This window comes from Canis lupus, chromosome 4 (assembly GCF_003254725.2).
Source record: "Canis lupus dingo isolate Sandy chromosome 4, ASM325472v2, whole genome shotgun sequence".
NCBI lineage: Eukaryota > Metazoa > Chordata > Mammalia > Carnivora > Canidae > Canis > Canis lupus.
The window spans coordinates 82,070,240-82,142,328 of NC_064246.1; the positions used below are offsets into that span (position 1 = coordinate 82,070,240).

A 72,089-nucleotide genomic window follows, 5' to 3' on the forward strand; every position below is an offset into this window, starting at 1 on the left:
GGAATGAACAATGCCCAAAAGTAACATTTAATGGAACCTATAACTTTTGTAGGTAAGATGGAAAAATACTGTATTTTTCGAGTAAAATACTCCGTAGTGAAAATGTCGGAGATAAGAAAATGTGCCAGAAAGATGACCAAATCAATACTTTACAATACATCATGGTTAAGCTTCACTTTCTTTTCATCAAATATCTAATTGGAACCACACTATGCAGTCACAAAACTCATCAGAATTTCATGTTCATTCTGTGAGAAATCAGATACCTAAAGATAGAGAAATTATTGAAAAACATGTTTACGCCCTGCTCCCTTATTATAGGAAGTGATTATTTGACTAACAAAGAACTGTAGCTGTAAAAAATGCCAGAATATATTCACAGATGCAAAATAGCTTGATTACACTCTACTTCAATTGGGAGTCCAAAAACAGCTCATTCAGTGAGTGTTCATTAAAGCCAGCTTCTGGAAAATTGCTGTCAATGATTCAATTTTCTAAGGAAAGAAATTGTTGAAAGGAGATTGAAATGGGTTTAAAGTTGTCACCTTTAGGAAGCAAATAATCCTGAGTACTAAAGGCCTACTCTGGGTAACATTTAAGCAAATATTTTACTTTTCAATTTTAACACATTCTGGACTTTATAAATGGGGGGAAGAGGTAGTATGACCTGTTTGTCCTGAGCATCAAGTTTTCAATTTAACTTTATCAGGATTAAAGTACCAAAAAAAAATATTATGTGTGTCTAGAAGTAATACAAAGAAATCTGAAGTTTCTTCCAGAAGCTTTCTGTAGAACTTAAATTTTAAGTCATTTATTAAAGACCCACTCTATGGGCCTTTATACATAAATAGCTTTGATAAATATAATGGATATTCTTTGAAATGATGCATTTCTTCTCAGCAACTTTTTTTTTTTTCCTTAGTCATTCCAATTTCAGTCCTGGAATTGAACTAATGGTTTTGAAGACTCCTGCCTGAAGCATAGGGCTGCCGGGAAACTGTGCAGTTGAGCGCACAGTGCTCTTATGTACACAATCCAAAGCTGACCATAGAACACCAGAAATTCCAAAATTGTTACATTGTTCTTTGTCTACTTATCAGGTTCCCAGTAAGGTAAAACTACTTAAAACTACCTCTAGTAGTTGGGAGAACTTTATCTAAACCTGCTTCTCTGTTTCTTTACCATATGCTAATATGTATACATGTACATGGTTAAAATAAAAAAAGAGAAAAAGAAAAAGAAAAATAAGCCTTGAAAGTTCCCTGAGCAAATAAAACTAATTTAGTCATACAAACAAATTTTAGTTTAGCTTATTTTGCAAGACTAACTTGACCCAGGTCATTTCTTGTTTATGCCTCTGGAAATCATAAGCAAAACAAACTGTCCCCCAAGGTTGATAGGAGGTAACCACTGACCAATTCCCTATCATTTAAGAAAATGGTAATAGCTTAACCAATCCCTATGACAAGTAAATGGTCACGACCTTTTCACTGTATAAGCTGCTTTGTAACAATATACCCCAGAGCCTCATTTAATCTTTGGGTTTGAGTGCTCCCAGTTTCCAAACTGTCATTTTGGTGTATGCACAATAAAATTTTACTAATTACTATTTCAGCAATTCATTGGTTTTACTTCTATTTCTGAACTTTTGACAATATAAAATATGATTAGATATGTAATATTAAATATAAATGTGTATTATATAAATATATATTTAAGATTAATTCTGAAAGTTATTGAAATATTGAGATATGAGCATTAGAATTGCAGGTTTGAGTACAAAAAAAAAGGAGATACTTTTTTGGTTGTTTGTTTTCAACACGAAACAAAGAATGTCTACGGAATATATTTGAGTAGATAATAAATCAAACTAGGAAAATATCTCTCTGTAGATTCAAAATAATTTCTCCTGGGTGGGGAGTGTGTCAGATGTACAGAGAATAACATTACACGTAATATCCAGGATTATGGTATTAGTACTGGGAACAATTCTGAATAATATATTATTACATAAATATTTCTTATATAGCAAATTTGCTTAAAAACCAAAATGTGGTCTTTAGAAGATATTTATACAATAATACTGCACTCAAATGTATGCACCCCTATGAAACAATGCTTTTTCGTTATCTGGAAATAAAGATGCATATCTGATCTTTTATTTTAAAATATGACTTTAGAAAAAAAAAAGAAAAAAATGTATGACTTTAGAGGCACCTGAATGATTCCATCCTTTAAGGGTCTGACTCCCAGTTTTGGCTCAGGTCCTATCTCAGGGTCCTGATATTGAACCCCATGTCAGAAGTTTGCCTGACATCCTCTTCCTCTCTCTCCCTCTGCCCCCTCCTAAAGTAAATAAATATTTTAAAAATTAAAATATGACTAACCGAGTATTTGTATATATAGTTATGTTGCAACATTGTCTTTTTTTCCTCCTTAGTCTCTGCCAAATAAAAAGATGCAGTGACTGGTTTTAAATTGCTCAGATATAGAGAATTTATGACAGAAACCTTATAAACTCGGATTATGAAGTTGAGGGAAATGTTCTTATAAGGACAGTAACTGTAATTTTGAATTTTTGAAATGTTGGTTATTTCTAAAACTTCACTTTTGCCCATTCTTGCCCTTCTCAGGGAATTATTCTGTAGCAATAATGAAATTTTCAAAGCAATACACATAAGTGAAAATTCCACCTGCGCCGTCTCATGCTCTTCGATTAGGATATGCACAGGGAGGCCTAGAGCACCTGACATTTGCTTAAAGCTACTCTGAGGCACGAGTAAAAATAATAAATGATATGTAATATGCCACCAACTATTGAATTGTGAACGAGGTTCTTCGGTGGCAACAAGCAGCCCCACATGTCAGGGTGCAGGCAGGAGAAGTTTCCATTTGCTCAGGAAGAAGCCATGTGCTGAGTTGTACTTTGTAACACGTGCACCTGATAGAGACGGAGGCCTCAGACGCACAATGCATCGATGCAGAGGATGCGCCGACTGCAGATTGTGAAGGCCGCGTTGCATGTAATGTGCAAAATAAGTAGCATGCCCTCAATGTGTGCGGGGTATAGATACGCGCACATGCGTGAACTCACGCACATACGTAGCACCGAGTGTGTACACGTACCCGTCACACTAGCATGGACTCGATTTACACTACGCCCCGCGATCGGACGCATCTGCCAGTGAGTGTGCGCGGACACACACACCGCGCCGCCGGCCGCCTGGTCCCCGAGCGCTCCCGGGACGGCACCTGCCGGGAGGAGCACCTGCCAGGACGGCACCTGCCGGGAGGAGCACCTGCCAGGAGGGCACTTGCCTGGAGGAGTATCTGCTAGGAGGAGCACCTGCCGGGAGGAGCACTTGTCGGGAGGAGCACCTGCCGGGAGGAGCATCTGTCGGGAGGAACACCTGCCGGGAGGAGCACCTGCTGGGAGGAGCACCTGCCAAGATGGCATTTGCCTGGAGGAGCACCTGCTGGGAGGGCACTTGCCTGGAGGGCACCTGCTGTAAGGAGTTCCTGCCAGGGGGAGCACCGGCCGAGATGGCATTTGCCTGGAGGAGCACCTGCTGGGAGGGCACTTGCCTGGAGGCATTTGCCTCCCACCTGGGGACCTGCTGGGGAGGCACTTCCAGGAGGAGCACCCTATCGGAGGAGCACTTGCTGGGAGGAGCACCTCCTGGGATGGCACCTGCTGGGAGGAGCCCCTACCAGGAGGGCACCTGCTGGAAGGTGCATCTGCTGGAAGGGCACCTGCCGGGAGGAGCTCCTGCTGGGAGGAGCACCTGCTGGAAGGGCACCTGCCGCCCCCCAGTCCATCAGGAGGAGCAGGGCCGCCTCAGCCGGTGAGGGAGTCCCCTGGGGAGCACACACTGGGCGGCCGCCTGACCTGCTCCTGGGAACTTCCAGATGTTCCAGGAGCTGCCAGTTTGGTGCCTCCGCCGGACACAGCTTCGCGGCAGGGGCTACGACGCCCAGGCACAGACCTCCGTGGCCACAGCAGGCATCCAGGCGCTCAGGCCAAGGACAAGCAGCACCCCCCCCCCCGAGATGCCAGCCCCCCGCAGGCGGGCCCGGTGGCTGTGCCCCCTGAGTAGGGGCATGCGGGCGGCCCCCCAGCAGGTGCATGGCGGAGCCCCCAGAAGGTGCATGGCGGAGCCCCCCAGCAGGTGCAGGACCCAGATGCTGAGCTTCTCGGGTGAACAGCCGCTTATCTCATGATTCCAGAATGTTCGGGATCAAAAGCGGGCAGGACATCATGCTACATGAGGCTGAATCGTTTTAAGATTCGACACTTGCCTCTGACCCTGTATGTGACAGTTTGTCTTCAACGACATGTATTTTGCAGTCGTGAAAAAGCTAAAGCAAGAGCCCAGGGCATCCTCGATCAGTGCCATTGGGCCTGAGGGGGTAGGAGCGCAGCTGGCAACTCAGTGGCTCCCAGCCCCAGGGTGGAAGCAGCACATCGTGTCCCCTAGAATTAATTCATCAGGGGCGCCTGGGGGGCTCGGCAGTTGAGCATCTGCCTTCAGCCCTCGTGTGATCCCGGGGTCCTGGGATCGAGTCCCGCACCCCGCTCCCCCACAGGGAGCCTGCTTCTCCCTCTCTCTCTGTGTCTCTCATGAATAAATAAATAAAATCTATAAAAATAATAATTTATCAAGTCAAGTCACATGGTCATTTTTCAATTGATCCTACAAAATTTAACTCACCCTTTCCCCCCAAGGTCTTCCCCATCCACTCAGATCATGGAGCTGAGTCTATAATCAGCCTAATGTGCATAGTCTCCACCACTGCTGAAACAGAGTGGCCTCTTCATTGTGTCTTGATGTAGCTTTTCTTAACTTGGATGCTTATAAACAAAAAAGACAAGTATCTGCCCCATTTTGATTCTAAGCTGTTCCCAGAGCCAATGGCCACGCTCATATTACTGGAAGTACTTCCTAGGAATTGGATATCTTATTGCATCATGTCTTAAAAAAGAAAGAAAGAAAGAAGAAAGAAAGAAAGAAAGAAAGAAAGAAAGAAAGAAAGAAAGAAAGAAAGAAAGAAAGATTTATTTCTTTATTTGAGAGAGAGAGAGATCACGTGCAAGTAAACGGGGAGGAGCAGAGGAAGAGGGAGGGGGAAAGAGAACAGCAGAGTCCTCGTGGAGAGGAGCCCAGAGTGGGGGGCTAGATCCCACAACCCTGAGATCATGACCTGAGCTGAAATCTAGAGTCAGACACTTAACTGAGTCACCCAGGTGCCCTGCGTCATGTCTTTACATCTTTTGACTTAATTTTGGATAATTTGGGTCTATGGACTCCCCCGAAAGAGCCACACTTTTAATGACTTTTCTCTGAGTCATGTTTTTCACCCGAAAGTACTGAATAGGCACCACCATAAGCAATATGGGCATTTTAGCAGTGGGTGTAAAGGTCAAGTTATGTATTTAATTCTTGCCTTATGAATCAGTTGCTCCAATAATTATTTAATTTTATATTTTACTGATTTTTTTTTTTTTTGGTAAGGTACTTGCTGTTTCTGGCTCTAAAATTCCTAAAATGTGTGTATACTTTCTCATCCTATTGAACTCAGCCTGCAGATGACCCAGTTATTTTGAGCACCTATCACTTTCCCGTACCACCTTGCCAAGCTCAGAAACAAGCACACACAAAAAATTTCCTGTTTTCCAGTCTTACTCTGTAAGTTTACCAAGTTTATTAAGCATTTTATCTGCTTTCCTAGTTATCACTAACAACCAAATATAAAAGCTACTGAATTATATAGGTCCCCATTCTTCAAGACGTCAAAAGAATTTCTTAGCCAGCTGTTGGTATGTTGTTGTTGTTTGTTGTTGTTATTGTTGTTGTTATGGCAACACCTGACTTCTAGATGCCAATGTCTGTTTCTGTCAAGATGGGGTATGATGCGTGTGGTAGCAAACCACTTCCAAAATTCAGGGAGGTAATCGGCAAAATTTATTTCTCTAGCACAGTAGTGTCCCTAACTAAGGTTGGCACCAGGGAGTTGGGCGAGGGGAGTGAGAAGAGCAAGTATCTGATCACCAAAGTCACTCTAGTAACCTAAATAAAAGATGCTTCGTCTTTGCAGTACTTCTGCTATAACATGGTAAGCCAGGCACCACCTATCCTACTTTCAGCCAAGAAGGGACACATATAATTTCTGCTCATGTTTCACTTGGCAGAGCCATTCAAATGACAATTATGAAGAGCCAAGTGCTAGAGAAATGTCGTATGGAGGAAAGCAACAGCACAGAGCATGCTTGGTGCACGATATTAATGCCTTCTATCTCTAGTCCTTTGGGCCATCTAATTTAAATCTAGTAATTTTGTGAGTAGAAAATGCAAATTTTATGAATGGAAATGACTGTATTTATAAGAAAACGCTGAACTCATCTCCAAAGATGAAAGAGAAACTCAGTTATCATATGTGCTGCAACATCCTGGTATTTGATGGTCTAAAAGGCACGGTTAAATGGCAAGATGCTATACCTAAAACCATAGTAGTCAATGTGCTCTGGTCTTTTCTATTCAGATTTTCAAAGGATGAGACATCAGCACGATTGCTCATCATAGTATATAATCTCCTTAATTCCTTTACAATGAAAATATAGTGTATTTCACTCACATTCAGCCAAATCCAAGAATGGTTAGAGGTTTCACTTTTTTTTAACCTCCATTGTCTCTGGAGATTAATCATAAATACCTAAGCTTCTTGTGGTTTATATTTGCCCTGTTTTTATTTTTATTTTTATTTTTATTTTTATTTTTAATTTTTATTTTTATTTTTATTATTTTTATTTAACAGTACAGGGTCCTGTTAGGCTCTTCAACTTTAAAATCAGGGAACTTAGCAAAGGCTCAGGACTTAATCTATTTCCTTTTTTTTTTTTTTTCATGGACTCATGCTATAAACAAGCAATTATTGAGAGAAAGCTCTTTCCTGATGAAGAGAATTGCTGATTTTTCTTCCTCTGCATAAACAAAATTATATTCACTTGGAGTGATAAGACATGATCTTTAGGCATTGGTCTCATAAAAACTCAGTTTTCTGCTGGTGACAATCAAAGGTCCTTTTTAACTTCTCTATCTTCCCTCTTACCTCAGTCAAATAATTTTATATCTGACTTTCCACTTCCTTCTACAAGTGGCCTCTTTAACTTTTTGGTAGCTTAAATAAAAAATGCTTATAGTTTTTCCCCTCCTATGAAAAGGTGTGATTTTTTTTTTTCTCCACCTCTCAAGTTTGGATGGCCACACCGAGTTTTGGGCAATGACCAAACATGATCTGATCTTCCTTGTCCTGTGGGACATCATCTCTTGCTATGGTTAGGAAGGCCGGCCACGACCATCCTGTGAAGAGCCACGATAGAGTCTGCAAAATACTGAGAGATATGTGACAGTTCACTCCTGTCATCTCAGCCAAACACTCATAGTCAAGGACTCGGTTCCTTGCCTCTGTCTGCACAGATATAGTCAACACTTTGATCTGTGAGAAAAAAAAAAAAAAGGAATATTGAAGAAGCCAGTACCTTCTCCTTTGGCTTCTTGCTTGCATCTCTACAAGTGACTGAATAAAAAGTCTTGATTGTTCTTTTTAATTTGTCTTATTATCTTGATTGACCACCTCGAAACCTGGCAGCTCAGGGCTCTCTCTGACTCTGTCAAGCTGACACGGCCCAGGTGGTATATGCTGACAGCTTTATCCTGTATTCCTGCAAGTCATATACATTTGATAATAATGTGCAAATCCAATAATGAAAATCAGTGTGAAATCCTAGAAAACAATCCATTTTCAGAACCCTGGGATAGACTACTTATCAAATCTCTGGTCGTTAAAAGTATAGTAGACCCCACACATATGTATTTTGACAATGTCTTTTCCGCCACCACGGTGATTGATTAATACTTTGGGGATTTAGATATGATATCAAAAATATAAGTCCTTAGTGTGCCATGAATTATTTATGTTTTTGATCAATGCTCTCTTTGTAGCTCTGTTTTGGAAAAAGTAGAATATTACTGAATTCTATCCTAAATTGTTCTTCCAGATGCATACTTCACAATCTGACAAATAGCTTGGAAAATTCTCTATAATTTATTACTTCACTTCATGGTTATTATAAATTTCCAAAAGATTGTCCCGTGTGTTCTATAGCAGGAAGGAAAATGAAAGCTGAAGGCTTGTACCTCTGTTCGGAAGTTATCTTGTGACAGGGGTAGGCATATAGAATGTAAATAAAGAGGAAAAAAGAAAAGAATGTAACTAAAGAGGTCTTCATGGAACCCAATATTTACCAGAAGCAAACAGTAAAGGGCTAATTGGAATATGTTCTAATGATCATCTCCCAGTGATACGAAAGTAGCAGAATCAGCCCACTTCAAATAATTACATCAGAAATATAAAGCTACATCCTCAAATGTAAAGACTGAGCATTATTTCAGGATAGCTACTCTCGACAATGGGAAGTGGTTCAGACACTTGGCATAATACTAATTCAGTAGAGTGATCACTTGGGTCCTGCCTTCTAGGATGACTACATCAAATCCTCTTTCATTTTGAAGACTTGTCCTCTTGCCTCCTCACTTTAGGAATTTACTTATTTATTTATTTACCCATTCTCCTTTCTTTAAAAAAAAATTAAGCCTAAAACAACACTCTAGGGTCCTACTTTTTTAATCTATTTTAATTATATATATTTAATATATATAATTATATATAATTATATATATAATTATATAATATAATATAATTTAATATATAATATATATTTTAATCTATTTTAATTATATATTATATATATATATATTTTTTTTTTTTTTAACAATACCAGTAAAGTCTCCACTACCCTCATTCTCTACTCCCTCTTCTTGTGACACACAGTGGCCCAGAGAGTCTCAGAGGCCCTGGGACTCAAAGCTAGTAGAATGGAGAGGTCCTCCCTCACTCAAAAAACTGTAATAACCCCCTGGATTCTAACACAACTCAACGGCTTTGCTTGTCAAAGCTCCCTTCCCTCCCAGAATCTTCTTTAAGGAAGGCTTTTGGTGTTTTCTTTTATGAGTGAACAGCCCAGGTGAATCTCCAGAACCCGCCATGGAGTGAGAAACACTGGAATGGAGTATTATCTTAGATGACAAGATTCGAATACCACCACGGCCTCCCATGAAATTTCCTGGGTGGGGCCAGAAAGTCTTGTGCCCTAGAGTCTTTCATTTTTAATTGACTTAATTACCAAGCCCCCAACTCTCCTTTCCAAGCAACTTGGAGCTTGAGAAAGTATAGTACACCCAGTTGTCGCTTGTTTGGTGAAGCAGTGCCTCAACTATGCTCTGTGTTTTGGAGGGTAGACCTGGCCTGGAGACTATTTCACTTAGTGCTCTGATACCCTGTATACACATAGTTGCGGTGTGTGCCACCTGTTGCCTTGCGACGTGTCAGGCCCCTCACCTTGTCCCATGCCAGGTGTGCCCTCCTTGCTCTCCTATTAGAGGAAGTGGGTGAAAGTGTTCCAATTCTCCTGGTTTAGTTTGGAATAGAATATTTTTATCCTGTTGGCACCGGAATCTAAATATAATTGGCTAATGCTTTTGGCATCAGCGTATCCAACGTCTGTACTTATGTGGACATTTTCTCCGCAGTTGTGTGGTAAATGTTCTAGACAGCAAACATATTGTCCTCAAAGTCAACATTCACCCCTTCACCTCTCTGGACATTTGGGTATTCTATCACAGTCACCGAGAAAGTATTTGTTTCCAAGTTACCCATGCGATTGCATTACATGTATTAAATTTGTAAGTGGTTTGAATCAAACATATTAGGAATCTGCATCATTTAGTAAAAAATAGTTAAAACAAAGAAAACAGTATAACTGTGGGAGGGGGAGCAGTTAAACAATAGGATGTGTTAAAGGATGAAAGTTAAAATAACGCAGTTGAAGGACTGAGTTTGAAGCCCTACAGTAACCTGTGAAAGTTGTGTGAATGTAGGAAAAGGATGTAGCTTCTCTCTGTCAATTTTTTCATCTGCAAAATGGGCATAACAGTAATAACCACCTTCAAGGGCTGTTGTAAGACCTAAACACAAGGCACCTGGGTAGCTCAGTGGTTGAGTGCCTGCCTTGGGCTCAGGTGGTGTGTGATCCCAGGGTCCTGGGATCGAGTCCACATCAGGCTCCCTCCATGGAGCCTGCTTCTCCCTCTGCCTGTGTCTCTGTCTCTCTTTGTGTGTCTCTCATGAATAAATAAATAAATAAATAATTTTTTAAAAAGACCTAAACAGAGGGGATTGCGTTTGGCCCATGAAGGTCTACTGCTATTTCCACTTTCTATCTCTGACTCACTATTTTCCTGGGTTTAAAATAGGAATGATAACCTCCAATTTGTATGACTCCTAGGGATGAGCTGTTTCAACATTGAAGTACTGTATAATATGGGAAAGAGAATTATGTCCTGAGGTCTTACAAATAACGTTGTCATGACCCTTGAGCTATAACAACTGCATAAATATGATTTATGTAATGATAGCAATATCGAAAACAACTTACTTTGTAGATGACTTACGTAGTATTGAAGTAATTACTACACATAGGTAATTTATCGCTAATCACTGGACAATTACTGATGTTAATGATGACACCCCTAAAATGTGCTATAACCAGTCACTCTTACATAATAGTAATTATTTCAGAAGCTATTTATTTTATCTAAGTATAAATTTTGATTGTTCACTCACATGAACAAATGTATGCACTATATTTGATCCGTCTGACCTATATCTGAAATGAAAAAAGATAAACAATAAAATAATGCAAATATAAGGGGTTGCCTGGGTGGCCCAGCTGGTTAAGGGCTTGTGTTCTGTTTAGGTCATGATCTCAGGGTCCTGGGGTTGAGCCCTGTATCGGTCTCCCTGCTAGGCAGGGAGTATGCTTCTCCTTGTCTCTCAAATAAATAAATATAATATTTAAAAAATGCAAATATAAGACAAAAAGATTTCTAAAAATAGTACAGGAAATCTTTATCTAAGAAAATGTAGGCGATCCCTGGGTGGCTCAGCGGTTGAGCACCTGCCTTTGGCCCAGGTTGTGATCCTGGAGACCCGGGATCGAGTCCCATGTCGGGCTCCCTGCATGGAGCCTGCTTCTCTCTCTGCTGTGTCTCTGCCTCTCTCTCTCTCTCCCTGTGTCTCTTATGAATAAATAAAAGAAAATCTAAATAAATAAATAAATAAAATCTAATTCAAGTCCCATTTGGAGAAGTTAGTTATCTCAAAATAAAATATGCATTTATTATGTGTCTAATATTGGTTGGTCATTATATTAGTCAAAAATCAAACATTATTACGTTTAATCTAAACACTGACTCTATGAAGTAGGAGCTAGTAACTTTTCTTTTTTCCTCCCTTCTCTTAGATAAGAAGAGATTTACATTCAAGACTCAGGATTGTTGTGAGTATATCTGGTCAGAACCAAATCTGTCTTGGGCTTCTATAACATAATAGAAATACTTAATTTATAGTATAGGCATTATATTAAAATGTTTCAATAGAATCATTATTCTTGATTTTCATAGATTCTTATTCTTATAGTACATAGTAACTGTGCATAGTAATATAAAAAAAATCGAAAATAAGAATTTCACCCATAATGTGAAAAAACTAGGAGCACCTGGGTGGCTCAGTTGGTTACTTGTCCAACTCTTTATTTTGGCTCAAGTCATGGTCTCAGGGTCCGGGGATGGAGTCCTCTTCTGGCTCTGGACTCAGCAGAGGGTCTGCTTGGGATTCTCTCTCTCTCTACCCCTACCCCCATCCCCTGTGTTCAGTCACATGGACTCTCTCTCTCTCAAAAACAAAACAAAACAAAACAAAAAACAAAAAGCAACTTTCTCTTAGTAGGACTCTTATGTGTTAACCTTTATATATTTGTTAAAGCAACTGTCAGCGATCGCACTTCTTTTTATTTCAAGGTTAAACATGCTTAGCTCTAAAGAACTAGGAATATTGATATATCCACGTATTTATATAACAAAAACTCCAAATAAAAATTTGGGGTTTTATTGGTTTGATTTCTCTAAGTAGATCAGTTTGGTGCCTGAGAATAGACAATACAAATAACCTTTGTGCCATGTAATTCCCTCAGTAGCGTTATTCTAGAATAGGACCTAATGGCTTTTACAATGTAAATGCTTTACTTATTTTATTTGTTGGTCGGTAGTGCTTTTCGAAATATTTTGCATTGCCCTGTATTCATATATAATTTCGGTTCCACTTTTATCCATTATATATGGTGATTTTGTGTGTGTGTGTGTGTGTGTGTGTGTGTGTGTGCGTAAAAACTCTGTGCCTATTTTAGTCACTTGGCTTTTCCTCAGGTAGTGGCATATGTATGTGGGAGGATACTTGCTATGTAAAATGAATACAATCAATCATACCACGTTCCCTAAAAGCAATCTCACGATCACATGGGAGGGACCAGGGCAAAGAGACCAGAACATCAAATAAGGATGCAAACTTTAATTTAAAACTGTTCTGCAGGTGAAGAATCGAGTTGAATTCTTTTGAGAATATGCAAGATTGCTAAACTCTCTAAAGAAAATAGCAAAAATGTCATAAGTAGAAATAGAAGTGGGATATAGAGGTAAGAGGCCCTTAGATTCTAAGATATCTTTTCCAGATTCCCTCATCCATTTGTTCATTCATTCTTTAACACACCCATAATTCACTCTTTATTGAGCTGCAACTCTACTCAATTAACTCTAGTAGGTCCTGAATATTCAGAGATTAAAATGATTTTTTTTCACTTCATCAGGGGTTCAGATACAAAATAGATTTGTATTGCAAAATAGATTTGCCCTATGAAACTATTCTCTAGCATGTCAAGGGGGCCATAATAAAATGGAGGTTAGTATGAGACTGCGTGTAAGAATGCAACAAAAATCTATCATATTTCTACCTCGAGAGGTCTTGGGTGATGTGGAAAAGAAGAAGGTGGAGGGAGAAGTTAAGGAGCCTTCGAATGGAAATGGTATTTATGCTATATTTCAAGGAATAAAGCAGGAGTTTGCAGAGATGGGTAGGAAGAGTTTGATCTCAAGTGCAGAAACCAGCGATATCTGATGAGACCTATGTACTGGGCATTATCGTTGGAGCTGGGAATATAATGGTCTGCGATGGTTTCATGGTTCCATGGTTATGAAGCCTACAGTCAAGAGTAATTGTGCCCGATAATCTCCTTTGTGCCAGAACCACCATCCCTCTCTTCTGCTCCGTTATGTGGCCTGAAAAGCTTATTTCTGTGGGTTTCATCATTCTGGCACCCCTGCCCTCTGGCTTGTAGTTTTACTTGATTAAAGGGAAACCCTGAGAGAAGATGAGAATGTGGATTAAAAGGAAGATCAAGGCATTCCTAGCCCACATCCCAACCTGTGATCCTTCTGTACCAGGTGGAATTTTTTTGTCCGAGACCCCATGGCTCAAGTGGCAGCCATGGCAACCATAGCTTCTGTCTCAACTTTGCCTGGATTGCAGTCCTAGAGCCAGGAACAGGCCCCAGAATTTGTAGGATTTCAGATACTTTTGCTGCCAGAAAACAAAATGAATCTTTTCACATAAATCAGATCATAGTAATTTTGATCAAAGTGTTCAATTACTATCTATTTCACTCAGAGTAAAGCTCAAAAGCTTTATCATGATCAATAGGCCCCGCAGTGTCCCTCCTTCTCCTCTCCCAGCTTCTACAACACATATCACTGCAGCCCCCCACTACACCCTGTTCACCTCTCCTCTTCTGTCTCCAGTCTTTCTGTTTTCCATTTGCTACACAGTTCATGCTTTAGGATCTTCCCATTTAGTGTTCCCTTTTCTTGAAAAGCTCATCTTATTTCTCCAAAGCTTAATCCTACTCTTCCTTCAGGTGTCCCCCCACTCATCCAATCTCTCCAGAGAAGCTTCCCTTGACCATTATATGCTTGTGTTTTCCTTAATCATTACTCATCTCAATTCTTCTCTGCAGCACTTACCAACAAATTATTTCTTTTCTTTTCCCCCAACACATTATTTTTTATCTCCATACTAGTTTTTTTAGAATTCATTCTATCTTCTCTGGCTAAATTTCTCTGGAGGAGAAATATTTGCTTTTGTTTTCCCATTACATAATCATATGAATATTTATTGAAAGAAAAAATGAGTGAATAAAATTTCCATTATTTCTTGAGAAGAGTAGTGGATTAGAATTGATGCATTACTTGTTTTCTAAATAGTATTATTTGTTCTAATATTATAATAAGGGAATATTTCTGTAGACCCAAAACATACTTTTTTGTTAAGCCATACATCTTAAATACAACTTTTACCTTTCAAGATCAATTTTCTTTTTATTATAGCATATTTTTAGTACTTCTACAAATGAGATACCATGTTGATAGATTGTCTTCTTTTATATTTCCTAAAGACTTCTCTATTTTATATTAGCACTGAAATAATGACATAGCTAGTAGAATTCTAAGGAACAGTTGTCTTTCCTCCTTGACTATTTATCTTTTAAAAAGATGGAAACAGGGTAGCCCAGGTGGCTCAGCAGTTTAGTGCTGCCTTCAGCCAAGGGCCTGATCCTGAAGACCCAGGATCAAGTCCCGCATCGGGCTCTCTGCATGGAGCCTCCCTCTCCCTCTGCCTGTGTTTCTGCCTCTCTCTCTCTCTCTCTCTCTCTCTGTGTGTGTCTCATGAATAAATAAATAAAATATTTAAAAAAATAAAAAGATGGAAACAATAGGATAAAATATATTTTTTAAGATACAATATCTCTTATAGTTGCCTACATATCTACAATTTCCAGCATTCCTAATATTGTATGTAGATTAACATTTCTATCATTTTCCCTCTGCCTTCAGTAATTCCTTTGATGTTTCGTTTAGTGCAGGTCTGCTGATGATGATCTATTTTACCTTTGTTTTTTGAATGATATTTGCATAAGCATTCTAGGCTGGGAACTTTTTGTCTTTCGGTATTTTAAGAAGCAATTCTACTCTCTTCTGTCTTATATCACTTCCAAATTCTACTTCATCCCTATGTCTTCCCTCGATCTGTATCTAATGTGTCCCTTTTTCCCTCTGTCTGCTTGTAAGATTTTCTTGCCATCACTGGTTTTTAACAATTTGATAATGACATTCCTTGTTGACATTTTCTTCATGTTTCTTTGCTTCGGGTTGGTTGAAATCTTTAATAGGTGAGCATATAGTTTCATTAAAGTTTAAAATTACTCCTATTTCAAATATTTTTCTCTCACCCCTTTCTTTCAGATTTCCATTACACAGATCATTGACCACTTAAATGTGTCTCACAGTTAACTGATCATTCATTAATTTACTTTTCTTTTTTTTTTTTTTTTTCTCTGTGGTTGATTTCAGACAGCTTCTACAGGCAGGTCTTCAGTTCAGTATCTGGTGATAATCCCATCCAACATATTTTTCAGCTCACTAAGTATATTATTTATTTTCAGGTGTCCAATTTGGGTATCTTTTATATCTTCCATAGCTCTTCTTAGCTTACTTTTTCTCTTACTTTTTTGCATATATGAAATGTGTTGAATAATATTATCTAATAATTCCTTCTGTCATTTCTAGGTCTGCTTCTATGGATTGATTTTTCTCATTAGTATGTGTCGCATCTTCCAAATTCTTTGCATGCCTCAAAATTTTGATGGGATACTAAACATTGGAAATTTCAACTTTCAGAGGCAGAATATTTTCATATTCCTACAAATCCTATGGTTTGGTTCTGTGAGGCAAAAAATCACATGGAAACACTCTGATTTTCAAGATTTGCTTTTAAGCTTTTTAAGTGTGAGAGTAAAACGAACTTTTTATCTAAGTCTTTGTCTCACCTCTGCAAGTGATAGATACCACTTCTCCCTTTCCACCCTGATTCATAATTCCATCTTCTTAATATAGGGAGACAATGAAGGTTGGCTTCAAAAGTCCTTATATTGACCTCGCCTGAAAACTCCTTTTTGAAAAATAGGTTGAAACAATCATACACCTCACTGTGTTGTTTCCACCATCTCAGGGATCACTGTTCTGTACTGCTTAGTATGCAATGTCCAGTGACTGCTATTTCATGTGTCATTCACTTTCTTTATTTCAATGATGGTGTATATTTATTACCTATTACTCTATCTTGGATGGAATTGGAAAAGTTGAAGAATAAAAAATATAATTACATGAGCAAAAATGATTTAATCATAAAAGGGAAAATTTCACAACTATTGAAGTCTTAACATGGAATCTCATAAATGTGTACTCTTAAAAAGTATGACATACATATATAGAGAAAGAGAAAGAGGATTTAGAATCTCAGAAATCAATAAATTTAGTTCACAAAATTTAGTAGTGGTTATGTAAGCTTTGAGCAAATAAAAATAAGTATGCTCATTAGGGACCACATACTTTTCCAGTCACCAGATTGGGAATAGACATTTTCTAGCTTTCAAACAATATTTACCAATTAAATCCAGTTAAATTAGTAGGCTACAAAGGAAACCTCAAAAAATCAAATATGTATAAATATATAGACTATCTATTTATATATGTATATAGACTACACATCTACAAAACTATAACAAAAAAGAATGAATAACAAATGGAATCTTAGGGGCATCTGAGTGGCTCAGTTAGTTAAGTGGTCAGGTCTTGACTTTGGCTCAGGTCATGATCTCAGGATTCTGGGATCCAGCCCTGCATGAGGCTCCATGCTTGGCAGGGAGTCTGTTTCAGGATTGTCTCTCTCTCTCTCTGCATCCCTCCAAATCTCTAAAATAAATAAATATATGTTTAATAAAAATTGGGACAATTTTAGAAAAAAAAAATATTACATTACCAATCACTGATAGAAAAAAAGGAAGAAAAAATATTTTGAGGTAGGAAATTTGGCCGTAATAGAATGACAGAAAAAAAAAAAAAATTCCTAAAAACCAAAGCATGTGTGATTTTTCTTGTTTCTTTTTAATTTTATTTGATATTTTGTTCTTTAATCAATATGAGTTGATTTTAAAATTATATTTACTTTCAGAATATACATTTCTTTATTTTTAAAAATATAGCTACCTGTCATAGAACCACTTCAATTATAAGTTTTATTACTACTGGCATAAAATTGCTCATTTTTTTAAAAAAATCCAAAATAAGTAAACAAGTACCCAGATACAATAACATGGTTAAAAGTGACCTGAGTAAAATAGAGATTTATTTAAATTTTTAAGTCTTACTTAATGAGCCTATTCATCATACCGATTGCTGCTTCCAATGTATTTCCATTTCAAAAAAAGTGAGATGTGAAATTAAGCTTTTTCATATATATTTGAAATATGAATCTCACTGAATGTGGAGTCTTCATAAAATAATTATAATTTTGCAGGCCATTTAGATTATTTCCATTTGTTTGGTTTTGATTTTCTGAAAGCATATTAGCAATTAAACTGATTTTACACTTGGACAAAACCATAAGTACAAGATAAGTAGGATATCACTGCATTTCTTTAAAAACACTGAATAATAATTATGTTGTAAGCTTTACTAACTTCTTAGTTTAATTATGCTGTATTTTCTATAATAGGATAATGCTAAACAACCATCAGTAGGAAATGTGCTTTGAGCTGTTTTCTTCCAGCAATTAGTAAGGTGATTGAATATCCACTAAATAAAGTGGGAGAATTTGTAAAGACCACTTGGGAGAATGTGTGCATTAAACAAGCATAGTCTTTCTATAATCACTATGCTTTAAACCTAATTAAACTCCAGAGAATCCAATTAAATGAAGGGGAAACAATAAAGCAATAAAATGATTTGAGGATAAGTTTGATACTTGTAATCCAAAATTCTTTAAGAGTTAAACCCTATGATTAAAGTTTTAGGAAAAGGTAAATGGACTACTTGTAAAATGGCAAACTCTGAATTTCAAATTGAACTGCAAATTCGACTACTATATTAAACCATTAAACACAACTTGAAAAAGAATAGTTATTTAAACACTGGTTTCAGTAATTGAAAGATAATTTGATTTTTTGTCTTCTTGCATGAATGTATAAAATATATATTTTATAAAAAATTTTGATCTCTGATATAGTAGTTTAAAAAAATCAAACAAAATAATACTTGGTGAGACCATTGGGGCATATATAATAACATTTAATTACTTAAGTTAGACAAGATATGGGGAAGATGGCAGTGAAGCAGGACCCTAGACTTACCTCATCTTACGAATACAGCTAGGTAACTATCAAATCATCCTAAACATTCAGAAATTGATCTGAACGCTGGCAGATCTCCATAATTAAAGGTAAAGAAGAGGCCACATCAAAAAAGGTAGGAAGTGTAGAGACTCAGTTTGTAGAGAAGGATTTTGGCAACTGCAGGGGGGATGGAGTGGGGGTCACAGAGAAAGGTGAGAGACAGACTAGCACACAGGGGAGTCTGTGGGGAAAATGAATCCCCATAGCAATGGCTTGGAGAGCAGGAAGAGCCACATATAGTGAGTTCTTGCAACCAGCAGGGCTTAAAGCCTGATGTTTTAAAGGTCAATGAGTTTGGCTGGGATAGAGCCCAGAGGACATTGTACTGTTCTTGGAGAGAAGATGGGCAAACAATCTGTGATCTTGCAGCAAGGACTCAGCTATCTGAAGAGTGTCTGTGGCATACACTGGGAGGCTATTCACTCATCTGGAGGAGCATCCAGAAAGCGAGCATAACAGAGAGACCCCTCTGGAAGCAAAGGAATGTCTGGCACCATTTCCCACCCTCCCTCCTCCTCCACATAAGCACAGGGCTATCTGTAGGACCCAGCTCAACACTAACACTTGCTACCTAACTTGCTTATGCCATGCCCCACTCCCATGCTCCTGTGAAACCACCTCTCCCAGTAATGCTTGCCTCAGTCCCAGTGATGTGTGCCCTGTCTCCCACTAGACTGGCCCAAACCCCTGCTCACCCCACATCTCCTGAAAGGAGAATTTTGGTGGCAGTTATGGCAGGTCTCATTAACAAATAGACCAGAACACATCTTCTTAAAATGTCCCACAATCAAGCAAGGGACCAAACACTGCCCACAAAAGGCAAAAAGAGTCTCTTCAGACTACTGACCTGAAAGATAAAACAGCCAGTACAAAAGAGCAGTGCACAAAACACACATTGGAGACACTCGTAGAAGTGCCAGGCTCTGGGGCACAGAGGATACTACATGGCAGGACAGTATAGGACCTCTTCTTTATAAAGTCATTACCCTCAAGAATAGGAGATACAGCTGATTTTACTAACAAAGAGAAATAAGCACAGAGGCTTAGGCAAAATGAGAAGACAGAGAACTGTTTCCCCAATGAAAGGACAGAACAAGGCTATGGCCAGAGAGCTATGTGAAAGTTATAAGTAACATACCTGATGGAGAATTTAAAGTAATGATCATAAGGGTACTCATTGGACTTGAGAAAAGAGTGGAAAACATGATTGAGATCCTTAACACAGAGATAAGAAATAACATAGCAGAGAGAAAGGGCTCAGTAAGTGAAACAAAAAACATGCCTGACAGAATGAACAGCAGGCAGGAAGAAGCAGAGGAAGGAATTCGTGATCTAGAAGACAGAGTAATGGAAAGTAATCAAGCTTAAAGACAATGAAAGAAAGAAGAAAGAAAGAAAGAAAGAAAAAGAAAGAAAGAAAGAAAGAAAGAAAGAAAGAAAGAAAGAAAGAAAGAGAAAGAAGAAAGAAAGAAAGAAAGAAAGAAAGAAAGAAAGAAAGAAAGAAAGAAAGAAAAATTTATGCAAAATGAGAATAGACTTAGAGAACTCGGTGACTCCATCAAACATAATAACATTCATATTATAGGAATCCCAGAAGAAGAGGGAGAAAAGGAGGCAGAAATATTATAGCTGAAGTAATAGCTGAAAACTTTCCCAATCTGAGGAAGGAAACAGATCTCCAGATTTATGAGGCACATGAATTCCCATCAAAATCAACAAAAGCAGATCCACACCAAGATATATTGTAATTAAATTGGTAAAATATAATGAAAAAGAAAAGCAGTAAGATGAAAGACAGTAACTTACAAGGGAAAACCCCCAAGGCTAGTAGGGGATTTTTCAGCAGAAACTTTCCAAACCAGTAGAGAGATGCATTCAATGTGCTCATGTATTCAAAGTGCTGAGTAGGAAAAGTCTGCAGCCAACAATACTCTATCCAGCAAGGCCATCATTCAGAACAAAAGGAGAGATAAAGGGATCCCTGGGTGGCTCGGTGGTTTGGTGCCTGCCTTTGGCCCAGGGTGTGACCCTGGAGTCCCGGGATCGAGCCCCGCATCGGGCTCCCTGCATGGAGCCTGTTTCTCCCTCTGCCTGTGTCTCTCTGCCTCTCTTTCTCTCTCTATGTCTATCATGAATACATAAATAAAATCTTAAAAAAAAAAAAAGAAATAAAGAGTTCCCCAGACAAACAAACTTTAAAGGAGTTCATGCCCACTATACAAGCCCTGCAAGAAATATTAAGGGAGACTCCGAGTGGAAAGGAGAGACCAAAAGTGACACTATAAAGATAGAAAACACAAAAGCAGTAAAAATAAATATTTCTGTAAAAATCAGTTAAGGAAATCACAAAATAAAAGGATGTAAAATATGACAACATATACTAAAATGTGGGGAGGGACAGAGGAAAGAATGGCATCAAATTAAAATCACCATCAACCTAATAAAGATTGCTATATTCATAAGAGGTTATATACAATCCTAATGATAATCATAGATCAAAAAACACTAATAAATATGCAAAACTAAAGGGAACGAAATTCAAACATATCACTAAACAAAATCAGCCAACCATCAAAGAGAGAAAGACAAGAATGGATTAGAGAAAATTTTCAGGAAAACCACCAAACAAGTAGTAAAATGGCAATAAGTACGTATCTATTAATAATTACTCTGAATGTTAATGGACTAAATGTTCCAATCAAAAGGCTAGGGTGACATAAGGATAAAAAAAGAGACTCCTCCCTATTCTGCCTACATGTTTCTAAATTAGTCTCCTGAGCCAAGGGGAACAAAAGCAAAAACAAACTATTGGGATCCCATCAAAATAAAAAGCTCTGTACAGCAAAGGAAACAATTAGCAAAACTAAAAGACAACCTAATTAATGGGAGGAGATATTTGCAAATGACATTCAATAAAGGGTGGTATACAAAACATATGAAGAGTTTATAAAACTCAACACCCAAAAACTAAGTAATCCAATTAAAAATGGGCAGAAGACTTATAAACCAGACATTTTTACAAAAAAAGATATGCAAATGGCTAACAGACACATGAAAAGATGTTCCTCATTACTTCCTACCAGGGAAATGCAAATCAAAACTACGATGAGATATCACCTCATGCCTGTCAGAATGGCTAACGTCAACTCAAGAAACAGCAGGAAGGATGTGGAAAAAGGGGAACAGTCTTGCATTATTTGTAGCAATGCAAACTGGCATAGTCCTGTGGAAAACAGTGTGGAGGTTCCTGATAAAGTTAAAAATAGGTCTATCCTATGATCGAGCAATCTCACTATTGGATATTTACCCAAAGAATACAAAGACACTAATTCAAAGGGATATAGGCACACCTATGTTTACAGTAGCATTAGTTATAGTAGCTAAGATATGGAAGCAGCCCAAGTGTCCGCCGATTTATAAGTGGATTAAGATGCGGTCTATATTTATAATGAAATATTACTCAGCCATAAAAATGAATGAAATCTTGTCATTTGCAATGACATGGATGGAGCTAGAGAGCATAGCGCTAAGTGAAATAAGTCAAAGACAAAAAAGAATATGCTATCACTCATGTGGAATTTAAGAAACAAAATAAAGGGGCAAAAGGGAAAGAGAGAGAGAGACGTATTAAGAAACAGACTCTTAAAAATAGAAAACAAACTGATGGTTACCAGAGAAGAAGTCAGTGGGGGGATGGACAAAATAGGTGATGAGGGTTAAGGAGTGCATGTCCCCTGATGAACACCAGGTGATGTACGAAATTGTTGAATCACTATATTGTAAACCTGAAACTAATAAAACACTGTATGTCAATTAACTGAAATTAAAAACTTAAAAAGCCAAAAAATTAAAAATAATCATCTTAATTATTAATTATTTAAATTAATTTGCTAAGACTTAAAAATCTATCAAATATTTCAGAAAAATTGGGGCATCTGGGTGGCTCAGTGGTTGAGCATCTGCCTTTGGCTCAGGTCGTGATCCTGGGGTCCAGGAACTGAGTCCCGCATCGGCCTCCCCACAGGGAGCCTGCTTCTCCCTCCGCCTGTATCTGTGCCTCTCTCTGTGTCTCTGATGAATAAATAAATAAAATATTTTAAAAATAAGTAAAATAAAAATAAATAAAATTAAAATATTTCAGAAAAATCAAGAGAAAACTAACCTTTTCCTGAGATTATCATTTAGAAATTTAAAAGTATAATGTGTTCTTTTTATAATTCTCATATTTATTTATTTATTTGTTTCCATAATTACTGGTATTTAGTGTCTCTGCCTCTCTCTCTCTGTGACTATCATAAATTAATTAATTAATTTTAAAAAATACTGGTATTTAAATGTGCATGTCGAATATAGAAACACATCATGATATTTCAGGCACATATCAATAACAAAAGTAAATAATATCTTATTAAAAATTGCACTATTAAACTTGTTCAAATTAATGTTCCTTTCCTTTATTAAAGATATGATTAACTTACTGTGAGTGAAAGTCACAACCTAACTGATTTTACACGTGTATGTGGATTACTTCTACCTGATATTCTTCATCTGGACTACTAATTCACTTGGCAATTTCATATAATGACAATTTTATCAAGACAAAAATTTTTGAAGCTTTTTGAGTTCAATGTGACAACATAGAAGTTGTATACAGCTTTTTCCTCATCATCCTAAAACAAAGCATAAAAAAAGGAACATTTGTTCCATATTTGATGACAATTAGAGATGTCTCTTTCCCCAGATCATAAAAAAATGGAGGAAGGGAGAAAGAACAAGTAACAATGAGATAATGAATGTAAAACTGGTGTGTGTGTGCGTGTGTGTGTGTGTGTGTGTGTGTGTGTGTGTAAACTGGTTTATATCATGGAACTAAGTAATATTTCAGGAATTGGAGGCATCATGCACAAAACAGAAGGAAGATATGGAGAGTGTAGTGGTGGAAAAGTTTGTAAGAGCATAAAATCTGACCTTTATATTCACACTTACATCTTGCACGACTCAGCAAGGAAAAGCTCCTATATTAAGCCGGCAAGAAGGCTCCAAGGATGATAGTGGTAATGCCCCACGATGAAAACAGGAAAGTAGTTCCTTTGACAGGTGAGGAAACAAGTTCTTTCATCCACACAGGGCCCAACCTTCACAGGCAGCCTACTGGAGGCTATTTTTATGGATGATCTAAATTGCTCGAGAGAAAAAAACTAATACGTAATGATACTTGACTTTAATGATTTCTGTATAAAATGCAATACACTGGCTCTCTTTTCCTAGAATTATGAGCCACATTCCTCAGATTCCCTTATAAATAAGTTTCTGGAATAGGATTTAACCTCACAATTTACTAAATTTTGAAAAAGCAGAAATGGGGTAGAAATTATCTTTCGGATGTTGATGCTATATAGACAACGCTAGTTGTGAAATATGATTGTTGAGAAAGTTCAGGGCATCTTGATCCAGGGGCGCCGTGTCTACTAATCATCACCAGGGATGTGCAAATTTCCTTGTAATAGCAGCAGTGACTTCCTGCCCTGTGTTGGAGGTTTCATCGTGTGTCCTGGAACTAACAGTCCAAATCATCAGGCTGCCTTTTCCTCCTCCAGACCTTCAACCAAAATTTCAACTACCTAATTCCTTCTGAAATCCCTTCCTACTTATAAAGGGGTTTATATAACCTGCAGTGAATCCAAGGGATATAATCATTAAATTCATTAAATAGCTTACATTGAAGAACATTCGGTAATCTCTCTCTCTCTCTCTCTCTCTCACACACACACACACACACACATACACACACGATACACACAGGCAGAGATTGTAATCAGTTCTTTTGTGCTTCACAATTTGATATGAATGAAAAAGCAGAGGACTCATTTTATATGAGCCACAGTTCTCACCATCGTAATAGTCAGAAAATGTTCTCTATAAAACTAGAGTCCAGAGAAACAAAAGTATTTAGAAATATGGAGGCAAATACCCCTGAAAATACCTGTATTTACCAGTGAAAGTATTTGACTCTGGAAGCAGGTGAAATAACAGGGGCATTGGGAGTTTTATATGGAACTTTCGCCAGTAGTTGAATTTTAAGATTATTTACCTTAAGGATTAGATTAAAAAAAAATAAAAAGGAAAGAGAGTAGTGTTAAAATGAGTATGTCTCAATATATTTTAAACACAGAGATGTTATATGTAATTTCACTTACAGTATGTATATCGTCATAGGGTGGCTACTTTCTAATCTATTACTATTTGGATAAAATTATAGTAATTAGTTTGGTAACAATAATTACAGTGTTACATTTTTAGACTTAATATGATAATGGATTTCATATAAAATAGAAGTCAAATATACAACGTGTTGCCAGCAAACAACTTTTTAAAGAACACGCCCTTTTATATTTCCCACAATGTGGATTTGACACTCCATACTGATTTAGAAACTAAAGGAATCAAAATGAAAGGGCTTAAAATTGAAAGGAGAGGAGGAGTCGTTTATTGATTTCATTTTAAATAAAAACCTTGATCCCTAAAGACATCAGCAAATTCCCTTATTCCATCTCCTTTTGAATTTTAGATACAGTAATTGGAAAACGTTTGTGTCTATTTGGGATAGTAACAAAAAGATATCTATTTCCCAATTTTTAAAATAGACCTTCCTCTACTCCTCATGACGTGGGTCTACAGGTAAGAAAAATGCCATTAATCTAACTATATGACTCCAATCACAATTGATTAAAGTTATTACTTATCTATTGTCAGTTACATAAAATATCACTTATCTGAGATTTCTTTGTTCTAGGCTATAAAAGGCATTGATTTGTTTTATGTTTACTTATTTTTCTAAATTGACAGTTTATTGCTTAAATATAGGACATTTATTATTTTTGAAGTATGTAATATTCTGTGCTGATAAGTAGAATAAGTGACTTACATGAACCACATTAATTTCCACAGACACTAGAAGCTCATGAAATACAGCTTTAGGACTATTAACATCTCCTCATTCTTCAAGGCATTCAGGATGCCACAGCATGAAGATTTTTGAATTAACAGTAGGAAAGTTAAAAAAGTATGCTGTGTGTTTAGATGTGAAGAAGATAAATATAATCATAGCATCTGGATGCTAGTGGGAAGTCATCCCACTGTGACTCTTGCCTGAGAATAATTGACTGAATGAGTAGATCTGGGGACATGCAATAGATTAAATTCCTGGGGTTGAATGAACTTTGTAACCTTATTATTGGTGACTATTTTTTTGTAAAGAAAGTCTAAATGTTGGAAAAAGTAGTTGTAAAATTTACAATGGTGTAAAATAATAAAATTTTAATATTGTTTTTGTTGGCCAAACTATTAGTTTTTTAACTCATTTATGTTTATATATATCTAATATATTATACATAATAAATATTATATATATAGAACGAAATTAGACATAGAAAGAGAATGGGGGGAGGGGCAGAGTGAGGGAGAGACAATCTAAAACAGCCTCCATGCCTAGTGTAGAGCTCAACCTTGATCTCACAACCCTGAGATCATGACCTGAGACAAAACTCAAGAGTCAGGTGTTTGACTGAGCCACCCAGGCACCCCTTTTATTAATGTTTCTATTTAAAACATATTTAAAATAAGTTTCTTTTTACAAAATAAAATATTAAAGAGTATGTTTATAAATTTTATACTGGTAATTAATTTGCATCAATTGTTAAATACGTTAATAATCTTATATACATAAAATGTCTAAATTCTTTTTTTTAAAGATATTTATTTATTCATGAGATACACACAGAGAGAGGCAGAGACACAGGCAAAGGGGGAAGCAGGCTCCATGCAAGGAGCCTGTGGGAGACTCAGTCCCAGGTCCCCAGGACCAGCCCTGAGCCACCCACGTGTCCCTGGATGCTTTTTCTCAGTCACTTTTTCAAATTCCTCATTCACATGACCTCTAAATATTGTTTTTCCAGGCTTTAAACATACTATTACTTTTATCTATTTATATATATTTTTTCTCCTGTGTTGATCCCATCACTTTTCATAGTTTACATATTCACTTGCATGTTGATGGCTTCTAATTAATAGATATATTTTTTAAAGATTTTATTTATTCATGAAAGACAGAGAGGGAGAGAGAAAGAGAGAGACAGAGGGGGGCAGAGACACAGGCAGAGGGAGAAGCAGGTTCCAGGCAGGGAGCCCGATGTGGGACTCAATCCTGGGACCGCAGATCATGCTCTGAGCCAGGACAGGTGCTCAACAGGAGTCCCTTAATAGAAATTTTTAGACCTAAACTTGTGGCTCTTTTTACACCAAATCATTTACTCTTTCTCTTGACTGGTTGTTCATAAACACTTTAAATTTAATATTTCCAGAAGGGTGGTACCTCTTGTTTTTAACAACTAAACATGTCCCTATCCTATTTTCCCCATTTCAACACATGCCATTGTCCTTCACAGTTGTTCAAATAGAGATATTTTGTTTGCTCACTATGCGTCAGGTATTTTGAGTATTTCACTATTCTTCAAAACATACAACTTTTGAGTTACAGATAATCATTCTGATTTTAAAAACTAGGAGCTTGTTGTTCAGAAGGCTTTAGATGGATGCCTGGTGACTCAGTGGTTGAGCGTCTGCCTTTGGCTCAGGTCATGGTCCCAGAGTCCTGCGATTGAGTCCTTGAGTCCCACATCAGCTCCCTGCAGGGAGCCTGCTCCTCCCTCTGCCTGTGTCTCTGCCACTTTCTCTGTGTCTTTCATGAATAAATAAATAAAATCTTTTTAAAAAGGCTTTAGAAAACTTTCCAAAAAAAAAAAAAAGAAAGAAAACTTTCCAAAGTCACATACATTTTATACCAAAACAACCCCTCCCGTGTTACTTTCCACTGATAATTATATAAAAAATTTTGGTGTAACACATTTTAAAAGAAACATAATATGATTCATGATTTCAAATTCATTTTTCCCTTCAAGTGAGGCATCTGGGTTTCTGGGCATTTATTCTAGCAATTATTTCATTGCTCAAAATATTCTAAGCTCCTCATTGCATAAGGGTACATTTTGCATTTTTTTTTAAAGGATCAAAATTTTAGTGAGTATATTTTTTTCAGAATTATTCTGTTATGAGAAAGATCTAAAAGCATTTAAAAACTATTACAATTATGGAGTCTAATTAAAAATGCAAAAATAAGATCTAAAGATACAATTTAAAGTATTGAAGAATTTGGATGTGTTTGTGTATGTTTGTATTCAACTATGTTTTCTTTCAATGTAGTCATTTGAGAGATTGCGCATTACAATAATGCTCCTTTGCTTAAGTATTTTTGCTAATTATTTTTGAGAATTGTCTAATCTGACAATTTATTAGCTGTAAAAATTATTAATAAATTTGCATTCACTTCTCATATTTGGATATAAAGTCATATATTCTAAGTTATAAAAAAGCACCTCTCTGTTTAATCATTCATTTTTATCTACTTGTTCATTCATAAAACTGTACAGGGCAAAATACAATGCAATTGGGTGTAAGAAACTATTTGGTTTTCATTACTAATATAGAGCCAGTAAGGTGCTAGCTATCTACCCTCCTGCATACCGTTAGGTAAATGAGTTCCTATCTGGCTGACGTTTTAGAAAGAATAGTTGCAGGCTTTTTTTTGGTGATTGTACAACTTCTGTTGAGATGCTACCTATAGACTTGGAGCTTGAAGGAAAGAAAATCTCACATGTTCTCAGGAATCTGTTCTTGCTTTTTATTTTTATTTTTTAACAATTTTATTCATTTATTTATTTGAGGGAGGAGCAGTGGGAGAGGAACCAGCATGTTCCATGCTTAGCTTGGAGCCCAACACAGGGTTTGATGTGAGGCTCAATCCGAAGACACTCAACCTCATGACCTTCAACCTCAAGACACTGAGGCCATGATCTGAGCTAAAATCAAGAGTTGGACATTCAGCTGACAGAGCCACCCAGGTGCCCCTGTTCTTGATTTTTAAAAAGCTGCCTAATCCATAAGAACCTGGGTGACCCAGTCAGTTGAATATTTATTTGACTCTTGATTTTGGCTCAGGTCGCCCCCTACTAATTCTCTCTCTCCTCATTCTCTCTCTCTCTCTCTCAACAACAACAACAAAAAAAAAGCTGTATAATTCATTCTGGAAAGGAAGAGGGAAAATAAATCTTAATATTATATACCTTTGAAAAGTCTAGTTTAATTAAAATAGTAATAATAACAACTGCCCTTTTATTATGATCTAGCCATTCTGTGCACTTTAGAGATTTTACCTAATACTTTCCTTTCTATACAACATTTTTTAGTTATTCTTTCTTTTCTATTACAAAGATAATCAAAGTGAAATTACATTAAGAAAGTTAGACAAGTTTATATGGTTAATAAGGGGGAATCATTTTTTAAGATGTTATTTAGTTATTCATGAGAGACACAGAGAGAGGCAGAGAGAGAAGCAGAGATAGAAGAAGCAGGCTCCATGCAAGAAGCCTGATGTGGGACTCGATCCCAGGACTCTGTGATCACGCCCTGCGCCGAAGGCAGATGCTCAACCGCTGAGCCACCCCCAGGTGTCCCAAGAGGGAATCACTAATACAATTAGGTCTATCCACATCCAAATCCAAGGGAAATATAAAAGAGAAAGAAAGAAAGAAGAAAGAGAGACAGAAGAAAGAAAAAAGAAAGAAGAAAGAAAGAAAGAAAAGAAAGAAGAAAGAAGAAAGAAAGAAGAAAGAAAAGAAAGAAAGAAAGAAAGAAAAGAAGAAAGAAAAAGAAAGAGAAAGAAAGAAGAAAGAAAGAAAGAAAAGAAAGAAAAAGAAAGAAAGAAGAAGAAGAAGAAGAAGAAGAAGAAGAAGAAGAAGAAGAAGAAGAAAAAGAAAGAAAGAAAGAAGAAAGAAAGAAAGAAAGAAAGAAAGAAAGAAAGAAAGAAGAAAAATAAAACAATGCTTAACTTGGATTAATGTATCATTCCTCAAATTACTTAACTATAGAAAACTTTTTCACCCCAATAATCTTTATTAACATCCTGTAGAGGTGTCCATGGGATGTTCTTTGGGAGATGAGAGATTCTTAACTTACTCATTTTGAAGACAAATAAACTTAACTGGCTATATTAAGTTTTTGTCCAAGGTCATAGAGAAAGGTAGAACCAGAAAAGCATTGCACAATGCTTAGAACATAGTAGACATTTGGAATATTTGCTTTTATCCCTATATTTAAAATATTACTGATCCTCAATGTAATACCTTCCCACTATAGCATAACTTCTTTAATGAACCACTAGTAATGAAGAAAGACTAATGAGTTAATTCCATAAAAAAATAAAGGGATTTAAACTATCACATGGGATTATTTTATGTCCTGGATTACTTCCTGGCATCCCTTTATAGGTATTACCTCATATAGTTTTTTAAATGATTCTATGAAATAGGCATTATTTCCTTTCCTTTCACAGATAAGAAGACTGAGGCAAAACTATGTCATTTTTCAAAATAAATTATTTATAAATGACATGTTGCCTTATTTGCAGCCAGATTTGACTAAGTTTATAATCAAAGAGGGATAGGAAGACAGTTTGAGAGCAAGAGCAAAGTAAGAGAGAGGAACAGCAGGGTTTTCCCTCTAAATAGGTGATTTCATGTCTCAGCTAAAGCAAGAAAGTAAACAATTAACCTCTCAGCAGATACAGACAATTGCAAGAGTTGTTAACCCAGAGTGCACACTGCGCCATTATAGGGAAAACTCATGAGGTTTTAGATCCTCAGGGAGAGTCAGGTAAACTTAAAATTAAGAAAGTGAATAATAACATCAAAAAAGAATATGAAAAAGGATTATTATTTACTCTTCAGCAGAGTGTGAAGTACTAATGGGAAGTACGCAGTGTATCTTACTCATTTACATTTCCTCACTTTTTAATACAATCCCTAAGACTTATTAGTCTTTCAATGTGTTTGTTTGTCTGGACTTTTGTTTTTCCTAATGCATGAAAAATTTTCTTGTTTTCACTCATACACATAATTTTCAGTACACTTGAGTAATATGAGAGGAACAGTAATATCCTAAAACACTCCCAGTAATCATGTGATTTATAGCTTTATTCTGTGTTGGTTGCTGATTAAGACCCCTATATGAAATCTGATATCTTAGAATTCTGTGATTCAAAGAAAAATATATATGTGCATAGTAAATGACTGTCCTCTGATTTAGATTTTCATACCAAAGGAAGAAATAATCTTTCCAGAAAACTCGACAAATGGACACTGCATTACAGCTAGGATTCTGAATGGACAGGTAAGGTTCACTCAACCAGATTTCCATTAAAAAGCTGATTAGCAAAATTAAATTACCCAAACAAGAATGTAATTCACATTCACATGTTATTTTTATGTCAAAAGTAATTTAAAAATTCATTTGGGGGCAGGGGCACTTGGCTAATTTACTCTGTAGAGTATGCAACTATTTTTTGTAAGATTTATTTATTTATTTGACAGAGAGAGAGAGAGAGAAGGATTGAGAACACAGGGAGAGAGTCAGAGAGAGTCTGAAGCATACATTGCACTGGGCATAGAGTCAGAGGATAAGCTTGAACCCATGACCCTGAGATCATGACCCCCTCCAAAACCGAAAGTCAGATGCTTTACCTACCCAGACACCCCAAAGAACAGGCACTCTTGATCTCAGGATCATGAGTTCAAGTACCACCCTGGGCATGGAGCCTAGTTTTAAAAAATTAATTTTTGGAGAGCTCAAAAACATAATTCATAATGATATTCTATATGATGTGCCAGATGTGCTCCTGGGCCAAACTTGAGTCAGGCTCCTCTAAGCCCTCTTCTCACCTAGGCCAGGACCTTAGCCCCACGCCTTACCAAGTCTGCGTAGCTCGCTTTTAGCAAAAATTATGTTAAGTCAGTTTAGAAAGAATCTTCATATCTGATCACTCTAGTGTGTCCTTAGCAAGAAGCCTGTTAGGCCCCTTTAGTAAGAACTCTAATTTTCCATCCACTGACCCCTTCAACATGGTCCTTACACAAAAATCCCCTCTTTTTCTTATTGGGTCTAGAGTCGAGCACAGTCTCCTCCCATTTTGCAACAGTCATGCATGGTTCTCACTGCAATGCTTTTAACATACCCTCTTTCTGACTTAACTCCAATTTTTTCTAATACAACATAAAATTTTTACTCTTTTTTTCCCTTAGAGTAATAACTAAAATCATATCTTCTTCATTTCTCCTTTAGAGCAATTTGAACATTTCCCTTCTCAGCAATTTTGAAAATTTATTATAATTATTTATATAATTATTTGTGTGAATAAAATGTGACTATTCTGTTCAATACTTATCCCATTGGAACTACCAGTATCTTGCAGATTGTATGGGCACTCAATAAATATTTTTAAAACATTAATAGAAGTACATTTAATGGCTGTCTTGGACCAAGAAGATGTCATATCAGAAAATGTAATTATCCTTTAACAGTGGAGTAGTCATAAATGTTTATATCGATTTATTTTTTATATAGTTAGGAATTATTTATCAATATATGACATATTTATATCAGTCTAATACAGGGTCTTAGGGCTTACCTTTCTTTCTTTCCTACCTTTAAGGTAAAGTTATGAAAACTGACAAAATTTGACAAAGAATTACCTGTAACTGCTTTAGCCCCATTGTCTTCCTGGCTCTTTTTAAAGCCACTCTGAAAAAAAAATTAAAAAAAAAAAAAATAAAGCCACTCTGGACTTTCAGACAAGTTGTCACAAGTGTCAGAAACTTTTTTTCTTTATAGATGTGAAAATCTATAAACTACAAGCTTGAAGGCTGAATGTTTCTGGAAAAACTATTAGACACATTTTTACAATGATAATACAATACAGATGAGAGTAAAAATATTAACCTTACTGGCTACTCAAGTGCACACAAAACTTATGTATAAATGTTTATAATATTTTTATTTATGATTGTCAATGCCTTCAACTGGTAACCAGACAGTGATTCATACAATTGAATACTACTCAGTGATACTAAAGAATTAACTATCGTGTGAGGTACACAAAGATGGATGACTCTCCAATGGATTTTACTAAGAAAAGGACCCCAGCATGAAATACTGCATATTACATGATTCCATTCTTATGAATTCCTGGCAAAGCAAAACTGCAAAAACACATAACTGATCAGTGGTTGAGAGGGGTTGAGGATGGGACAAGTGATTGCCTGCAAAGGAGCACAAGTGAGTTTTTTGAGATGATTCAGAGTACATTGTGATTGTAAAAATCATAAAAATGCACAGTGAAAATGATGAATTTTACTGTATGTAAATTATTTTTAACCCCCTCCCCAAAAAGACCACAAAGTAAAGTATCTAAAAGTGATAAAGTCCTCACGAAGAATTGGCTGAGAATATAGTGCAAGCAATGTATGATTATTTCTAATTACAATCTAAGACGAAATAAGGTAATACGGTAAAGATTAACAATTTATCAAAATTAGTTTTCTTTTCGACTTGGACACAAGTTAAACTATATTTTCTGGGTTCCCTCCGGATTTGATCAGGATTTGATCTGGCCATGTTGCACTGTAGCCAACAGAATGAGAGTTGGGGAAGTGTGTGGAGTTCGCAGGTTTGACACTCTTCCATGCTCATTCTCTTTCTGCCACTTTGACAGAGAGCACTGGTTGACTCTGGAAGTTATGTGTTGTTGAAGATATTGCAGCCAAACAATGGAATGAATTCTGTATTTATTTTGAAAAATTTAAAAAAAAGTGCCTCAGAATTGGAATTTTCTGCAAAGAGGAAAATTTGCAAGGATGTGTGAAGACAAGCTAAACAAATACAAATGGAAAAAAAAAATACAAATGGAGGGGCAGCCCGGGTGGCTCAGCGGTTTAGCGCCGCCTTCAGACCAGGACCTGATCCTGGAGACCTGGGATCAAGTCCTACATCAGGCTCCTGCAGGAGCCTGCTTCTCCCTCTGCCTGTGTCTCTGCCTCTTTCTCTCTCTCCTCTCTGTGTATTCTCATGAATAAATAAATAAAATCTTCAAAAAAATACAAATGGAAAATATATTTTCCAGTGAAACTTTAGTCCCATTAAATAATTTATTTTCTGAAATCATGAATGATGACCATTCATTTTTGAGAGGGAGAAAAATTAAGAAAAACTTTTAAACTGATTGCATACTCTTGTTATAATGAGATCACTTAAGGTAATTTTGATCTTTCATCTATTTTTGTTTATTTGAAAAAAAAACTGCAACTTCCTGTACATATTAAATTTGTGAATAAATTGTGAGGCAGAAACATAGAAATTCTAGTCACTAGACTATTTTTAGCCTATTATTTTATCAGTAGTAAAGAAATAATTAGCCAAGTCACATTCAGAATCTAAATCTTGTTTTTTATTGGAACATATATGTATATAATATATATGACATAATATATTGTATGGTAACAAGCAACTACTAGAGATGTAAGACTATGTTTTGGGATCAAAGAGCTCATTTATGGCAAGAATGAAGCTCAAAATTAAGTGATATTAATAAGAAAGCCATGAATTAGCATAATCAATTAATATTTAGTTAAGGAATAGTGTAAATAAGCAGCAATTAGATTATTCAGAAGTTGTCTCCATGTGTTAATTATCTTTGTTTAGTCAAGGCTTAGAAGACTCTTTCAGATGTTATGGATGCTCAAAAAGCATCTCCAGATGAGACGATTTTCTAAGGATCAAGGTAAAAGTACACAGGATACCAACTCAATGAAAGTAGAAAGGATAGGCCAGAAGCAATCATGTCAGGAACAGAGAGGAGCCACATCTAGTCGTGCACAAGAAACGATCTTCCTGTTCCAGCTTCCAAACTTCTTAGATTATTTTGAGGTTGGTGCTCTCCTTGAAGCACCTGGTGTCCTATAGATGTGATTCAGCATTTGGTGACACGTGGCTAAAATGAGTAACACAAGAAAGAGAATCAGCAACAGGTGCTGGTAAGCAACTGCAGATTTGATGTACAAAAATGAAAAATTCTTTTCTTCCTACTTATCATGCTGTCACTTATATTCAGATTTTTCCACTCTGTAATAATTTTATGAGATACCTAATAGAAGTTTACATGATTTTTCTCTATTTTTCTCCATTTATTTTTCTTCTGAAGATTCAAACCACTGTAATTTTAAACATTAGTAGCATTAGATGAGGTAAAAACTCAGTGAAATTAGGTGATTTTCTCAAAGTCATAGATTTAGTAATAGTAAAGTCTGTATTTAAACAAGATGGGAATGTGGAGTGGAGGGGAGATGGCCGATTGTGGCAAGAGCCTTTTGTGCTGAGTTTTTTCTGTAGCTTTACTTGCTGTCTTGGTCCACTTCCCCCGAGAAGCAGAAGCTGAAGCTAAGACATAGTTTATTTGGAGAGGTCAATATCCACTGGCAGGTGACAAGGAAAGTGACCCAGGAAAGGGAATGCATCCAAGAGGAATACATTCTGTAGCCTGCGACATGGAGCTTTCCTACAGGGCCAGTCTGGGAAATGATGAAGGATACATACTGTAGATGTAGCGTGGCCAAGAAGAATGAGAAGAAGAATACTGGAAACCCCATACCTGCCTGGTATTGCTGAAGGTCTGCTCTCTGCACTACAGTATTTTCCAGTCATTTCCATCCTTCTTGTAGATTCACAGTGTGGGTTTCAACAACCCAGGATATTTGTCATATGTGATGTGGTACTGACTATTGGAAGTATGATAGAAAATAGTAAGAAAATTCCAACAGGTATAGATTTAATACTGACAGGTCTACCCCCCAAATCCATATATTATATAATACTTTGTAAACACTTGGTGAAGGGACGCCTAGGTGGCTCTGCAGTTGAGCATCTGCCTTTGGCTCAGGATCTGACCCCGGAGTCCCAAGATAGAGTCTCGCATCTGGCTCCCCGCGGGGAGCCTGGTTCTCCCTCTGCCTGTGTTTCTGCCTCTCTCTCTCTGTGTTTCTCATGAATAAATAAATAAAATCTTAAAAAAAGAAAACACTTGGTGACATTGGTACTATTATTATTCACCCGGCACACAGGAAAATAAAAAAAAAATCTGGGAATGCTTAATAATGTTCCCAAGGTCACACAATCCAGAAGTGGAGTAGACCTAGAATTCCAAATGAATATCTGAGTTTCAAATCTGTGGTCTAATCACTTTTTAAACATTTTTTTCAAAGATGCTAATTTATTTTAGTTTTATATTATTATTTAATTAATTTTGAAGGCTAGTCTATTAATTTTAACTGTAATGTGAAATAAAAACATGATATGTTTCTTTTTTTCTAGGATTTTTTTTTTGTCCCACAGGTGGAAACTGTGCCTATGAAATTGGAATCAATACATTTTTGACTTAATTGGCTAAATTCACCAATTAAATCAAATTGTACAACAACTTGACATTCAGAAATGTCAACCGTATGCGTCCAGACTATTCAGGTCCCCTCCGAATATTCCATGGAAAATCACTACATCCAAACCATATGCTCTGATGTTTTAGACAGTTCACCTATAATGAGTACAGAAGACAGGAGTAAAGTAGAATGTAAATCTAAGACTAAATTAGAACTTTAATAATTTGAGAGAAGTAGGTAAATCTAAAGCAACCATGCTATACAGGAAACAATATCTGTTTTGAAATTAAAAAAAAAATACTTATTATAATTTCAGCATGACAATCACAAGTTGTATATTCTTGTGCATCTGTATTCTTCTGGCCTTGTTTTTATTTCATTTAGAAAAATTAATTCAATAATCACTTGTTGAAAACAAATGAACAATCTTTTTGCTTTTTCTTAGAGTTACGATCAAAGATACAGGGTTTCTAGCTCAGGAAGTATAAAGACAAGTGACAAGCAAATAAATAGAGAACAGGTGATGATAGGGGCTGTAATGAAAATAAAAACGTGAGCTACCAGGAAGAGCGAGAACTCCTTGATCTTGAGAGTTCAAAGAAGGGATCTCTGAGAAGGTGAAATTTAAGGAAAATGAAAGAATAAGTCAGCCATGTGAAGCCCATCAGACAGGAAAAATAGTGTGAAGATCCATGGCAGAGGTGTGCTCCGTGTGCTTAAGGGACAAGAAAAACCCACGTGGCTGAATAATTCTAAACAAAGGGTCGGGAGAAGTAGATGAAGTTGTAAAGTTAAGCAGGGACCTGATGTGGTATTGTGTAGAGCTGGGTAAGCCATATCAAAGACGTTGACTTCATTCTGAACAACAACAAAGAAAGCTAATGAAGATTTTTAAAAAGAGCGATACATAATACAGGGTCTATCTATCTACCTATCTACCCATCTATCTACCTTCTAACTCAGAATTCAGTTCTGTCCAGAATAGGAGTGGAGATAACTACAAGCAAATTTGGAAAATTGTTTTGAGGAAGGATGAATAGGAATGAATTTTACTTTGCTAACATTTTAAGAAAGATGAAACATACTAGGAAGAAGGAGAGAGCAAGAGTGAAAGCTGGAGTGGGATTGGGAGAGGGAAAGGAAAGGAAGGAGGAGGAGATAGAAGAAGAAGGCAAGGAAAGAAGGAAGACAATGACAAAGGAAGAAAACATTTTTAGGTTATTGATGGCATAAGGTTATTGGCATGTACTTTGTTGGTTGCAAGCTATAAAAACTTTATTTGAATAAATTTAATTTTTCCGGGACACTGTACAGAAATAAACGCAGAATTGAAAGGAACAGAAGAATTGGGGAATTGGATACTGTTTCTCTTGATTGATCTTGACTTTACTAACTTTTTCCATTTTCTTGTGAGGCTTTCCAAGAGGCCTGTTTTGGGTCAACTGTCTGTTTTGGATTAATGAATCAGTATGTCCGGGGGAAGGGAACTATGGTTTGATCAATCCAATCATATGTATATGTCTGTGTATAGGTGAGAAATCTTCATCTTTAAAAGGCCAGTTCACAGTCAAAAGTCAATCCTTAGTATAGCATGGGGAGTAATCAGTTCTGGATGGAGGACTCAGGAAAGTCTTACCTAAGAAGTGATTTTTGAAGGAGCAAATAACCAGTTCAACTCAATATGTATTGAAAATTTATTAAATTCAAGTTACTCTGCTATGGTGCCGTGAAGCATGCAGAAGTGAATAAAATACAGTTTCTTCAATACAGGGATTTGCAATCTAATGAAGGAGACTAACACATACACATAAGCCGCTGTGGACGTTCTCTTGACATCATTAAGTTTAATCCTGAGATATACTGGGATGTCAGACATTCTTAAAAGGCTTAGCCATTATAACGTATGCAGCAAAGGCTCAGGACAAGTCAGCTGGATAAAAATTAGCCTATTGAGGATGGACTTAGCTTTGATAATGTGTCTATTCACAGTTATTGACTACATATGTGGCCAGGAAAAGACAAGGCCCAAAGGATACAGAGATAAAAATTTGATGCAACTTCATCAGGGAATTTGTAATCTATTGAAGGCTGTAGACTAATTTTAATTCAGTTATATCCATATTTTGCAAGCCTGCTAACTCAAGAGTGCAATACATCACGGACAGTTTGTAAAAAGAGTCTTCAGTTGCATAGTGCTCCTGTGGTTGGCTTATCTTCCTTACGATAACCCTCTTAGGTAGGTCCTATAGTCATCACCATTTGCAAATGAGAGAACGCCTGTGCAATGAAGTTAATGAATTTGCTCCACAGGATAAGTAGGAAATCAGTATTTAAACTCAAGCAGTGTGGCTCCCGAGTCTATGCTATCAAGAGAAAACAGGAAGACCCTAATAAACGTGCAAAGCATAGAAAAGACCTGGTCTGGAATTTTCAGAAATATATTTAGTGAAACATTTCAGGTAGAAACCAGTCTGATGGGAGTAACTGAGTAGAAAATTTGGCAAAAGAGAGAGTTGAGATCAGATCAAACAATTGTGGATTTCTAAATTGTAATATTTTTCAGTGAACAAGTGACTCTGAACTATCTATTTTAGTGAATTATCTGGCTCCGAAAGTTGGTTGTTGGAGAGATGTTATTTATTTATTTATTTATTTATTTTTGAGAGAGAGGGGCTTGAGTGGGTGGGGTGGGTGGGGTGGGAGGAGTACAGGCAGATAGAGAGAGAATCCCAAGCAGGCTCCATACACAGTGCCGGAGCCAGACTCCCGGGGCTCGATCTCACAACCTTGAGATCAAGACCTGAGCCAAAATCAAGAATTAGACAGTCAACTGAGCCGCCCAGGAGCCCCAAGAGATGACATTTAAATAAGAGTTAATGTTATTTTTTTATTTTTCTGTTTTGATTAGAATTATCCAAGATATTGTCTGGGTGCTTGGGGTAAAGAATTTTGCTTGCTACCATCCAAAAATCACTTCTGATGTGTGCGGTCTTTATCTTTACGCCATTCCAGCTAACTGAGTGCAACGAACCCTAGCACAATTGCCATATCTTTGACTCATCCTTCTCATGAACCCTATGCCAGATGTCCACTGGCTCAACTTCAAAATATCTTTTTTAGTCCATCTCCTTATCTCCATTCCAAGTGTTGGTGTGACAGTAAACTAGATCAAACCAGCAATATATTCTATCCCAGAATCTAAGTGATCTTGTTGATCCAGAATGATCTACTTTTAATGATCTCAAGAAACTCATGTATTACAGTTTCCAAATAAAACCTATGTTAAAAGTCCTATGTTAATCCCAGCAAATAAAGTCTGACTTCTCAAATTGGATTAAATGGACCTATAGGACTGTGCTGCTGACCATCTTTCCTTCCTAAACCCCCTCCACTCAACTTCAGCTCATTTTACCCATTTTGCTTTCCTCAAATTATCCTTATCTCTCACTTTCAGGATTTTGCTTATGCTTCTCTAATTAATGTATTTCCTTTACAACCAGCCTTCATCTAATTTAAGCCTGAGCTTACATATCAATTCCTTAGGTAAGCCTCTCCTTCTACCTCTCAGGCTGATCTCTAATCGCTTCCAGGATTATTCCTACTTTAGCCATTTTTTAAATTTTTTTTTTATTATTATTATTTATTTTTTACACCTACAGAGAAGTTTCATATATACTGTATTCTTTATCCAGATTTGGGTATTATTGACATTTTACCTCAAATGTTTTATCATTTGTTCTTTCTCTCTCAATCTACATATACCTACAATATGTGTGTGTGTGTGCGTATGTGTGTGTGTGTGTGTGTGTGTGTGTATCATTGAAGTCATTGAAGGGCTGGTGCCATGAAAGGTTATGTTCAGGACTTTATATATAATAAACACATATATTAGATATATAAATCTAATATATCATAGTATATCTAATAATATATTATATATTATATCTAGATATAAAATATACTATTATGCATATGCATACTATTAATTGCAGTATATGCAGTATATATACATACATAATATATACAATTTAATAGTGTATATTATAATAGATATACCATTATATATTATATATATGATTACATATTATACATATATACACAGTGCCACGCTACATGTAGAGTGTCTATATATATGGCATAAATATTGATATATATGTTTATACACATATAATTGGTCTCATTTCTCTAGAGAATGCTAACACATCAGAGAACCATCCAACACACATAGACACACATGATGTCACTATGCTTCCTTAATCATTAATCCTGGTGTTAATCATCAGAGTGTACTTTCATGCAAATCATGTACATCTTTCTTTTCATTTGTTTTTGCAAAATCCTTTCAGAATTGTATCCATTTGTCCCAGAAGTCCGATTTGAACCTATCACTCTTCCATGAAGAGATATTTTTGATTTTCCTTCACCAGCTATGATGCACATGAATTCGATTAATCTGAAACTGCAAAATCATACCTCCTGAAAACTTTTCTACATGCGTATGCTTAAAAATATTTTTTTTCCTTGCTGTCGACAGGAAGGTAAATTTTTCTTGCTTTGAGGATAAAGGTAAATAATAATTTTCGGCAATTGCTTTAGCTTTTGCTATCATATTTATTTACTCCTTTCGCCTCAACGTAAATTCCTTAGGTTAGCATAGGTGGCTCACTTCCATACACACCCTGACACACTTGTCATCTGAGTAGCCTGGAGAATACTACAATTAATTTGTGTATCTCAAACTTCTTGGAAATGGGAGACATATACTATGAAAGTACTGGTGCCACGAAAGGTTATGTTCAGGACTTCTTCCTTTATCCTTTATTTCAATGGAACTTTAAAATCTGTCCCTTAGGCTAATTTCTATTGCACTAACAGACATTCAGTGTGCTTTTGTGCATCCTACAGGTCACATAGAAAATGAATGTGCAAATACTGCTAAAAAAAAAATATGGTAAGTAGGATAATGAGCCTTGAGCTAAACTGTGAAGTGTAAGTAAGAATTTGATTCACGGAACATGGGTCATGGGAGGTCATTGAAGGCAAAAGGAAAAGGTTGTTTTCATTCAAATTCACTAAAGTGAGGGAAGAAGCTACACATGTAGAACAGCACATTAAGCCTTATTACCACCCACAATGTTGACCTTGCACTTTGCAAACTATTTTAATTTGACGATTCAAATAAGTGTTGGTTTTTGTGTTTCTCTATAACTTACTTCATTATGCCTGACTGTGGGCACTTTTAACCTCCTGTTTCTTTGCATTCATGATCTTTACCTTTGTAGAAAAATCCTCCCACCACATCTTTGGAAAAGGAAAGAAGTGCAATACTATGAAAGAAAGATGTACTTTCTATTCTGTACTTTGACACTGCATGCTTATTAAAAAGATAAAAGGATACAAGATTCCCAGGGAGTTTTTATCTTCTTAACTTATTTTATTTAAAGTCAATTAGTTAACATATAGTGTATCATTAGTTTCAGATATAGAGTTCAGTGATTCATCCATTGCATATAACACGCAGCGCGCATTACATCATGTGCCCTCTAATCTTTTAAAAACAATTTTATTTATTTATTTGACAAAGAGAGATTGAGAGAGAGAGAGAGAGGGAGAGAGAGGGAGAGAGAACACAAGCAGAGGAAGCAGCAGGGAGAGACAGAGGAAGAAGCAGATTCCCCACTGAGAAGGGAACCCGATGTGGGGCTCAATCCCAGGATCCTGGGATCCTGACCCAAGCCAAAGGCAGATGCTTAACTGACTGAGCCACCCAGGAGCCCCTCATGCCCTCCTTAATGCCCGTCACCCAGTTACCCCCATCCTCCCACCCACCACACCTCCAGCAAATTTTCATTCCCCAGTAATTACTCTCTCCATGCTTAATCCAGGACAATGTTTTTCTTATACATAGTCTCCTATGGTTTTTGTCTACCTTAGATATTTTATGAAGTTATCCACCCCAGAAGAGCCCAGCTACTTCCTTCCCACAAACTTTGGTATCCATCTTTCCCTATTCCCTAATTTTAACCTTTTGTTGTTTCGTTTTTTTCAAAGCCACATTTCCAATAGTCATGATTTATATTGAAAAAGGGCATTTGGAAATCCTCCTCAACATAGCAAGGTGGTCTCCAACAGTTTTGCCACTCCTGAAGATAATTTATTGCATGGATGATGCTTTAATTATAAATAACTGTCTAAATGTAGCTCAGATATATTCCCTGAAATTCCATAGCATATTTTTATCACGGGGCCAAAAAAAGCAGGAAAAAAACACAAATTATCACACTTACTAGGAATGAATTTATATATAAATATATTTTTAAAGGATTCATATATTCACATGAGAAAAAGTGTCAAATGACAGTGAGCTAGTATATTGAGCTTGAATCATCTTAACTCTTTCCAGTTCCAATGTGGTTTCCTTCATTTCCCCTTGCAAGTTTATAAAACCTTACATTATATTTTTCACTTGGTAATGTGTTTTTGTAAGGATAGCACAAGTTTCCTGATCTCCATCTCTAGAGAGGAAGTTGGTTAACCAATTAAATTGTAAAAAGGCTGTGTTGGGTCAAAATAAGAGTAGATTTTATCATTGAAAATCTGGTTATTATAACAAAGATGAAGGATTTTTGTCTCTAGGCAGACAATTGAAAAAATTATTTAATTTTTGAAAAGAAATAGATACTCTATTGCTTTCCTTTAAGAATTTGGATTTTTCAACTATGTAAACCTATTTATCTGAATCCATAAGAGAGACAGGGGGCCGTAGTAGAGAATATATAATTTAGAACAAGAATTCCTGGGTTCAATTCTTGGTTCTACCACTTAATAATTTTGTTATCTTGGTAAGGCTCCTACCATGGCTTCTTCAAATATGATCCTCATATAAACTGTGGACAATTACTGTACCTGCCATCTACTATTTTAAAATCATTTAGTTATATTTGTAAAGAATGTAAAATAGTACTGACGAATACTAACCATTTCATAAGTTATTAAACATTATAATTCTGGTATAGTCTTCAAATGGGAGCCTCAGAAACAATGAACATGGCCATGGTTCTAAGAACAAAAACTTAAAAGTGCTTTGGGTGTAAAAATTGATAGATGTTTTATTTTTGAAGTCTTTCATATTTGAGAATGCTCTAATTTTAAGAAGATGTGCTATAGTCACATATATTTAAGCTACAATTTTTTCTCTAAGAAAATTGTAGGTGTTGCTCCATTACTATTTGGTTTTGAAAGTTGCTGCAGAAAAACCTACAGATACCTGTGGTTTTCTGCTGGTACACATGACTTAACTGAGTCCACCAAGATGTCCTAAATGTAAATATCTCCAATCAAATTCAATGACATGGAGTAAAAGAAATCTACTCTCCTGTAGATATTAAGTAAGTAGTCACAAATATTAGTGTTGAAGAAGAGGATTCCAAGGAGTTTTACGTGCATATAGCCAGAAAAAAATAACCTATGTAGTGCTAATTCCAATGTCTCATTTTTTAATTTCACAATACACTTAATGACAACAATTGACTTTAAGTTTTGTGAAAGCATTGTGTTTAACTTGGTTTCATTTCTTCTTTGGTAATTAATGTGGTGCATGGTACATAGACATCATTCCATGAATATTTGTTGAATTAATGAAAAAAATATGGTTACTCTATCTTTCTCAAAACTCCTTTATCCTTTGGCCTATTTTTAAAATTAATAAATTCTATTTTTAGAGTCACTTTGGGTTTACTGAAATATTGAGTGGAAAGTGTAGAGTTCTCATATAACCCCCCTGTCTCTGTGCATGTGTGCGTGTGTTCTCCTATTATTAACTCCTTGCATTATTGTAGTATATTTGTTGCAGTTGATGAGTCAATATAGGCATACTATTATTATCTAGAATTTGTAGATTATTTTAGAATTTCCTCTTGGCACTGTACATTTTATGGGTTTAATAAATGCTTGATGACCTGTACGCAGAATAGTTTCACTGCCCTAAGAATCCTCTGTGGTTCACCTACTAATTCATACCTATCTCTTACTCCATTCCTTCCAACTCATGGCAATAATTGATCTTTTAACAGTCTCCATAGTTTTGACTTTTCCAGAATGTCATATAATTTGAATTATAGTAATGCAGCTTCTTCAGATTGGCTTCTCTTACTCAGCAATATGTATTCAAGATTCCTACATGTTTTTTCATGGCTTGATATCTCATTTCATTTTATCATTGCTTAATATTCCATTCTGTGGACATATCACAGTTTATTTATCCATTCCCCTATTGAGGCATAACTTGATGGCTTCTGAATTCCTAGGTTATTTCTCAGCTCACTTTTCCAGTTATTTGGTTCTTAGTGATATCACTGTTTCTACCAGCAACTTAGAGGTGTAGGGACAACTCACTTGGTTGGGGAGACTCCTAACATTCTATTTATCATCAGTAGCAATTTAAAGCATTTCAATAGGATTCACATCTCACTTGAATTATTGTAATTCACTTATAACTTATTCTTCACAATTATTAACAATATGAAGCTTCAAATATATATTTTCAACTTCTTTTCTAGATATATGAGCAATTATATAAAGCTGAATATACACATTAATATTTTTCTGAGAATTGTCTAGAAGTTTTCAAATTTCATTAATGGTTAATCATTATTCTGCTCTTCAGATTGAAAAACTCATTGCATCATTAATATCTCCTAATATCTCCCTATTTCCAATATTTATAACTCTATTACTGATAAATTTCATGGATCCAACTCTGCATGCACATTATGTTATTGTTTATTTTATATGTTTACAAGTTAATTTTTCCCACAATACTCAAATTTTTCAAAAGTAGAAAATACAACTACATTAGAATTTCTAGCATGGAGTAGGCATTTAATAAAAGCATAGTTATAAATTTAGACATTTATGTTCAAACTGTATTTTTACCCTAAAATTAGCACTTCATAATGAATTTACTAATCGATTTGTTTTGATGAGGGACAGTTAGTTACTCTCCTCAATGTTCATAGTTGTGTCATCTGTGGATTCTTACTGGAATTTGTTCTCAAATACCCTACTAACAATTTATCTAATTTTTGAATTACATAATAAGAATTAATCATGTATGTTGTAAATTTTATAAAATAATGATATTAAAAATAACTTAGCACTGAAAAAAAGGCTTAAGAGAAAAGAAAAATAGTTTGATAATCATACTGAAAGACAACCAACTTCCAGAAAGAATGAAAGGGAGGAAGGGAGCTCTAACATTAGAGCTGTTAATTTTGTCAGATTTTCTTTATCCAACTTTTAAGAGCAGATGAGGGTTGAGAAAGTATAAAAAAGCTTCCCAGCATAATAAAATTTGGCAGATAATTCTATTTTCTGACAACTGTATTTCAGGACCATGTGCCAAGAATAAGTATCTGTTAGGCCTGCCGCCTGTCAGACTAAGCAGGAACTTTCTGTCATTTTCTGTGTCCCTAAGTTTACTTCGTGTCCGAAAGCAGATCTGTAGCCTGGCTTTAGTATTTTCAAGGCAAATTTTTTTAGGTTTAATATTCTAAGAGGAGTGAGCACTGCCATTTAGACACTCTGCCTTGTAGTCATACTAGGAAAATTGGTCTATGTCACTTAGACAGTCATAAATGTTTCCCTCAAAATGTCACCATCTTATTTTTGGTTGCTCATAAATTTTTTGTGAGATCATTTTACGGTAGCACTCATTAAAACCATTTCATGTTTTAAGATTATGTTAATTTAGTCAGTGTTATTTTTCAAAGGCAAGAACTTACATGATTATTAACAGAGAAAGTTAGCTTATGCTGTCAAAGACTTTAGCAAGAGCTAGTGTGTTTTCCACAATCGAAATTTCTATGCTTCTGGTTTTAAGGTTATCAAAAAGGAATGAAATGTAAATGAAAAAAAAGATGATTCTTAGAAAAGAAGGATTGCCAGGCCTTTCCTTATTTCAAAAGTACTATGCTGGGCTGCCCTGGTGGCTCAGCTGTTTGGCGCTGCCTTCAGTCCAGGGCATGATCCTGGAGACCCGGGATCGAGTCCCACATCGGGCTCCCTTCATGGAGCCTGCTTCTCCCTCTGCCTATGTCTCTGCCTCTCTCTCTCTCTGTGCCTCCCATGAGTAAATAAATAAAATCTTTTAAAAAAGTACTATGCTTTAGAATGATCTCTATATTTTGAAATATAAGAAAAATCAAGAAAACACAGAAGGTAGGTTAAAAAATAATAACATGAACCTCAGTATGCTCAATCCATTATGATATGATGGAGTATAACATAACAAACATAACATATTGCCATCTATACTCTATTTGGTCTTTGTGACCTCCCCAAATAGAGTACCAGAAAGCTGTAGCCAGTGTACTGGGTTAAGTATTAACTTTTCCCTTACATTTTGAAATAGCTGCCATGTATGTCTGCGTCCATAACTTACTAAACTGTATAGATTCACCTGTTATTTTTTTTTTAAATCTGTGAGAATGTAGATTGAAGCTTAAATACTAATAGTTCAAATTATTTCATATAATCTTGTGTTTTTAACGTGGGTGTGTGATTGCTGAACAGAGATTCCCCTAAACAAAATGTTCATGTAGATTAAATAATAGACTGCTGTTTACATTTTTCTTCGTGCTTCCATGTGACTTTATTTATACTCTGTAATAAAACTTAAACCATCTGACTGCTAGCTACTTGAGTTGTCAGTTCATTCTTTAAAAAATTTTCAGTTCCTTGACCTCTGAAATCATAGTTCATTTAAAGTTTTATGTATGTAGCTAATACTTATTAAGCTAATATTAATATATTATTTATGCTGTTTCATATGCTTCATGTATATTAAGACATTCAATTGTAGAGGAAGAAAAAACAAGCTATGAGATACTGAATATTTTGTTCACATTTTTCAAGGAAAGAAATCAGACTCAGTGAAGTCACATATGAGGTCAATTAAACGGGGATTCCAACCCAAGGATGCTGAAACAAACCCTATGCCAGAGTTCCAAAATGTTCATGGTTTACTATGTTCTTAGCACATTGCTCCTTTGCTAATAGATATTTAAGCTTTCCAAACTAAAATTTAGAGAATGCCCTGAAGACAAGATTTAATAAATACTTTGATGAATGTACACTCCCATCAGGACAAATATCTTTTTATTGTATTCAGTCAGTCTTGCTGTTGAATTATAGTCTCTTTATATCTAAGACTAGGACAGTAGAATGTACATGCCAGGTTTTTCTGTGGAGTTAAATAATAACTTATATAGAGGTCTTCATATATAATAGTCCTTGGAAATATTTGTTTCCTTCTATCTGAAAGCAAGAATATTTGACAGACATTTTAAAAATATAACAAAAATTATGCATTAAAATTTGTTAAATGTATGTAAATCAATTATGGACTATATGTATAAATTACCCTCAAAGTAGGAATAACGTGGGATCCCTGGGTGGCACAGCGGTTTCGTGCCACCTTCAGCCCAGGGCATGATCCTGGAGACCCGGGATCGAGTCCCTCATCGGGCTCCCTGCATGGGGCCTGCTTCTCCCTCTGCCTGTGTCTCTGCCTCTCTCTCTCTCTCTCTCTCTCTGTGACTATCATAAAAAAAAAGTAGGAATAAAGCTGTAATATATCTTGATTTCAAAATATTAAAGTAAAAGGAACAAAGGATTTCTAAGGGCTGAAGACCATGGCAGCACCCAGGACTCAATCTCCCGTATTTTCCCTAAAAGTAATGCTGAGGAAAAAAGAAAAGCACATAAAACCATGCCTTCAACATAACTTGAAGGAAGAGAATGCCTAAACTTTAAAATAATATAAGTAGGGGCACTTGGTGACATAGTCATTTGAGCACTAACTCTTGGTTTCAACTCAGGTCATGATTTCCGGGCCCTGAGATGGAGTCCCACATCGGGGCTCGGCATTGAACATAGAGCCTGCTTGGGATTCTCTCTCTCTCTCTATGCTTCTCCTGCTGGCCTCCCTCTCTCTCTTAAATAAATAAATCTTTAAAATGAGTTAAGCAAAAACAGAAAAAAAGAACAAGTCACAGCATGGAATAACTCACAGACCTATACCAATCCCACCCTAAAGCAGGGCAATTGGCAAACAAAGACAGACATAGAAACAAATGAATGAAAAAGAGAATCAACAGGGGATCCTAAGAGTGATCTCAAATTATCACCAGGAAGGCTTTGCCAGTAGGTTTTCAGTCTAAAATTCTAACTGCATCTGGTGGTTCAGTGCATGTTCAAAACGCATCTCCAATGAAAGGACTAAACCAACCATGTGATTTGAAATGACACCTACTAAAGCTCATATGGAAAAAAAAATGTCAAATAGAAAAGTAAAGTGTGGGATCCCTGGGTGTGCAGTGGTTTAGCGCCTGCCTTTGGCCCAGGGCGCGATCCTGGAGACCCGGGATCGAATCCCATGTCAGGCTCCCGGTGCATGGAGCCTGCTTCTCCCTCTGCCTATCTTTCTCTCTCTCTCTCTCTCTCTCTCTGACTATCATAAATAAATAAAAATTAAAAAAAATAAAGATAGACATGTTATTTAAAAAAAAAAAGAAAAAGAAAAGTGCTCTTTGACCATTACATATTTTAGGGGAAAGAAGCAAAAGTGAAAAGTTTAGATCCTGCACATTATAGGAGACCTAAAGTTTTAGAGGGCACATAACCCCATTCCACCACCAAAGCAAACAAAATAAACAAAAACAAAATAAACACTAAATAACTACCTTTTTCATACTCAGATATAAGGATGCCCAAATTAAGAAGCCTCCAAACAGCCCAATAACATAAACACAAACAATAATAACAAAAAAAATTATCATATCTCTTGCAAAAGCAAGAAAACAAAGTGAATCACTTATCAATTGAGTAAAATGTTCCCTAGAAATGCAAACAGAAAACATAAGGAAACTTGACAACACTACTCCCAATGGACTTAAATTTGCTCAAGCAAAAAATCAAGTGTAAAACATCATCAAAATAAGAAATTAAAAAAACAGACACCTCAGTGGCTCAATGGTTGAGGGTATGCCTTAGACTCAGGGCATGGTTCCAGGGTTCTGGGATCAGTCCCACATGAGGCTCCCTGTGGAGAGCCTGCTTCTCCCTCTGCCTGTGTTTCTGCCCCTCTCTCTCTCTGTCTCTGTCTCTCACAAATAAATACATATCTTAAAAAGAAATTCAAAAACCAAGAATTATAAGTAGACAAAAAAATAAAGAAAAAAAAATAATTGATGAAACTCAAGTAAGAAGTGGAAGAGAATACGCCATTTTATTATAAATAAAGACTATAATTCAGGTGCCTAAAAGAATATAGAATAAAAATATTTATATAGGACATTGAAGAAAGGGAAATAACAAAAGGAGTGACAATGATATAGAGAAAGAAAACATTTCAAGAGAAAGTAGGGGAAGTGGAAGATGGGCAAGAAGGAGGAACATTTGTGTTTTTGGTTCTTCTGAAGAACAAAAATAAAATAATAGAACAGGATTAATATTTAAAATTATTATCTATGAAGACTCTCTGGAAAGCAAGGGACCTGAGTTTATATATTAAAATGTTCCACTGGATACTTGGGAAAATTAAACAGGACAATCAACTACAAGGTATATATTAACAAAGCTATTTCATTTTAAAGATAAAAAATCCTAAAGGCCCAGGCAAAGTGAACTTATAAAGACAAAATATTGTTTTCTCATCATACTTTTCAAAACTCACATATGAACAAAGGACATGTAAATATGCATTTTTTTTTAAATTCAATGAAACAAAGACCTTCATTTAACCAAATAAGTTTATACTAGTCCACCTATACTTTAAGGATAAAGGCCCTTAAAAAAATCATTTTCTATACACAAAATTATAGGGAATTCTGTTGCCAAGAGGACATTTTGAGGAATCTAATACTTGATTTTGCAATTTTTTTGTGTCTCAAATTATTTCACAGTAAAAAATTAAAAATAAGAAAGCTTCATTAAAATACTAGAACAATCATTCTATGAACCAACAAACATGTTTTGAATGTAAAAATCTGCTCAGTGTTAATCATCATATGTAAGGATGTTTTTCTTTACCATATAATGGGATTCAAGTTAGGTGGAGTGAGAAAAGAGAAGAAAAAGCTATAAATACCATGTAAATACATTGTCACTGCTTTGTTTGAAATTTAGAAAATATATCCAAGTCCAAATAAAATATATATTTCAGGGGCACCTGGGTGGCTCATTGGTTGAGCATCTGCCTTTGGCTCAGGTCATGATCCTGGGGTCCTGGGATTGAGTTCCCCTTCAGGTTCACCACAGGGAGCCTGCTTCTCCCTCTGCCTTTATCTCTGCCTCCTTCTGTATCTCTCATGATTAAATAAATAAAACATTTAAAATAAATAAATAAATAAATAAATAAATAAATAAATAAATAAATAAATAAAAAGTTTCAAAGGCCATTGTGAACAAAAATTTTGAGGTACTTTGACTTAATGAGGAAAGATAATTAAAATTTGATCACAAATACAGGAGAAAATAGGAATAAAATGTATTGAAATAAATAAGCTGCAATTTATCACTGTTACCACTCTAGAAATATGCATATACTTGAAACCTAAATTTTAATCCATAGCTATGTTTTCAATAACATTCAACAAAATATTTTACAGCAATTATTTGTCTATGTAAACAGTTTTTTTTCTTTTATTTAGTGATAATGTGTTCATATAAACTCAATGTTTGATATTAAAGAAAATGCATAAAACACACTTTCCATTGTATTCTTAAATAAGAATATAACCAACAGAATTATCTAAAATTTTCCAGTTTTCAAACTAAGCATTTTATGATTATCTTCCAATGTTACAGTTTTCAGCCAACCCTAGCAGCTGAATTTCTAAAATTGGCTCTTCTCCATGTAGCATGCTTCATGCAAATGAACTCAGATGAAAAGAATTGAAAATAGCTAGTATATGTGGTTAACATTTGGATAACTGCATAAGCAAACAACACATGATCCTCATTTCCCAAAACACAATTGGTAACTACGGTATCTTTACAGAACAATATTAAAATGAGTGTTTTTATTACTCTTTACCAATAGGATTTTATTCTTAATATCCAAATTACAAACCCAATATTAATGTTATTAATGTATGAATATATCAGAAATTCAGTTTTCTTTTTTTTTTTTTTTTTTTTTTGAAATTCAGTTTTCTAACACTTTAAAATCTGTGTTAACACATAGATAACTGGAGTAAAGGAAATAAAATCAAGTGCTTGATTTAAATCCCATCCTCTTGCAAATTGATTCAGAAATAGTGCTTAGCTAATTACACATCATGTGTGAAATAACCAAAGAGTAGAATGTGTAACAAAAAAAAATGCAAGTTACTGAAGAATCGATTTATACCAAATGACCAAGAGGCTATTCTTGAATATTAAATGACTATTAGAGCTCTTCCTTTATACTCTAACAATCAATGCCAAATATGAACACATTCAATACGAAAATATTTTATGACTTAATCATTCTTATAAGCAAAGCTTGCATAAACATGTGGGGAAAATATTACTTTACGTTTTCTTAGGAATGACAGACACACAATTTCACCCTTAATGGAAACCTGTGAATACAGGATTGCATTCACCTCCAAGCAATATGTTCTTGTAAATAGAATAGAAATAAAGCGAAAACCAAATTTCAACCATTCTTATATAGGAGTTAAGATGAGAAAAAAGGTGGACTTCAGTGATTTGTTCTCTCCTCCAGCTTGAATACAGACAATCTCAGTACACTGTGTGCAACCTTTTCATGACAGATCTCTTTCTTTAGCTGCAACCAGTGTGCAAAACGCCCTATTGTAATTTATGCTGAATTCACCAGAATCAGAAGCCAAGGCATATGTTTATAACTCTGCAACGAAACAGAGATCATCCAAACATTTTACATACCATAAGCCCTTAAGATATTTACAAAAAATAATATTTACCTTTGATGTAATAGGCTTGCTTTCAGGAAGCAAGAGTATAGTTGAGTTTAACTGTAGCAAAACTATAAATTTAAATAACAAAGTGAAGAACACTCACTGTAAGATAAGACACACATTCCCTCATGAAAAAATAAATATATTTTTAAAAAGGATAAGACACACATTGCTTCTAAGTCACCTATCTCTATCTTTTAAAAATCATTATCTCTAAAGAGTTTGAACATACAAAGCTTATTCCTCAAAGATGAGCTCTTGCTCTTAGTAAACAAACAACTGTCAGCACTGATATTATTTAGCATTGGATATTTTGCACCATTGTGTTAAGCTACAATTATAGAATGTAGATTATAGGATACATGTGATTTTTTTTTTTTTTTGCCATGTAAAGAGATGCATGATCTCTTTCTACCTATTTTTTCATTGGGTTGAATGGATATTCTGAGGGCACAAAAAAAGTTCATATACTTCGACTTCAATGTACAACATGAATAATTGTGTGGATATTTTAAAAGTTTAGGAAAAATTATTAAAAAGAATAACAGTTTATGACAAATCACTTCATATTTATGAAACATCTAAGGCAATGTTTTAATTTTTCTCACTGCGTATCAGGGCTGAATATTATTTTTATAAGTAAGATGATTTATTAAACAGACTTTCTAAACCACTCATCTAGAACAAACTAAAGTGTGTGTCTTTCCAACTGATATTGATTACATATACCACATGAAGATTTCATCAATGAAACAGAGTTTAGAACTACAAGACTTTTAGCATAAAAATATTCTTAATAATGAGCATGTTGGAATTATGATACAGCACTTTAAACTTGTCTAGAGAAGTTACTTTATCCAGCATTCAGATTCAGATTAATTTCTTCAGCATCATGGAGAAGCACACATTGTCTAGAAAATTACTTTTTTTTTTTTTTTTAATACCTGTCTTCCTTTTCTAGAAGCAAGCACCAGTTTAACAGTGACTTTATTTTTTGTTTGTTTGTTCTTTCATACTCAGGACTGAGGAAAACATTGGCATGTAAAAAGTATCCAGTAAACATAAAAATAATTTTGAATTGAATGAGACTTAATAATTAATCATATCTCATGTCATATATCATTTTTAATTCCTTTTTTATTCATTATACATTGTTGAAAATGACAGAGAAACAATCATGAACCTAAAAGTGCTATAAAAACAAAAAGCCTCAATAAAAAATAATTTTAATAAGGAGAAATAACATTCTGGTACAATGTCCACATATTGTAAGTGATACACTTTTCAGATCTCTTCATGTGCCAGGTATATTAGAGTACCTGCATGCGTGGAACTGGTAGTCTAACAGATTTAGCATAATCCGAAATTCAGTGAGTGCAGCATATTTGAACATTAGAAACAGCCCCAAGTAGCTGTAGCTAGAGATGGTGTGCATTTATCTTATATAGGAACTGTCATAGATTTTGTTTCTATCCAACAAGGATATCACTTTATATCACTTCATATAAAGCTGAGTGGTGAATAAAATAAAACCAACATACATTTCATATCAGAGGGGTGAAGCAAGATCCCAGAACACACAGACCAAAGGCAAAGAAAAACAAAACTTTGATATCTGTATTGCAGTGAGCACTTTTCAGAGTATGATTGAAGGAAACAGTTTGTTGTACATGCAGTCAGTAATGATTCTGTACTTCCGGTGAATTATCAGCAATTAAAAATGAAAGAAGAGTGATATTGTGGAGATAGTATTCAGGTATCTGATAAGGAGATAGCATCTTGCCATTGACCAATGTGATTCAAGCACAAAGTGAGACTCCTGTGCTGAAAATATGAGAAAATCAGTAATGAAAGAAGAAAATTATAAAATGGAATTCTTGGTTTATTACCTTGAGTCCTCCCCTTGGTAAAATACCAAACTCCCTGTAAGCAGAGGGAAAGCAGAAACCAAAAAAGAGGCAGGCTGCTCCGGGTTGGTGGGTGGTAGGCTTACTAAGGGAAAAGACATTCCGAGGAGGCCGGTACTCAGCTCCTGCAAGGCGAGTAGCTATCCACACTTGCCCACCAGGATGCTAAAAATTTATTTAGAGGCCTTAGTAGGGTTCACTTATATACATGTCTAGATGGTCTCAACAACAGCTCGCTGCAGCTTTGGAATGACTTTACATCTGGGAACGGTGAGCGAAACCTGCATCCCAAGGACAGGAGAGGTGGTGAGGAGACTCCACTGGGAGGGTCCAGCTTGTGGGTCAATCGCAAGTCACATCTCTTTGGAGACTTCCTTCACAGGAACACAAGAATGACTTTGTGTCCTTAAAGATGTAAAACTTGTCCTTGTCTTCAGTAAGATATGAGAAGAAAAGAAAATGAGTATCAGAATTCTACTGCTGAATAGTAGTAAATAAGTTGGCAACTTACAAAATTACTTTAGATCAATAAAATAGTATTAGTTCTACATGATGCCCTCAGTTATTTTTCAAATAAATAATGTGTCAAGGTCTTAGCATCATGTTTCAAGAAATGGAGCATGTTAGGAACCCGTGTAGACAGGCGTTATCTGACTGGTTGTGCATTTCCCAGAGCTTCCTCTACAGCGTCCTCAGGACCCTTCTACCACAGTGTGCGTTATGTGTGGGTCTACTGATTAAAACTCCATCTTAATGTTAGCAGCATAATTGGTAAACACTTTTTACAGCCTATCATCTATCATTTCTTCCCCAAATCCACTAAATCAGCTTCGAAAGTGACCACTAAAGATGACAGAAGATGACAAAAGTGAAGTTGACTGTATTTATTTCACCAAAATAATTGTTTCTATCATGGATAGTTAAGCATATAAGGGAACAAAATCAAATCTGTTTTTGCCCAGAGAAGTTTCAGAATCAGATTAGTCCAAAAGAAGTGACTTTGTTTATTTCAATTATCTTAACAATTCAATCCCGGGTATATTGTAATTTAACTCTATTATGGTTTGATTCAACCCTATAAACCTAAATAATTAGATTCAGTTTTCTGAATTGGCTCATGTTGTCTCAGAAACACAGTATCATGAAATTGGCAGGGATAAATAACACAATTTATTTATTTTTGTTAAAGATTTTATTTATTTATTCATGAGAAACACACGGAGAGGCAGAGACACAGGCAGAGGGAGAAGCAGACCCCATGCAGGGAACCTGACGTGGGACTCGATTCCGGGTCTCCAGGATCACACCCTGGACTGAAGGCGGCTCTAAACCACCGAGCCACCCGGGCTGCCCAAGAATACAATTTAAAATATGCCATAAACAATTCTAGGATAGCTTAACATGAACACATATATGATATATTCTTTACAAATATATGAAATAAATAAGAGGCACTCAATTTAAACTCTAAAAGAAGGACATGGAAGAGGACAATTACATATATTTAAGTATTTAAATTCCAAAATACAGGAATGGACACATCACTGAGGGTCTTTTCATTTGGATTAGAAAGTAGAAAGTTGCAAAGATCAATATTTTGATTCTAAAGAAGAATAAGAGCGATGCAAATGATAAATCTTATTTTTTTAAGTATGCATGTGTATTGTTTCTGTTTATTTTTACCATCAGAGTGCTGCGGACTCAGAGAACCTCACATACATAAATTCTAAAATGGAATGTACAGATTCTTAGAGAGAGGAGATCTGTGGGAGTTTCCATTCCTGTGGCTACTGGATGCACTGAAGGGCAAGCACACCATGGACAGGGGTGAGTCATAACAGCCAAGCTTTAATGTCCTTTTATTTTATTTATTTTATTTTTTTCCTTTTATTTAAAAAAATTACAAAAAAATAAACAAAATAAAATAAAATAATAAAATTAAAAAAAAAGACTTTACTTATTTATTCGAGTGAGAGAGTGAGTGAGAGAGTGCAGAGCAACAGGCCAGGGGAGGGGCAGAGGGAGAAGGAGAGGCAGACTCCCTGCTGGGCAGGGAGCCCACTTGGGACTTGATCTCAGAACACTGGGGTCATGACCTGAGGTCAAGGCCAACGCTTAACCAACTGAGCCACCCAGGCACCCATTATATCCTTTTAATAGCCACCCAAAGTCTACTATGACCAGTGGGATTCTGAGAACCTCCAGTTACAAAGCGCATCCACATCTCTGTGCCAATTCTTTCCCAGGACCTTCAGCAGGTATATGGCATTAGGGCATCAAAGCCCTAAAGCAGGCTAGGAGGGCTTGCAGAAACCTCACCCATGGGTGACCGGGCCTTCACCTCTATGGGCAAGAGATAGGGCAGGGTAGGGAAGCTGAGAAAGATCTCGTCCAGGGATTCAGGACCCTTGCCACAGCTCAAGAGCCCATAGAGGACTGGGGCCCAGCAGGAGAACAAGAAGGGACCCACACAGGCCCACGGGCTTCCATCCAGACAGGCAATGCAGCTGGTTCACCCATTCTCTTCCCTAGCCCACCCGTGTGGATTCTACAACTAAGAAACCCACAGCACTTGGCAGGCACGACAGTCTCCACGCAGGCAAAAAGAAATCCCACCTCCACTCTCCTGCCCCCTCTCATCATAGAACAGGGTGGTGGTGTACCCCAAGCACTCTCCCTTCCACGAATTATGGTTGGCAGCACAGGCTGTGACTGGACACCCTTGGAACACGTTGTGATCATCGCTAGGCAGTTTTTGTTTTTACTAATGAAGTCAAGGCATCACTTAGTAAACGTAAGAGGCCTTCCAGCGTGCCATGCAACCCTAGCCCAGGAGCAAGGCTGGGGATTTTAGCAGGCTTTTCACAGCTGCTTTATATGAACCATCCCAAATTTTCTTTAACACAACCAGTAGAACATAGCTAATTATATACATGCGGTCCTCAGATGAATTAATTGGAAATGGATCCTGATTATTAAGGTTTCACCTATGTTATTTGGTTTAATGAGGCCAAAACTGACAACACTAAAATGGGTAATTCAGCATCTATTTCACTTGCTCACTACACAGAATTCCAAATAAGCTTGCTAGGATTTTGACTGGTATTGCATTAAATTTACAGATTTAGACTATTAATATCTTGTTTATATTTATTCCGTTATTTCATGGCATATATATGCATGTGTGTGTGTGTGTGTGTGTGTGTGTGTGTATATATATATATATATATATATATATATATATATAGAGAGAGAGAGAGAGAGAGAGAGAGGGAATGTGTATATTTACTATATTGAGCAAAAAGTGCAAATTCTTCACATATTTTGCACCTATACCCTTAAGTACTTCATTTTTCAGATGTTTCTCTAAATGGCATTGTTTTAATTTTATTTTCTAAGCTTGTTATAGAGAAATACAGTTAATTTTCTATAGTAACATGGTAACCTGCAACTTTACTACAATTATTAATCCTGCCCCCTTCTTCCCCATTCTTTAGGATTTTCTGCATACACCATCATATCATCTTGCTTTGCGATATGTACATCATGTATTCATTTTATTTGTCTTATTGCTATGGTCAAGATCTTTAGTAAAATATAGACACTTTTGTTCTTCTGTGTTTGCTTGATTAATCAAGCTAGAAGGTCAATTTAATTTATTATTATTATTTTTTTAATGAGTTTTGGGGGCTCAGTTGGTAAGCGTCCAACTCTTGGTTTTGGCTCAGGTCACGATCTCATGCGTCATGAGACAGAGTCCTGTGATAGGCTCTGTGCTCAGCAAGGAGTCTGCTTGAAGATTCTCTCCCTCTGCACCTCTCCCCACTTTCTCTCTCTCTGTCTCTCTCTTCCACAAATAAATAAATAATCTTTAAAAGTGAGCTTTGCATCGATTGATTTTTTTAAAGTTCTATTTTTTAATATGTTCTCTTGATTTGCTTTTTTTCCTTATGAATGTGTCTTCATTTCTTTTTCTAAGAGCACTAGCCATGTTGGGGTAGGACACACCATGATGATCCCATTTAAGTGCATCTTTAAAGACCCTACATCCAAATATGCTGTGCTCTGAGGTACTAGGGATTAGAACTTCAACATGAGTTTTGGAGGGCGCAAAATACAGCTCATAAGAGGTATATATATTTTAGAATTCCAATTTATTTTGACTCTTGTTATATTACTAAGACATTTATTGCCTTTGTTACCCTACAATTTAAAATATTTCTTTATCTTATCATTTTATACCTTCAAATAATATTATACTAATTCAGTTTAATATGGGAAACTTATAACAGTGTCCTTTTATTTTTCTTCCCTGATCACTTGTCTTAGTAACGCCAAACACACTGCTGTTATTCGTGCTTTAAAATTTGAATTGGCTTTAAAAAAAAATTTAAAGTAATAGAATTTCTCCTCACTTTCTATTTGGTACTCTAACAAAAATATGTTAGAACTCTCCATATTATCTCACGGGTTACTGAGGTTCTATTCATTTTTTCAGTCTTGTTTTTCTTCTCTCTCTCTCTCTCTCTCTCTGTTCTTTATTTGTATAATTTTGATTGCTACAAGTTCACTGATTATTACTTTTGTAATGTTTACACTGCTGTTAATTCTAGCTAGCATATTTTAAAATTTCATATAGTATATATTTTCTCTCCTAAAATTCTATTTTTGTTTTTTAACACTTTTCATTAATTTCTTATTTACATCCATGCAAATATTGTGTATTTCTCTTGCATATTCAGCCTAATAGCCATGTTTATAATAGCATTTTATGAACTTTTTTCTGCTAATTCCACCATTTCTGTCATTGATTGTTTTCTCCTAACCACATCAGATATTATTGCTTTGCATGTCTAGATCCTAGATACTGTGACTTTTACATTATTGAGTCTAGATTTTTTTTTTTACCTCCTAATTGAGTATTACACATAATGCTTAACAGTAGTTCTATCACATCTGGCAGTCTGTTCAATTTGTGCACGTTATAAAAAAATTAGAAAGCTTTTTAAGTGGCCTTTATTCTAGAACTTATTTAATATTCTTATTAATGCATGGCCATTCTTGGGTCTTCTGCTTTCTACTGCTATCTTACCCTGGATGATAAATGAGGACTGTCCACTATGGATGAAAAAACTGAAATGTCTTCAAGCTCTGTGTGAGATTTATAAATTGTTCAGTCTACAGCTATCTGTTGTTCTTTGCTAGCCTTGTGGAGTCTCACCATACTTCAAAAATTAGTAAGAGATTCAAGGGGGATATTATACTGATTTCTGGAGCTCTTTCATTGCATGGCACTCTACTCAGTGATGTGCATGCAAAAAAAATATAGTCATTCTCCATTGAAATTTGGTCTTTATTATATCAAATGTATAAGACTATTGTGCTTTGCTTTGGATATCACTTCCTTGCTATGGCGCAAAAAAGTGTTTCTAGGCAAAAAGGTCACCATGAAGCTCACTTTGATTGTTTCTCTCTTGTTGGTGATCACAATTTTGTACTATACTTTTTTCCAGAGTCTGAATATTATTCTTTTATATCTTATGTGGCAAATTTTCTAGCTGGTAATTGTGGTAGGTTAATTCCAGGTCATTATGTCTGATTCATAATGATTAATAATAGTCATTGAAAATAAGCTTTCAAGAATCTTAATAATTAAATTGAGTCACTACACTGTTTTCCCCAAAATAATGAATTCAAAGGTCTTCTATTTCATATATTCCATAATTAATGGAATTAGAAATTGCTAACTAGGGATGCCTGGCTGGCATCTGCCTTCAGCTCAGGGCATGATCCTGTGGTCCTGGGATTGAGTCCCACATCATGCTCCCTCTGCCTATGTCTCTGCCCCTCTCTCCGTGTCTCTCATAAATAAATAAATAAATAAATAAATAAATAAATAAATAAATCTTTTTTAAAAAGCTTAGAACATACCAACTATATGAGAAATGAACTTCTGTAGATTCAAGAAATAAGAAAATATCTGATATTTGAAGCAAAATTGAGCTGATTTTATGGTAGTTAATATAAGGATAAGGTCACTAAATATTAATAAACGAAATCCCTTGATAATTTGACAGCCCTCGAAATAAAATTATAACAGATTTAGTCAATAATTGCAAGCTGGGGTTAATATAAAATATAAATTTAAAGTATAAAATTTAATTTAAAATATAATTATTGGTTTTGTTTGTTTTTATAAAGATTTTTATTTATGTATTCATGAAAGACACACAAATAGAAGCAGAGACAGAGGAAGAGGGAGGAGAAACAAGCTCCACACAGAGAGCCTGATACAGGACTCGATCCTGGGACTGGGAGCCAAAGGCAGACGCTCAACCGCTGAGCCACTCAGGCGTCCCTAAATTGTTGTTTTTAAGTGTTTGCCCATCTTTCATGATAAATATAAACAGTAAGAAAATTTTGTACATCTTATTCTAAAAGTATGAAGGGTAAATCATACAACTTCCTGATGAGAGATCAATAAGTAAATGATGAATAAAAATAAAATATTCAGAGAGCTGGCAATTATTTTTAAGAAGTACAAATAAAATAAGGAATCATATGGAAAACTGGATAATAAACAGATGATAACTTTCTCAATATATGGTTGTAAGTTTCAATTATGAAGTATAGTTGTCAATCCAAATTCAAAATAAGAAAAACGGGCTTAAAATCAATGATAGAAGCATCTATCTGAAAAAAGTGTGGATTGTATTAAACACAAAGAGAATCAATATAATAGCAACAAGGAGCAGAAGTTAATGTAATAGCTATATATTAGAAATAAGATACATATTACAAAATACATCAGAAAAAATATATTAGAAAAAAAATCAACAAAACCAATATTTGAATCTCTGTAAAAGCTTATAGAATTGATAAACATCCAGCAATACTTATTATTAAGAGTAAAATCCAATTTAGAAATAATTAGAAAGAAAAAAGAAAAACATCACCTTTATCCTAGATATAAATATACATTTAAACTTGATTATGAAATATCAGTATCTATATTTTAAAATTTAGATGGAATGATAGAATTGCTAGACAAAGATAACTCATCAAGGATTGCACAAAAATAGTGGAAGATTTTGAAATTTGCATATTATTAAATAATTTGAATCTATATGTATACAACTTCCAAGGATCTTATGTTTTGGGGTTTTAAAATATTTATTTATTTATTTATTCATGAGAGACACAGGGAGAGGCAGAGACACAGGCAGAGGGAGAAGCAGGCTCCCTGTGAGACCCTGGGATCATGACCTGAGCAGAAGGCAGATGCTCAACCACTGAGCCACCCAGGTGTCCCAGTATCTTATGGTTTTTCAAATTCTTTTAAACATCAGAGAAAGACAAGACAATCACAAACAAATTATTAATGGAAAGAGTATTAGAGAAAATACCTTAATTCGTTTTATGAGGCCGACACCAAAGCCTGACTAGGATTTTCAAAGAAAAGAAAATTATACCTTTCCTAATCAAGAATTTTATAATTATAAGAGAATGTTAGCAATCAAGCTACTGATTGTGGAGCAGAACAGAGAGAGTGAAAACAATCGCATACAATAGAGAAATTTGATTAATAATAAAATGTATAATACATGGTAAATGTCTTTTCAATTAATGATGCTGGAAAAATTGATTATCCATAAGAAAAAATAATAATCCAGAACCCCACAATCTACCACAGAAACAAAATTTTATACAGAGGGTGGTTGGAAATAGAAATAGAGAAACACAAAGCATTTGAAGAAACCATAGGAGACTTTCTTGATTACCTGGAGTAGGAGTACAATTCTTAAACAGGACACAAACCTCATAAAATATCTACACAGCAGGAAGAGACTGCTAATTTGAACTACTTCTCAATTAAGGACTTTGCTCATCAAAATTTATCATTAAAAGAGCAAAATATCAAACCACTTAATGAGAATACAACTGATGTTTATACATATAGACAGAAGTGTGTGTGTGTGTGTGTGTGTGTGTGTGTGTGTGTGTGTCTATTACAGGATTCATCTTTATCTATCTATCATCTATCTATCTATCTATCATCTATCTATCTATCTATCTATCTATCTTTTGAAGAATGACTTCTATAGAAATAAGAAAGTGATTATAAAGAATTCTTACAAACTCTGAGAAAATGGTATCTATTGATCTTACGAGAAAAGGACATTTCTAAATTATTTACAATAAAGTTTATTTTCATTGATATCTCATTTGACAATACTTCAAACTAGGTCTGTGCTTTAAGATGGGTCAAACAGCAGAAATCCTAAATCTCATAAAATATTTTTTCACACTTTTCTGGGTAGAGGATGGGGTTCAGGGTTCAATGTTGATACCTAACATTTTACTCCTTGAAATTTTATTTATGGATACAGAAAGCAGCGATAACAGCAACCTATAAGAATCAAACTGTATGAGATTATAATAATATACTCTTGGGTTATATACCACCCACCTCTTTAGGATTGTAATGATAATGACTGTTCCCCCTATATCAGGAAGTTCAATGTCATTTTTTTGGTTTGGTTTTGTTTTAAGTAAGATGTTAGAATTTGTGAAAATGCTGCACTTAGTTCTCTTAATACACTAAAAATAGTAGAAGTTTTTTAAATTCTTCATGAGTCCAAGCTGGGATAAGACGACTACTGATGGGATCTGTTCAACACACTAATACCAAATTTGGCAACCACCATCAGCAAACTGGCAGCCACAATTAAGCCTGCAGGCATTCTTCCAGAGTGATAGAATCTCATTCCCATAAGGCCAGCTAAGGTTCCAAGTATAGCTAGGAAACCCAAAGGTTCCTGAGACAGCTGATAAGCACCCAGCCCAGCAGCCAGAGACTGGCTGGTTTGGCATAGCCAGTGATCCCACCAGAAGCAACCAGAACTGCATAGCTGAAGCCAATCCAAGGTAGTGGGCCAGAGAGGCCTTCTGCTGACCAGACAGAGGAGTCCACCAAGCCTGTACCAAACTTTCCAGAAGGTCTGTGCTGGTAGACAAGGGCTCATAGGCATGAGGCGGTGAGTCTCCTTCCTGGCAGAAACGTTGCAGTGCACTTGGGGTCCAGGGGTCATTGCCAGGGCATGGTTTTTGAACAAGCCTTTCACACGAAAAAATATATATCAAAATTGCATACAAGATAGGTTACCGCTATACAGTAATTAGAATGATAAAATGAGGACAATAGAACATTTTAAAAAGTATATTGGCTGGGATATGGAACAACTAGGACTTTTATCATTGCTAGTTGGAGTACAAATTAGTTACAACCACTTTGAAAGCGTTAGTCAATTAATGATAAGCATAAGCAGCTTACCTGATCTCAGAGATTTGTTACTATATAGATAAGACGATATTTCTGTGCAGCAAAAAAAGCAAGCATATGTGTGGAAGAGGTATTCGTAGCAGCCAAAAATGGCAATAATCCAGATGTCAGGCAATGACAGGGTGGATAATCAAAGTATGGTCATTTTATAAAAGGAAATACTACATATTATTGGAAATTAACAAACCCCTGCCACACATAATGCCATGGAAAAATCTCCTGAACATTCCACTGAATGGAAGACCTGAGACACAAAAGAATGCTTACACTTTGATTCTATTTACACTAAGATCAAAACAAGCAATACTGATCCACAGTGAGAGAAGTTGGAATAGTACTAGGTGTCTGTGGCCAGGAAGGTCATTGCTTTCAACGTGAATGTTCTCTTGTATGTTCTCTTTCTTGATCTAGAGAATGGCTGTAAGGTTGTGAGGACTTAAAGAAAAATGATCAAACTACGCATTTTAAGTGCATAATGGTTGTCTCAAATATGCTATATTTCAACCCTTTTGGAAATATTGTACGCAGATTTTTTTCTTACATTGTTTATAGTCGAAATTTAAAAAGAAAGGAATTATAAAACTAGAAAATGGAGGGATTGGTTATTGGCATGAAAGCTGGGAAAATTATTTTGCATTCACTGAAACTGTCATATAGACAATAATGAAGAAGTAGCTTGTTTAATCTTATAATAAGTAAGGAATAACTGAATTTTTCAATGAATTTATTTTATTTTAGTTCTTCTAGGATATAAAATAGAAAAGTAGAAGTTAAGGTTGAGGATAATTTTTTTCTTTGATATAAATTTAAGAAAAAATAGATGATGAAGAGGATAAAATTTAGTTATTTTGTTTGGATACTATAGAAAAAAGCAGTCTGCTGGAAATGTTTCCCATACTGTTGTAAAATTTAAAAGAATTATAGAAATAAAATAAAGAAATAAAATATTATAGGAAAGAATGGTAAATAATTTAAGTTTACACCAAAATCTATAGAATTTCATGCATTCACTAAAAACTGCAAACCATTTTTTCAATATTTTTCTTCTCATATGTTATATGATGAAGCTGTGCTTATTTATAATTTGTGTTAACGCAAATACAAACACTATATAGTTGTGTAATTTCCCAGATCAAACATTATGTAACACATTTTACTAAGTCCTTTCACTACTTAAAAACTTATAAAGTAAAAACTTATTTTAATACGCTTACAGAAAAAAAAATGCACTTACAGAATCTCTGTGTTGTTATCTATAAAAATTTTTACCATCATTTCAGTGATAGGTCAGTTAATATTTATATCTCCAGCTAGCTTTTCATTAAAGAAGATTCTAGTGGAACATGACAGATGTTAGAAACCAGACAAACAGATAAAATCTCAGGTAAATCTGCACAATTACTAAACCCCATTCATTGTATAAGAAAGCGTTTAATCAAGACTTTGACACTAACTGAAGTCTTATTTGGATTCAGAGCCCTGTGAAAGCTCTTTATGATGAGTTCCATGAATGTTGTGACACTTTTTAGACACTTGCATTACTGGTGGCTTCCTTTGCCTTCTCATCTGTGTCCTGTTCCTCGGAGATTCCCCCTCACCGCTTCCTCACCTGGGCAGCCAGTCCTCTTCTGTAGCAACAGTTGTTTAGCTCCAGTTCATTGGCATGCCCTGATTTTCCACGGAGGCTCCCTGGAGTTTAAATTTCACCTCCACCGAATTACTTTTTTTGAACTTCTAAGTTTTAACGATTCCAAATCTTTACTTTCATTTTTCTTGCCCTATGTTCAAGTTGCTAGAAGTTTGGGGATACCTCAGGGCTTTTCTTTTCTTTTTAAAATCAAGTTAACTAAGTAATAGCCTTAAACCCAGTTAAGAATTCTTTTTATTAAATTCTCTCTTAAAATGTCTTGGAAGTTTCATTCTTCTGACTGGACCCTGACCAATAAAAATGGTATATGTTTCCATTTTCCTTTGTTATTGTTTTCTGAATGCTCATATTTAAATGTATCCCTTTTAAGAACCATAGAGTTTGGGTTTTTAATTATTCATTCCATTTGGAAATCATTTTTTATTGGCATATTCATCAATTTATAGTTAATTTTATTGTGCTTTATGCAGTGACTGATGTATTTTGGTTTAACATCAATTTTCTGAATAAATATTTGGTAAAAAGATAATGGAAAGAAAGATATAGGATAATAGATGATAAATAGAGATATGAAAACATTACATGTATGTACATAATAACTTATCTTATAAAAATACATTATATTATTTTACCAGCTTGGAAAAAAATTCAATTTGCTCAAACTCCAATTTCTTCATCAACTTAAGTAGATAATATTAACTTCAAGGGGTGTTGTTTGATTTAAAAGAGATAATGGTCATAAAGTACATAACAGTGCTCAGAACATACTCAGAAATTTGATAAATATTAGTCTTGTATTTAATTATCTTATTTTTCCTTTCCCTCCATTTTATATATCATACATAAACTTACATACAGCAAGATGTTAAAAATTAAAAATACTTCTCTATGACCCCTAGGAGGTAAATATTATTCTCTTCAATTTCCACTGCACAATCACACCCCCAGACAGAATAGAAAACACAGGTAATTTTTTTTAATCCATGACCTATTTCCCAAATAAATCCATGTAAGGATATATTTATATCTCTGTATCTATATAAATAATACTATTTCTACAAAAAAATTCTTAAGGATTTGCATTTACTGTATCATGAAATTTTTCTAGTAACCGAATTTATGTGTATTTTTAAATGGTTGCATGTGTGGCAGTTAATATACATATTTTGAACTATCTTGAGGTTTTGATATTATATAAAGACAAAATTATGAGTTTGTATGTCTAAAAAAACTTGAATCATATCCTTTGTGTAAAAGTCCAGAATAATAAATGCTGAATAAGGACTGTAAATGCTTAGGGTTTCTTTTTTTTTTTTTTTTTTTTTCATTTTTCTTTCAGTAATTGTATTGCGGATGATGAAACAGATGATGTTTCTGTGCTCTTGGAGTTACCATGTATAGGTAAATATAAAATATATCAGGTGGTAGTAAGTACTGTAAAACCATGGCAGGGTATGGAAAAGAGAGTGAAGCAATGGTTGGGGATCATAGAAATCATTTTAGATATTAAATTATTATCTTCTACAAAAGTCTCACTAACATTGTAGAAGTTGAGCGGGTATGTGATTGACCTAAAGCATCAAAATATTCATAACCTGGGGAAAGAGGATTCTGAAACAGAATCAGTAATTGTAAAGCACTCAGGAGGAAGCATTCTTGACAAGTTTGAAGCGCTGACAGGTTTTTAGTGGAGCTGAGTTGTGCGGTAGGCATCCTTCTAAAAGGACTTCCAAATATCTCAGACTCTCAGTATTTGTATCCCTATACACTCCCCTCCACCTAGGTGAGATTTGGGCCTAGTGACTTGCTTCTGATAATAGCAAGTGGTAAAATTGATGGGATGTAATTTTCAAGATTAGTTTAAAAAAGACTGTGACATTGTTTTGCTGTTTGTCTCCTCCCCTCCTCCCACTGCTTCTCTTTCTCCCCCCATCTTTTCTCCCTCCTTATTTTTCTTCCTCCTCCTTCTTTATTCCTCTCTCTCTCTCTCCCCCTCTCCCTCACCTCGGCTTTGCTTTGATGTTACAATCTGTCATGCTGGAATTAAATATATTTTTCGGCTAACAGCCAAAACCCCTACAATTTAACAGCCTCAAAGAAGTGAATTCTATGAAAAACACATGAGTAAGCTTGGAAATGGATCCTTCCTCAGTGGAAGAACCGGAAACAGAGAACCCAGCTAAACTGTACCTGGCTTTTAGACCAGAGACTATGTGCATTGTTTAAAGCCATTGAATTGGGGGGCAATTAGTTATGCAGCAGCAGTACTAGTGGTAACTAATACAAAGTGAATAAATGAGGAACAGGGATAGTAGATAACATCACAGAAATGTCATTAGACACAGACACATTTCACTCAGATCACAGCCATTTCAGAGTTTGAGCAAATGACTTTCCTGAGATGACAATACATTTAATAAAAAAGTTCTCTCTGACCTGTGTACTAGATATAGGATATACATTTGAAGCTGAGATATCAACAGGAGAGTTAATTACCCTGCAACACTTGGTAAGATCATTGACCAAGATGATAATGATGGACAAGACAACTGGTCAGACTCTTGATTTATTTTGAAGAGTTCTCAAAATTTGTTTCTGGATCCAGAGAAAGAGAAGAGTCTGGAACAATTCTGATCAATCAGAAGAAAATTGCCATTTAGTGAAATATGGAGGGTGGTGGGAGGCACAGATTAGATAGGATTAAAAAATAAAATTTGTAAGTTGAAATAAGTTAAAAATAAGTTAAAAATCATTCTGTGAAATCCAAGCTGGGAACTGTATATACAATTCTTTTATTCAGAGAGGGGGCTAGATTGGCTGCAGATACACTATTTATAAGGTCAACTCATATTGATGTTGTTTTAAAACATGGAATTCCGGAATTCAGTAAAGACGTAGAAAAAAAGAATGAACCAACTCAGTCTTCAAATATCTTAAGTACACTGAGAGGAAGGAGTACAGAATAGACTTTAGAAAACAGAAACGTCAACTCTGACAAAAGCCAAAAGATAGTATTATTCTATGGATAATGAGATCACCAAGAATTAAATTGCAAGTAGTGTTCGAAAGTGAGTAATCCAGACACCTTTGATGTGGATTGAAAACCTGTGTTTAAGAAAAAAAATTGCTATTTTAGTATTGTATTTTTATTTAAACATTTGTTAAATCCAGCAAGAGACAGATTTTCAGCTAAAATAGACATTTTGTACATGCACACTGGTAAGTCACTTTGATGAGAGACTAATTAACTATTTTTTGGTGGATGATAGATATTATTTGTCATATAGCTGTTTTAAACACTGGTGAATGTTCATAGCATTCTGAAATGAAGCTTTCTGTGTTCATACAAGTTTGAAAAGCCAGGAATATGATATCACCTAGAGTGGAAACGTAAGACATTCTCAATTAAAAAAAAAAAAATCACTTAAGGTAACTTTACTCCTTAATTCTTAAACTTCTTGTCACAAAAATACTACTTTTTCAGCAGACATTTAAAATATAATGTAGAATAATGTCTGGGGAGCATTTGTTTATAAAATATATCTCCAAAGATGTAATCCTGATCCAATAATGATCTCAGGTTGTAGACGGAATAATTATGGCAAAGACTAATTGTTGACTTCTGGCACATGGATGAAAAAGGAAGTGAGCAAATATTGGCTGTCATAAGTATTGTTTGATTAGTCCTCCCTCCATTATTGAGTTGTAGTCTAAACTCTAGGGATTTATGAACTGCAGATTTACAGTGTCAGAATAACCTTTGTCAAGGAACTGCATCCACCATCATAATTAGTTTGTCATTGTGAATTTACAGAGCTTTGTATGTTGAAAATTCTCTTATTACCTTAACAGCTATATTATCTTGAAATTAAATATGTCACATAAGAAATTCCCTCTCTAAAACAGAGTGAAATTTAATTAGACATTTTTATTGCATGAAAACTATGAACACTATAAAGTTAAGATTTATATATTTGACATAATTGCCCATTAAAAGAAGAAGGAGACATATTGTTCATTTTAAGTAAAGAAAAATCACTGAATCTAATTGTAAAACATGCTAAGGTGTTATCCATTCCAGTGTCTTTCCTAGACATTTGTGCTAATACAATTTACCCTATTAACTATCACTTTTATAGGGCTAAAGATTTCTTGATATGGCTCTGCTGGTAGTTTTGTTTGTCTTCACAATTATTTCAATATCCATTATTGTTTTACTCAATTAGCTTAAAATTTATTAATCTTTATATCGATTTATACACATTAAGTACTCTTCTAAGTGCTCATCTGTTAATTTTTTAAATTCTCAGAACAATCTTTTATGGTAAATCTTACTCTTGTATGATTCATACTAAACAATTGAGTAAACTAAATTACAGAACAATTAAATAATTTATCCAAGATAGAATAGCTACTTATTTCCAAAAATCTGAGTTTGCATCCAGTTGTCTGACTTCAAAATCTGTGCCCATAATAACGACACTGCAGTCCTGGTTCTATTTATAATTTAATCAAATAAATTAACATTAATATGGTGATTACTCATTGAATATATGAAGAAACAAAAAATCAAAAAGGATGCAGGACTAATTTCACAAAACCCCCATGGATAAAACAGAATATATGAGAAATAAATCAAGATTTAAAAAGAAGGAAAAAGTGTACTAAATAATAGTCTCCGAAGTAACCTTGCATTTTAGCATAGAGATATTATTCAATAATATTCTTAAATTAATAACTTTACTTCAATAGGCAGTAGAATTTTATCTATATATATTGCAATAGCTAGTGCATTCCCTTCAACTGTAAGCCAAATTACACCATACAATGTCAGTGATGCATGAGCTGAAGAGGTGAGAAATGCTTCAAAGAGCTCAGAGGAGAGATTGAAAATGAACATATTTACATTTCCACTTAAAACTTTAAAAGTTTTTCAAATATTTTATTTATGTATGTATGTATGTATGTATGTATGTATTTATTTATTTATTTATTTATTTATTTATTTATTTATGAGAGAGAAGAGCAGGGCAGGACCAAAAGAAGAGAGAGAAGCAGACTCTCTGCTGAGTGTGGAGCCTAATGTGGAGCCGGATCCCAGGACCCTAAGATCATGACCTGAGCTGAAGTCAGACACTAAACCAACTGAGCCACCAGGCACCTCTCATTATTATTTTTTTTAATTGCAACAAATAGTCTATTTTTGTGTGAATCCAAAATTAATGTTTGAAGAAATAATTAGATATATCTGATACTAGTAACCTTATTCATTAACCTAATTTATGTTTAAAATATTAGAGAATGCTTCAATGTTTTCCAAATTTATTTTGGTAACATTTGAGTCAATGTTAATTATAATTACATTTAATATGAATTTTGTTAGAAAGAATGTAAATCTAAGGATCATTTAAAAAAAATTAAAATATTTGCAAAATCCAAAACAGCACTTTACACATGATGCAAATTCAAAAGCTTTTTAAAATATATGAACAGAACATTATTATGTATAAAATTTCAAGTCATATAAAAATTCCACATGAGTAATATATATATATATTATATATTCTTCTATTCTGTAGTTTTCACATTGGGTCTAAACTCATTCTGTTCCAAACTGTTACACAGACAAAATTAATGACATAACATCCTATGTCGGCTATTTTCTCTCTGATATTAATTTTATCTTAAAAGTGACATTTGAAAGTTAACAGTACATTTGACACCAACAGACAAAAACTCAAGATGAATAAAATCAGTTTGTAGACTAATGTTAGTTTCACAGCACAAATAGTAATCACAGCTGACCATTGAATAATGCAGGGGTTAGGGGTCCCACCTCCACACAGTTGAAAATCTTCATAAAACTTTTGACTGCCCCAAAACTTTACTCTGTATTTACTTTATTATTTTTAATTTTAAATTCCAGTATACCTAACCTATAGTGTTATATTAGTTTTAGGTATACAATAGTGATTCAAGAATTCCATATAAAAAAAAATTCCATATATCATCACTCAGTGATCATCATCTATTTTACCCTTCCCCCCTACCCACATCCCCTCTCATAACCAGTGGATTGTTTTCTACAGTTAAGAGTCGGTTTCTTACTTTCTCTCTATCTCTCTCTCTCTTTGTCTCTCTCTATTTTTCCTCCTTGCTCATTTGTTTAGTTCCTTAAATTCCACATGTGAGTGAAATTGCACATGAGAAAAATGATATGGTATTTGTCTTTCTCTGGCTGACTTATTGCGTGTAGCATAGTACTCTCTAGCTCCATCCATGTTGTTGTAAATGGCAAGATTTCATTCTTTTTTAATGGCTAAGTATTCCAGTGTGTGTGTGTGTATCGCATGTTCTTTATCCATTCATCTATCGATACGCATGAGCTACCTTCATAATTTGGTCATTGTAAATAATACCACTTTAAACATAGGGGTGTGTGTATCCCTTTGAAAAAGAATTTACACATCTCAATACACACACACAAAAATCAAATTATCAATAAAAAATGGACAAAATACATATACAGACCTTTCTCCAAAGAAGATAAATAGATGGCCAACAAGCACATGAAAAGATGTTCAACATCACTCCTCATCAGGGAAATGCAGATCAACACAACAATGAGATAATCACCTCACACTCATCAGAATGGCTAAAATAAAAAATTCAAGAAACAACAAGTATTGGCAAGGGTATGGTGAAAAAAGTATCCTCTTGGACTGTGGGTGAGATTGCTGACTGGTGCAGCCACTCTGGAAAATCAGAATGGAGTTTCCTCAAAAAATAAAAAAATGAACTACTTTAAAATCCAGTAATTGCACTGGTCTGTATTTAACCAAAAAATACATTGACTCCTCAAAATCCTAACTGCTAATAGCCTACTGTTGGCCAGAAGCTTTACTAATATCATAGTCAATAACACATACTTTATATTATATATGGTGTACTGTATTCTTATAATAAAGTGGGCTAGAAAAGATAATGTCATTAAGAAAATCATAAGAGAAAATATGCTTACCATACCATACTATATTTATTGAAAAAAAATCAACATATAAATAGACCAGTGTAATTCAAACCCATGTCATTTAAAGGCCAATTGCATATTAACAATATATTTTTTAAAGATTTTACTTATTTATTTGAGAGACAGAGAGCAAGAACGAGAGAGTACGAGCTGGGGAAGAGGCAGAGGGAGAGGGAGATATAGACTCCTGCTAAGCAGGAAGCCCGATGCAGAGCTTGATCCCAGGACCCCAGGATCATGACTTGAGCTGAAGGCAGATGCTTAACCAACTGAGCCACCCAGGTGTCCTGAATATTCTAAATAAGCTTTACTAATCCTCCACTTTAAAATCCTTCAAATTTGCATAACAAATAAAACATGATTAAATAGATTTAACTGAATTTGTAATACCAAATTGAATGAAGAAGTAGAGATTTGGAAAAGCTTCAATGGTAACTAACTTACTAGCATCCATCCCAAAAAAACACAGAGAATTACATTATTTAGGAGTAATATCAAAAAAAAAAAA

At 35.3% G+C, this 72,089-nt stretch overlaps 1 long non-coding RNA gene across 1 annotated transcript; it reads left to right on the forward strand.

Annotated features, from left to right (window-relative positions):
- Positions 1 to 11,417: 11,417 nt before the first annotated feature.
- Positions 11,418 to 31,657, forward strand: LOC118354603 (uncharacterized). The gene is made up of 3 exons (XR_004815442.2): positions 11,418 to 11,455; positions 30,491 to 30,574; positions 31,523 to 31,657. It is a non-coding gene; the product is annotated as an uncharacterized LOC118354603 (long non-coding RNA).
- Positions 31,658 to 72,089: the final 40,432 nt, after the last annotated feature.